The 72089-nt window shown below is 39.9% G+C and overlaps 2 protein-coding genes and 1 non-coding gene across 3 annotated transcripts; 2 read left to right on the top strand and 1 right to left on the bottom strand.

Annotated features, from left to right (window-relative positions):
• The first annotated feature begins 32626 nt into the window (after nucleotides 1-32626).
• LOC141624218 (small nucleolar RNA R71) lies at nucleotides 32627-32733 on the top strand. The gene has a single exon (XR_012534028.1). It is a non-coding gene; the product is annotated as a small nucleolar RNA R71 (small nucleolar RNA).
• A 5599-nt stretch (nucleotides 32734-38332) lies between these two features.
• LOC141619090 (uncharacterized) lies at nucleotides 38333-40496 on the top strand. The gene is made up of 3 exons (XM_074436121.1): nucleotides 38333-39166; nucleotides 39348-39991; nucleotides 40091-40496. Exons 1-3 carry the CDS (start codon nucleotides 38333-38335, stop codon nucleotides 40494-40496), a joined length of 1884 nt encoding a protein of 627 aa, XP_074292222.1.
• A 15379-nt stretch (nucleotides 40497-55875) lies between these two features.
• On the bottom strand, nucleotides 55876-57132 carry LOC141619089 (uncharacterized). The gene has a single exon (XM_074436120.1). It carries the CDS (start codon nucleotides 57130-57132, stop codon nucleotides 55876-55878), a length of 1257 nt encoding a protein of 418 aa, XP_074292221.1.
• Between the last annotated feature and the right edge of the window lie 14957 nt (nucleotides 57133-72089).

Raw genomic sequence — 72089 nt, 5'->3', positions numbered from 1 at the left:
TCAACTTATGCACATGTTATGTTTGATGAAATGCGAGCCTATGAATCCTTGCATTTTTTACCCATCACTTATGTTTTCAATAAGGCTTGTAAGTTATAAACCAACTCGAGCCTCATTAGACCATGCATATAGTTGGATAGGAAGGATTAAGTCGACTTGTAGGTGTTGTACAATCTAATCGATTCGACTCCGGGACCCAAACCTTCTTAGGGATTGTAAGATATACACTAACTCGATCCCATCACAACAATAATTGCTTGCTTATAATTTGAGAACATGTTTGTATGATCAACTCCCATGTATTCCCCTATGAACCCATGATACCCTAGTGCTTTTAATCAATTGTTTGCACCTTCATTTTATCTACCTTGCTTTGTTTTTATTGTTGATTAGTTTTAATTGATCTCCTATGTCAACCCCAAATTGTGACACCCTAAGACACGACCATTTACAATTGAAAATCCTACATCAATACCCATTCCTTGGGATCCGACCTTTACTTGCCTCTTTACTAAGAGTAGTTGGTGAAGTTATAAATATTGTTTTGGTTGGGTAACTTTTGACGACGAGTTTAAAAGCCTACGAACCACTTTTACAAAAGATTTATTAAGAACTTCAGTGCTGTTGCTACCCCAATCACAGAGTGTATGAAGAAAGGAGAGTACAAATGGACTGAAAATGCTCAACAAGCATTCAGCTTAATCAAGAGAATGCTGTGTGAGGCACCTGTTCTCAGACTGCTTGATTTCAACTGTTTGTTTTAGGTAGAATGTGATGCCAGTGGAGTTGGCATATGAGCTGTATTGATTCAGGAAAGGAAGCCCGTGGCTTACTTTAGTGAAAAGCTGAGTGGAGCCCAGGTAAGCTACTCCACTTATGACAAAGAGTTCTATGCAATTGTCAGGGCTCTTATGCATTGGAGCCATTACCTGAAACCAAAACCTTTTGTGCTGCATTCAGATCATGAAACTTTGAAGTACATCAATGGCCAGCACAAGCTAAATCACAGACATGCCAAATGGGTTGTGTAGATACCTCATTTCTGCACCTCTCGCAAACCACCCGGTGATGATTGGGCCGCATGTTTGCTACGCGGAACGATTTGTGACAGTTCGTAAGTTTATCGTCAAGTGATTGCTCAAATACTAATGTCTACCTCTTAGTTGTCATCTACGTGCCGATACGGTCGTTTTGACAGTAATTAGAGTGCATTTAGAGTCCGGGCCTAAAACCGTCTTCATTTTATGATAACCATTAAATCCCGAGTCAGAATGTTCTGGAATGTTCCGGATATTTCTATTCCATATTTTATAAATATTTCACAATCTTTATCCTTTGGTAAACAATTTCCCGTAATATTCATATAAGATATTAAGGAAAACCGAATTATTCCGACCTACCATAACTCAAGCACGGAAATCTTTCTTCCGCAGGAGGAAACCCCTTGGGAACAGACGCAGCAGGTGCTGCGCCTCTTCCAAGAGACGCAGTGACTGGTGCGCCTCTTCCAAGAGACGCAGTGACTGCTGCGCCTCTTCCCAGGTCCTTTTCTGCGAAAGTTTCGTATCTTTTTCATATCTTTCCGAGATTCACTTCCAAAGACTCTCCGAAACCCTAATTCCTTCACGTGATTAGTATAAATAGGAGCCTTCACTCCTCATATTTCTCACGCGAGTGTCCGCCCGTCTCTTCTCCCTTTGCATTCTAGACCTTTGTTCTTACTTTTTGGCGTCTACGTGCTTGAACATTCGACCACGTAAGCTCGGATCCTTCTGAGTACCAGCCTCGTTTGCATAACCGACCAATTTGACCAACTCCACAATCAATCAACTTAATTAACTTAATCGTTTTCCTCTTATGAGGGCACTTTCGTATTTGCATTATAGTTCGAGTCGAGCATCGCTAATCGATAACTTAGTCCTTCTCGTTTCGTCAAACATGTAAGTTTGAGCGTGTAAATTCTCTTTTTATTTATTGTTATTTATCTTTTTGTATCACTATTTTAAGGTTTATGTCGAAAATACCAATTAAAACAGATTTCTAAAATCGTGCTTTAAAACCTCTTTTTGCGGATTTCCAGAAGACAGACCGTCGAGAAAGGACGCAGCAACTGCTGCGCCTCTTCGAAGGAGCGCAGTTCCTGCTGCGCCTCTTCGTGAGGCTGCCACAGTTCCTACTTCCTTTCTTCTTCCTTCGTCCTCTGTAATTCGTTCGTCAAAATTTGTTTCGTTTGTTTCTTGTTAATTCTTTGATATAATAGCTTATAATTTCACCTGTATATTAATTATCGTCATTAACATGTTTTATCCATCATAAATTCGACTTAAATCCCTTATAATCTCATATTTGCGTATTTTCGTCATTAAATTCAATCCGGGTTGTAGGGATTCGATTTGTTCATATCGGGTTTCTGGAATTCGACCTTTGACATATTTTCCATCTGTTTATTGTCATATTCATCGCATGTTCGTCATTAATTCATCATGTTTAGTTTATTTCATTCACCCATGTCACTAATCAATCATTCTTCCATGTAAATAATTAGTAATATTCCGTCTCATCCATGTTTATTACTTTTATGACCATTAATCACATGTAAACAACCTATTAATCACTTCCATCCGAGTAAATATATTAATTGATCCTTAAATTCACCAATTCTAATTAACGATTTGCAGTTCCGGCTTCACAGCCAGAACTCACCCTTGGAACAGACGCTGCAACTGCTGCGCCTCTTCCAGAGGGCGCAGTCCTGCTGCGCCTGTTCCAGGATGATTTTTGTCTCTGAACTCCGTCGTTGCTTGACCTAGTTTAATTAGCTTAAGTATAATTAACTATTATCCGTATTATCACCTTCTGACTTGTTCGTTAATTTATTCTTTATTCGTTTTTTTCCAAATTATCCGTTTTAAAGGTATTTTCGACATAAATCGCCTAGTCCATTGTAATTATTGTAATTTTCATAAAAATTGGTGGCGACTCCAACAAAAATGCAAACGCTTGTTCTCTTCCTCCCAAGCGCCCCCGTGGGCCCCCCGCTGTCCACAGTTTGGCGACTCCGCTGGGGCATATACACTTACGTGTAGCCAAGGGTGAAACTTGAACAAGGTTAGGGAATAGTTTATACAAGACAATTGTCGATTTTCATAACTCGGTCTTCCTAGACCGTTTCATTCGGCCTTCCTAGGCCCAACCCAACCCATTCAACCAATCGTCCCGTCTAAACGGTCCTAATTCTTATTTGGGCCTAAGGATGGATAGCGAGACGTCATCCATACCATGATGCTTACTCTTGTTTGTATCAAGGGCCTTCACTACTTGAGGAAATGGACTAGGAATCGGCCTTACTCTTGTTTGGTACGAGCCTCTCCACAGACTTCGAGTTTGATGGTTCGGTATGGCAACCCACCCTTTAAACCAAAACCCTTTTAAATGCACTCAGCATCCCGTTATAATGCTTGTATAAATGTTTGTACCTTACGTGATCACCATTTCTAAACGAAACGATGACGATTTTTGCAAAAAATCAAAACCCTTTTTTAATCAAAATTTCGAAAAAGGCCATTGGATTAGTGCAAAACCCAGTCGAAACTCTGTCCATTTGTCGAGTCAAAATTCGGGCCACAAGCCCATTTCAAAACCTAACTTCGAGTCCACTCCTACAACTACACTATAGTTGACTAGGATACACATTTTTCAAAATTTTGTCCTTTCTTCAAAGCTCACTCAACACAAGTGGCACACACCCACTTCACGAGTCAAAACATTTCTTCTTTTAGCAAGTGTGTTAGAATGGTCGATCGTGTTTTGATTCGTCATCGATCTCTTATCCAGTTTTCAAGATGCCTGGAACAAGCGAAACAAACCTCCACCAACTTCAAGATGGTAATGATCGAATCCTAGCCGCACTAGCTCAAATCCAAGTTACTCAAGACCAAGTGTATTATCGCCTTGACACCATCGAGGGCCGGATCTATGCCGTAGAAGGGAGATTGCCTCCTCGTGAAAGTGAAGTAGTGGGTGACTACGCGAGTGAATCCAAGGACGAAAATCCTCCCATAGGACCGACTGTAGCTGAGAAAAGACTCGAATACTTAGAGGAGCAATTGATGTACCTTAAAGGGGATGACATTTATAGGGAGAATAATCGCAAGTATGAGGCCGTCAACTCCAAATTGCCAACCAACTTCAATATGACGGATATCCCTAAATTCAAGGGGCACGAAAACCCTTTGAACCACATCCGCGCCTTCAAGGATTACATGTCTATCAAAGGCATCAAACCCGAGATGTTCTTAAGGATCTTTCCTTCATCTCTTGACACCATCCCAAAACAATGGTTCTACTCTTTAGAACACAAGAAGGTCGCTACTTGGGAAGATGCCGCGATCGAGTTTGCTAAGCAATATGCGGATAATGCCGAGATCCAAGTTAACATGTGCACTCTAGAGGTTCTTACCCAAAATGACAAAGAAGGATTCACCGACTTCCTAAGTAGGTGGAGGAAGACTAGTACCCAACTAGTTGAACGCCCGGATGAGGCTACCCTTGTGGAGAAGTTCGTGGACAATCTCAAACCCATTTATGCCAACCATTTGAGATACCAAAACATCAAAACTTTCAAGGACTTAACCGTACTAGGGACAAGGATTGAAGATGACATCCGTAAAGGGCTCTTGTCCAAAACGGTAGGTCGAGGATATCAAGGCTCAACAAGTCGTTCTTACGGCTCCACTAGCAAGACTGATGAAGTTAACCTTCTCGAGCCATCCAAGAAAAGTACCCCACCAAGGAAATTCACAAATCTTGGGGATACTTACTCCAACGCTCTTAAAAGGTTAATGAAGCAAGGCAAACTTCAACCCATAGGACCTACTCCTGAACCTGAAAAGAAATCCAAGTTCTGGGACGAGAACTCATACTGTGAATACCATAGGGGCAAGGGGCATGACACATAGAAATACTACAAATTGAAAAATGTGCTTCAAGACATGATTGGAGATGGTCGACTACCAATACCGCCGGGAGGTAAACCCAACAACACTCAGAATCCTCTTGGAGTTCTAGTGATTACAAGTGACGAATCTACCTTAGATTGTTCACACCTCATCTCTCCAATTGAAGATGAAATCATGAGAATGAGGGAACTAGATACAATCAATGGAGTTTGGGCCGATGATGATGAAGACGAGTACCTCATCGAAAACTCCCTAGTCAAGGAAATAGTCCAAAATGGTGAAGACCAAGATGTGGACCACCTAACTCGTTCGGGATGTCCATATCAAAGCACTACTCAAAATGGTCCAACCAACGTTGTCACACCAAATGATAACGAAGATGACTCCACTGACCATTTGCTCAAGCAATTACAGAAGACGAAGGCCGATCTTTCAGTCTGGCAATTAGTAGCAAGCTCATTCCCGCATCGCCAAGCTTTACTGCAAGCTTTGGCCAAGCTAAATGTAGCACATAACTCGACACCCGAAGATGTAGTCAACTTGGTCTTCCAAGAATCACCGAAGCTAAGTAATCCTATTACTTTCTCAGACGAAGATTTGCCACCTTTTGGCGCTAGTCACAACTTAGCTCTGTACATCACTGTCATTTGTCTAAAGAAAAACGTGCCAATGACCTTGGTAGATGATGGCTCTGCGGTCAATGTCATACGCCTCAAAACAGCATACAAATTAGGCATGGGAGAGTCGGATTGGACCCCTATCGATCAAGGTGTTCGCGCATATGATGGTACACGACGAAAGGTGGTAGGACTTGCTAACCTAACCATAGCCACAAGGCCAATTGAGCGAAAGGTTAACTTCCAAATAGTGAACATCGAAGCTTCCTTCAACATACTCCTAGGAAGACCTTGGATTCACGCTTCCAAAGCAGTGACATCCACCCTTTATCAAAAGATCAAGATCCCACTAAATGGCAAAGTGGTGACGATCACTTCGTCACCCATCAAGGCAATAATCGAAAAGAAGTCGAACAATCAAGTCCTTCGCAGATCCAGTATATGAACTTGGGGGCTTCCAAAGCATAAGCGTCATAGAAAGCGAATTGGCACTCTTATACTATGATCCCTACTCCAACTTGGTGGTCAACCATATACTCAAATCCCAGGGATACTTCCTTGGAATGCCTTTGAACCCTATTCGAAGAAACACCTTCGCACCATACAAGGAAGGCAACTCAAAGAGAATACCACTTGGACAAGGATACAAACCCACTAAAGAGGAGGTTCTCGAGATGCTCGCTCAAGTTCAAAACCGTAAGTATGTAGGAGTCCAAATGCGACCCTATCTCCCTATCCTAAATGGGTACTTTGTTAAAGAAGGGAGTATAGAACTCTTTCACGGATTTCCCGAGCCTTGGCATTATCTCGAGAGGAAGCTAGCCGGAATCGAGATCTTTCACGATTGCTACTTCATCCCTCCAGAAACGGTTCCTACCGTCAAGCACCTTGCTTAGACGAACAAGCTGTTAGCCTATTGTTCGGAGAAGATAGATTTGTTAGAGCCGCGCAGGATGAGATCATTACCATGATACTTCAAGACGATCGCTTCAACCCCACCGCGTTAATCACAGAAACTAACGCGAGTCAGCAGAAAGGATGGAGAAAGTCAATCAAGTGGACCAACAATCAAGGAAGACTCTTCAAGCTCACCACTGGAGAAGGAGAGATGTTCAAAGGAGAACCAGAAGACGATGAATTCGAGTCAAGAGTCAGAGTCAGAGTCGGAGTCTAGAGAAGTCACTAGGGAGTCTCCTCCTGTCGTCATCCCCATTCCCTTTTTTTCTCCTAGCTTAGCCTCGAGTAGTCACAGTAGTTCGGAAAATGTCCCAACCACTGTCCCTTTGCCACCACTGACCATGGATCAGATGGTTTCTTTGTTTCAACTTTTCTCAAACTTTAATATGAATAAATCAGGTTCTGCTTACTCTTTGTGTTATCTTGAGTGCAATTCTGTTTACGATGATACTAAGGATGACCAAGACCCAGACTCAATCGAAATACCTCTCTACGTAGCCAAAGAAATACTACAGGAAAGGGAAGGGGGACCAGTAATAGAGGACACCGAACCCATTAATGTAGGAACCGAACTAGAACCCCAAGAACTTAGGATAAGGACTACCTTGAGCTCTACCGAAAGGGCCGATTTCATAGACCTCCTAAACGAGTTCAAAGACGTTTTCGCTTGGTCCTACAAAGACATGCCAGGGATCGAAAGGGATATCCCGAACATAGAATCCCGATTAAGCCAGGTTTCAAACCTGTAAAACAGAAGCTTCGACGAATGAGAACGGAATGGGCTCTCAAGATTAAGGAAGAAGTCGATAAGCAATTCAAAGCCGGGTTCATCAAAGTTTCCGAGTATTCTGACTGGGTAGCGAACATAGTACCTGTACCCAAAAAGGATGGGAGAATCCGTGTTTGTGTTGATTTTAGGGACTTAAACAAAGCAAGTCCTAAAGATGACTTCCCTCTACCACACATCGACATATTTGTGGACAATACTGCAGACCACGCATTATTATCCTTCATGGATGGGTACGCGGGTTATAACCAAATCAAGATGGCCATAGAAGACATGCATAAGACCGCCTTTGTCACTCAATGGGGAACCTATTGCTATACGGTCATGCCGTTTGGATTGATCAACGCCGGAGCTACATATCAACGCACCGCAACTACACTCTTACATGACATGATGCACAAAGAAGTTGAGGTATACGTAGACGACATGATTGTCAAATCCAAAGATAGAGAGGGGCATATTGCGAACCTTCGCAAATTTTTCGCAAGGCTAAGAAAGTACAACATGAGGCTCAATCCTCATAAATGCACATTCGGAGTGACGTCTGGCAAACTCCTGGGATACGTCGTTAGCCAACGAGGTATAGAAATAGACCCTTCCAAGATCAAGGCTCTGATCGAAATGCCACAACCTCAAACAGAAAAAGAAGTCAGAGGATTCCTGGGAAAAGTGCAATATATAAGTCGATTCATATCGAAACTCACCATGATTTGTGAGCCTATCTTCAAGAAGCTCAAGAAAACAGACCAAACCATGTGGGATGATGATTGTCAAAAGGCATTTGACCGAATCAAAGAGATATTGGCTAAACCATTAGTGCTCATGCCACCTCAACGAGATCAACCTCTTGGTTTATATCTCACGGTAACCGAAACAGCCATGGGTGCCATGCTAGCTCAAACTGTAGGAAGTGAAGAAAGGGCTATCTACTACCTTAGTAAGAAGTTCTTGGAGTACGAGTGCAAATACTCACAACTCGAAAAGACATGCCTCGCTCTTGTGTGGGCAATGAAGAAGCTACGCCATTACATGCTTAGCTATTCCGTCAAAATATGCTCCAAAATGGATCCAGTCAAATACCTCTTCGAGAAACCCGTCCTCAACGGACGCCTAGCAAGATGGAATTTGATGCTCTCAGAATTCGATCTCAAATACGTGCCTCTAAAAGTTATAAAAGGTCGCGCCGTTGCCGAATTCTTCGCAGAAAATCCCATCAATGATGCACAAACAATAGACACTTGGTCATTTCCAGACGAGGATATACTTCAAACTGATGTAGACTCCTGGGACCTTTACTTTGATGGAGCATCAAACTTAAGAGGATTTGGAATAGGAGTGTTGCTCATTTCTCCTAAAGGCGAGAGCATACACCAATCTCTGTCAAACTCGACTTTGAGGTGACAAATAACGCTGCAGAATACGAAGCTTGTCTAATTGGACTACAAGTGGCAGTGAGCTTAGGCATTAAGAACCTCCGAGTGCACGGGGATTCATCCCTGATCATCAATCAAGTTACGGGATCTTGGAAAATTCGAAGCGAAAGCTTAGCACCTTATCAAGCCAGGATAGACCAAGTTGCCCAATTCTTTGATCACGTGACATATCTACACCTACCTCGGGAAGAAAATCAATTTGCAGATCCTCTTAAAAAACTCGCATCCTTGATTAATATGCCAGATGACATGGTGGAGATGCCTTTATGCATCGCACGACGGTCAGAGCCAGCTTATGTACACCAAATCACCGATGAAGAGGAAATCGCACAGGAACCCTGGTTCCAAGCAATCCTGAATTTCAAGCTCAATGGTACCTATCCACCGGATATGGACATAAGGGGACAACGTGCTATACGCCTACTAGCTTCCCAATACGTTCTCATGCAAGGAGAGTTATACAAAAGAACACCTCTTGGTGTAATCCTACGTTGCCTTGATCATTCACAGGCACGGAAAGTGATGGAAGAAGTCCACGATGGAGAATGCGGTCCTCACATGAGTGGGCCCATGATGGCAAAGAAAATCACACGTTTGGGGTATTACTGGACCACAATGGAATCCGACTGCATCAAATACGTAAGACATTGCCACAATTGCCAAATCTTCGGGAATGTACAACACGTCCCTCCTTCATTGCTCTATACGATGACATCTCCTTGGCCATTTTCTGCCTGGGGAATTGACATAATCGGGAAGATAACCCCAGCCAGAATAGGAGGTCACTGTTTCATCCTAGTGGCGATCGACTATTTCACCAAATGGGTAGAAGCAGCTTCCTACACTAGTCTCACGGCTAAAAATGTGGCAAAGTTCATACAAAACAACATCATCTGTCGATATGGTTGCCCACATGAGATCATTAGTGATAATGGATCACATTTCCAAGCTGAGACTGAGCAATTGCTAGCCAAGTACAAAATTAGGCATCACCACTCTTCGCCCTATAGACCATAGACTAACGGCGCGGTAGAGGCAGCAAAAAAGAACGTTGTCACAATCCTCAAGAAAATGATCGACAACTATCGAGATTGGCCAAGCAAGATACCCTTTGCTTTGTGGGGATATCGTACATCTGTTAGGACGCCCACTGGGGCCACACCTTTCTATTTGACCTACGGCATGGAAGCTGTACAGCCAGTCGAGCTAGAGATACCATCCTTGCGTATTTTACTCGAAAGTCAAATCCCAGAAGCCGATTGGAAGAGGGATAGATACGAAGAACTCATCCTCCTGGATGAACGTAGGCTACGCGCCTTGCATAATGTCCAAACATATCAAGCACGTATCAAACAAGCTTTCAACAAAAGGGTTAAGCCAAGAAACATCAAGGAAGAAGACTTAGTACTCAAATCGGTTAGAGCTCTTTTACCTGTTGACCCACGGGGAAAATTTAAACCCAATTGGGCCGGACCATTTCTAGTCAAGTCCATACTTCCAGGGGGTGCGGTTAGAATCACAGACCTAAACGGGAATGAGTTTTCCAACCCAACAAACCTTGACCAACTAAAACGGTACTATGCCTAGAATAGGAACAAAAACGCGCCTCGCGTAACCTCACATGTCACTCTTGTGGCACTAAATAAACGGCCCCTGGCCAAGCTGAAATAAGTTAATGTCGCTATGCTCTTGCATTTTGACAAGTTTGCCATCCTCATATTATCAAATAAACTAAATTTGCACCTTCAGAGTAAGCAAAAGCTCATGCTTATTTTCTAAGTTCATTACAAGCTCTTGCTTTGAACAATTATTCTTTTACATTTACTCGAACTACGCGCAAGGGTTTGATTTCATTTTTAATGAATACGTAGGCAATCCTTCACAGGATACAACCCATTATTTTAAAATGTGAATAGAAGGACATTTGCATTGCATTTGGAATTCGACAAGAATAATAAATAGAAAATCACAACGGTTTCATAACCATTTAACCGTTTTTATTTTATTCATTTTCTAGTAATAGTACGCTACATAATAAAAATAAAAATAGGCTAGGATTCTAAAAACCCCACCTCTTTATTACAATAATAATAATAATAATAAATAATAAATAAAGACTCGGGCTATTCTTCCATCTTCCCTTTGCCCTTGTCATTTTTGTCATATTTCTTGTCACGACCTCGAGCCGGACGCTCTTGCGCCACTCCGGACCTAATCACCAACGATCTTTCTGGAGGCCTAGACTTCCCATTCTTGCCAATCACCATCTCCACGACAGGAGAGGTCTTCGGTTTCTTCGAAAGATGAACGACTCGAAACCCGGCTTCCTCCTCTCCCTCGGTCATATGTTTCTCCTTCTCTTTTTCCACCTCGCGCACCTTATAGTCGACGGGCTCGCGCTTCCTCAATCTCTCGCGTTCTTTCGGAGTAGTAGCCTTCCTCCATCGCAGATAAGAATCCGACACCCATAAGGCATTAGCAGAAGAGTTCAAGAACCATACATTTCTTTGGGCCCATTTAATGGCCCACTCCCTTCGGCTCTCTGTAGTAAGCGCCATGGCAGTCTACGGAACGGTATCAAGCTTCGGGATCGTCTGTTTTAGTCCAACCTGTCTCATCAGCCTTTCCGGGAAGATGCACACCATAAATTCCAAGCCAGGAATGCGCACAGATCGGGTAGGATCCAAAGAAGACACTCCAGTGACAAATTTGAGGTGCCACCACGGTACAACCCACCTAATCAAAGGGCCATCATCACTCTTCAGTTTGCTCTCCCAATAATTGCAGACTCGAGTGAAGTCCACCATGTAAAGCCTGGTCCTCATTGCAATTGAACGAGCATGATAAGAAGGAACGTGAACTGGGGGCTCGATCAATCGAAGCCGTTCCATAAGCCAAACCTACCAAACGCAGGTATTAGACATCAAGCAAAAAAAAAAAAAAAAAACGAAAAAAAAACGAAAAAAAAAGAAAAAGAAAAATAAGCGTTCTTTTACCTGCAGAATGACGGGACTTCCCAAATACGGTAGGTCGCGGTTGGCTCTCCTATTATCCAAGCCCAAAAGGATCTCTCCTAGACATAAACAAGCTGGGCTCCTGCGCAGCTCCAGTTGCTCAACAAGGCCCAGAAGACAGGGATCACCTCTCAAGTCTTCATCAACATGCCCTTGGAAGACATACACATGCAACAAACAAAACCCAAATGCCCTTCTCCTAGCAACATAAGAAACGATGGGGTCGGCCTTGTTAATAAATCGGTCAATAAAGTCTAACATTCGCACTCCCTTCGAGGTCACTAGACGGTCCACCTCAAGTCTAGTCAACCCAAGCAAGTCTCTAAATTTGCTCTTGTACCCTTGCGAAGTAGAAGGAATGGCGGGCAAGTGTTCAGGGTCCCACCCACCAATCGCAGCAATTTCTTCAGGAAATGGGCAAATATCGCCTCCAGGGAACGCAAAAACATGGTAATTCGGGTCCCAATAATCAAGACAAGCATCCAAGAATGGTTTGAAAACCTTGATAAGCTTCAAACTCAACAATGATCCAAGATTATAGGCGCCCATATCATATTTCTCCATGTTTGAAAATTCGTTGGTCCATTCTTTTACGCGAATCTCCAAAGTATTCATGACGAAGAGATTATTTTGAGAATTTTATGTAATAAGACGAAGAAGAGACGGAAGAATTGTGTGAACAAAAGCTCTATTGACGTCTCTATTTATACTAATTTCTGTTTCCAAAAATCCACCAGAACGGAACCACACAGGAACAAAGCGCGACCCTGCTGCGCCTCTTTCAAAGGACGCGGCTCATGCTGCGCCTCTTCCTCAGCTAAGCTTCTGTGATTTTCCGCATTGGATCTTTCCTAATTCCTCGACGAATAATTTCCTATTCCTACGGGTTATTATTTTGGTAAATACGTGGAAGTTACCATATTTCGTGTTTCCTAATTCCGCGGGCACGCATCTCAAGACGACATCGATATTTTCGTCATTTTACCACACTTGTACATATTCATTTTAGGAAATAATTTTCATTATAATATAATTCATTTCAAAATTTATATATTTATTTCATTTATATTTATTTCATTTCTATTTTTAATCATTTCATTCCTAACTTATAGGTTTCTATTTTTTTCTTTTTTTAGGGGTAACCCTCCCTACCGTCCGGTCATTTTCGGCAAAATTTTTGCATTTTTGCGTGCTTTTGAGTCATTCGTTTTGCGCTAATTCAGGCCATGTATATATACAAATGTATATTTTGCGTGATTTCTATGTAAATTTCGGCAGCATGACGGCGTAAACCGTCATCTACCAAACTTGTTCAAAACTAACCTGCAGATACAAGCAACACAACCCTGCAGCAAAGGCACTCAGGCCATCTTATATACAACCAAAAAGGGAAATGTACAACAAACTGGGGGCTCGAGCCCCAAACAAAGTCCGGAATGTTCAAAATGAAGGTCCAAAATGTATAAATGTGCAAAATACAGCCAACAAACAAACTAAAATTATACAAAGCTACTGCTGGTCGCCCTCCAGCTCTGCAACTCTTGCTGCAAGAGCAGCAATCTCGGCGTCTCGAACCTCGAGCTCCCTCAACAAGCGAGAAGTCTCCTCCCGAGACTGAGCCAACTCTCGCTCCAGCTCGCGGTCCCCCTGTAAACAACAAAATTGGCTCATGTCAATCATTTCAAGCAATTCCAAGAAAAGTTGGAAAATCAAAATTCAAAAATGAAACAGGCACAAGGTTCATACCTGACGGCCTCGACCACCGACAAGTGCCTCGACGGCAGTAGCTCACAGCCGGTTGGCTACCCTCCATAACGCCACGAACCGAGACGGCGCAACCTGCATTTTCAAAAAGAAGTTCTCAATAATCGAACAAACTCAATCAAATGTGTTCTTACACAAAAATTATGCAAAATTAGAGGCTCACCCTCCGAATCAGATGCTGCCAGTCGTCCAGGCCAGCATCCGTCACAGCCACGTCAAAGTCACGCAGCTCGGAGATCGTCGTCCTCCCGGTCGCGTCAGTGTACTCGAGGGTCTCGGGGTACTCTGGGGGCTCGATGCCCGCCACCTCAACCACCTACAAAGCCAAATATTTCTCATTAATCGATGATCTTTCATCGTAGTCTCAAAATCAGGAATAAAGAAGACTAAAGATGCTCACCACTACCGGCCAGTACGTCAACCTCCCGTAGAGGAACGCCGAGTAGTCCTCGCCAGGAAGAAGAAGGGCGTCACCACCGACGCCAGCCAAGTCAGCCTCCCTCTCTGCCTCAGAAGGCTCCCTGAACATCGTCCGAGGAGGATCGACGGGAACCGTCAACACGTCCCGAAAGCACTGACGAGCCAAGCGCTCGCCCAAGTACCACACAGGACCCATCGACGTCCTCAACAGCAGCCAGCTCGAGCTCCTAGATCGAAGGAGCTCAGCCACAAAAGGAGGCGCTCCAGCGTACTCCGCCCAAGGCCTGGGCACCCACTGGGACAAGATAAACAAGGAATCATTCTTATGATCAATTTAAAAGCAATATAGAAGCAAATGAATATAAGTGACATGCTTACGCTGTCTAGCTGAAGAGCGTTCACGTCCCACCGGTAGACACCGTGAGAAGAACGCTTGCTCTTCGTCCTGCACATCACCCAATCCCTCACCACGGGATAAGCTCTCTCCAGCGGCTCCGTCCTCTTGGGCGCGAGGCCCGGAAAGTAGGAGTACACCCATGCCTGTGAAGCAAGATAGTTAATAACGATCTTTCATAATTTGACAAAGAAAGGAATTGATTTTAAGTCTAAATGAAGGTTCATACCTCCAACAGTAGTCCAAGTCCGACAGCGCCAGGAGAAGTCCCCTTCTCCATCAACTCCGGACGAACCATGGCCCTCATGAAGCGGATGAGAACCGCAAAACCAGCAGTGACCCAGTCCCAATGCCCTAGGGAGCTCAGGTTAGAAAGGGAGGGAAGAAGCTTCGTCGTCAGCCTCTCTCCCTTGTCTCCGAGGTAAATCGAAGACAGAAACCACCAGAGCCACAAACGAGCCCTCTGCTCAGCTGTACAGGGAGGAGGAGCTGTCTCCCTCCCGTCAATCGTCACCAGCGCCGGGATCTTTCCCGCGAAGTAGTCTCGAACGTAGGAGCTGGGTACCAAACCCGGCACTGTGACAGCCTTCGGCGACAAGTTCCAGCCGATCAACCTCCTAGCCTCGACCGAGTCCACCCTCATGGCAGTCTCCGGCCACTCCACAGCCTCAGACCCACACGGCAGACCAAAAATCATGCCGTAGTCCTCCAGAGTGACTCCCACCTCGCCAAAAGGCATGTGAAAAGTGGAAGTCGTATCCCAGAATCGGTCCAAGAAAGCGCGGACCAGGATAAGGTTAGCCCGCAGCTTCCTCTTCGCGATATCCCTCGAGGCCTGCACCAAGGCACCGAACGCTCCGCGCTTGATCATGGCACGCTCCTCCGCCGACAGCCGCTCGTAGCACTCCATCGCTGTGGTGTAACCCGAGAACGACCTGATGTTCCCGGCCTCCTATTGTGATTTGAAACAAAAGCTATCTTTAGTTTTTGAATGAAAATTGGAAGAGATATGAACAAATAAACGAAAGAACATGAGTGATGAGTAGTGAATTCATATTTACCAAACTCTTCACCGTCATGTAGGACAGGTGACCCTCTGCAGCCCACAGTAAGTGCCTGCTCTCCCAGGTCTCAGCCTACGCGGGAGGTCCTCTCAGCTGACGACCTCCTCGTCCGACGTTGGCCCGTCTCGGGGCCTCCTCCTCCTCAACAGCCTCCTCCTCATGGACCTCGTCCCCGGCAGCCATCACCGCAGCAGTGAAGGGCTGCTCCAAAGCCTCCTCGACCACAGCAACATCTATCTCCATGGGAGTCCTCCCAGAAGTAGAAGCCTCATCACCTGCAACATTAAAGCAAATTTAGGCCGCGTCACGTGACGACAAGCCTTGGTTAAGGGATTTTCGAGCCTTCGGAAGCCCTGAAATCGCTCTTTCACGCCATCTTTAGCCATATTCTCACAAGCCCGATCACTCATGTGGTAATTTGGGTCAAGTCAAGCCTAATTTGAAGCCTAGTCTTGGGTTCGAGCCGAAATTTCGGCAGCATTTCGTTATAACGGCGATTATGCCATAGAAAAGTGTCCTGAAAAAGCTGTCACAAACCAAAATTCCGAGATGGTAGGAAGTTTACCCATCATCCAAGGATCCCAAATATCAAGTTTAATCGCAAATGGGCAATCCTAAGGCTATTTTCGAAGCAATTTACGGTTTAGCTGTGAAACCGTCTCAAATTCACTCAAATGCTCAAAACTCAACGAAAATTCGAAACAAATACATGGTTATATTCCTTATACTACCAATTATCCATTTCTAATACCAATTTGACAAGGCAAATGCATTTGGGGGAAAAGCCCCAAATTTTCGATTAATTGGGGCATAAACCCTAATTTTTTTGATCCAAATTGAACAAATACAGAAGATTAATGCAAGAATGAGACACATACCTCGATTAGTCATGATTAATGCAAGCTTTTAGATCAAACCTTGGCGGAAATGGTTAATATTTGAGAGAGTATTGTGTGATTTGTGTTTCGAAACAAATGAAATAAACCCTCTGTTTATCGCCTTTTTTACGCAGAAAATACTCTTTGGGGAATAGACGCAGCAGGCGCTGCGCCTATTCCAAGAGACGCAGCTCTTGCTGCGCCTCTTCCTTGTGTTCCCTCCATACGAGTTTTCAAAAATTCGTTATGAGTTCGTTATTTGTGGGCCCATCTTTGGTGTGCCTCTTCCCCGATGCTATTTTATTCTTTTGGTCCGTTTGACGATTATCTTTCGTTCCGGCCCGCATTTCTAAGCCAGCAGCAGACTATTACACGTTATTTATTGCTTCCAAGATCCTTACTTGTCACAACGAGCATATATTCCTTCACAGGTGTTTCGACACGCCTTCATTATGTTTCCCCAACGAGAGTAAGCGGATAGACTTTCCCTCTCGAGACATGAAGATTAATTCCCGATTATGTTCCCCAACGAGAGTAAGCGGATAGACTTTCCCTCTCGAGACATGGAGATCAACATCAACCCCTATTTCTTCCGAAGTTTGTTCGAAGCTGAACACGAACAGATTTCTCCCAGCAGTTCCCGACTATGTCCTACCGTCTTTCCTCAGAACTATCATTTCCTTATAATCTTCAGACACCAAGTTATCTTCATGCCAAAGAAGTTTCTCCGAAGCACCTTCAGTTCCGTTTCGTCCGTAAGTCTCAGGTATGGTCTCTTCTTATGGCTGGCGAGCCTCCTTACGTAGTCTAATGGACTTTAAACGACCCTCCCCGATAGTCGACAGACTCTAAAATGTTCCCGACGACAGGTCCTTGGCTCAGACCCCTTGAGCCGCCTCGCGTCGCCATAGTCGTCAGGTTGTAATCTTCGATTACCTGATGGCTATACTTTGACTTTCGCCTTGTCCAAGCCTCAGTCAAAGTGGGGGCTCTGTAGATACCTCATTTCTGCACCTCTCGCAAACCACCCGGTGATGATTGGGCCGCATGTTTGCTACGCGGAACGATTTGTGACAGTTCGTAAGTTTATCATCAAGTGATTGCTCAAATACTAATGTCTACCTCTTAGTTGTCATCTACGTGCCGATACGGTCGTTTTGACAGTAATTAGAGTACATTTAGAGTCCGAGCCTAAAACCGTCTTCATTTTCTGATAACCATTAAATCCCGAGTCAGAATGTTCTGGAATGTTCCAGATATTTCTATTCCATATTTTATAAATATTTCACAATCTTTATCCTTTGGTAAACTATTTCCCGTAATATTCACATAAAATATTAAGGAAAACCGAATTATTCCGTCTTACCATAACTCAAGCACGAAAATCTTTCTTCCGCAGGAGGAAACCCCTTGGGAACAGACGCAGCAGGTGCTGCGCCTCTTCCAAGAGACGCAGTGACTGCTGCGCCTCTTCCCAGGTCCTTTTCTGCGAAATTTTCGTATCTTTTTCATATCTTTCCGAGATTCACTTCCAATGACTCTCCGAAACCCTAATTCCTTCACGTGATTAGTATAAATAGGAGCCTTCGCTCCTCATATTTCTCACGCGAGTGTCTACCCTTCTCTTCTCCCTTTGCATTCTAGACCTTTGTTCTTACTTTTTGGCGTCTACGTGCTTGAACATTCGACCACGTAAGCTCGGATCCTTCCGAGTACCAAATTTCGTTTGCATGACCGACCAATTTGACCAACTCCACAATCAATCAACTTAATTAACTTAATCGTTTTCCTCTTACGAGGGCACTTTCGTATTTGCATTATAGTTCGAGTCGAGCATCGCTAATCGATAACTTAGTCCTTCTCGTTTCGTCAAACATGTAAGTCTGAGGATGTAAATTCTCTTTTTATTTATTGTTATTTATCTTTTTGTATCACTATTGTAAGGTTTATGTCGAAAATACCAATTAAAACCGATTTCTAAAACCGTGCTTTAAAATCTCTTTTTGCGGATTTCCAGAAGACAGACCGTCGATAAAGGACGCAGCAACTGCTGCGCCTCTTCGAAGGAGCGTAGTTCCTGCTGCGTCTCTTCGTGAGGCTGCCGCAGTTCCTGCTTCCTTTCTTCTTCCTTCGTCCTCTGTAATTCGTTCGTCAAAATTTGTTTCGTTTGTTTCTTGTTAATTCTTTGATATAATAGCTTATAATTTCACCTGTATATTAATTATCGTCATTAACATGTTTTATCCATCATAAATTCGACTTAAATCCCTTATAATCTCATATTTGCGGGTTTTCGTCATTAAATTCAATCCGGGTTGTAGGGATTCGATTTGTTCATATCGGGTTTCTGGAATTCGACCTTTGACATATTTTCCATCTGTTTATTGTCATATTTATCGCATGTTCGTCATTAATTCATCATGTTTAGTTTATTTCATTCACCCATGTCACTAATCAATCATTCTTCCATGTAAATAATTAGTAATATTTCGTCTCATCCATGTTTATTGCTTTTATGACCATTAATCACATGTAAACAACTTATTAATCACTTCCATCCGAGTAAATATATTAATTGATCCTTAAATTCACCAATTCTAATTAACGATTTGCAGTTCCGGCTTCACAGCCAGAACTCACCCTTGGAATAGACGCAGCAACTGCTGCGCCTCTTCCAGAGGGCGCAGTCCTGCTGCGCTTGTTCCAGGATGATTTCTGTCTCTGAACTCCGTCGTTGCTTGACCTAGGTTAATTAGCTTACGTATAGTTAACTATTATCCGTATTATCACCTTCTGACTTGTTCGTTAATTTATTCTTTGTTCGTTTTTTCCAAATTATCCGTTTTAAAGGTATTTTCGACATAAATCGCCTAGTCCATTGTAATTATTGTAATTTTCATTATTTTAATTTTGTATTTATCATATTTCTTGTATGATTTGTATGTTTTCACATGTAATTGAGCATAAATCCCTACTTTGACCCAATTGTATGATTAAATTAATTGTTCACCGACTTTGCCTAATTCTCACATGCTAGGATTAAAACTTGGATGTTGCATTGCATGCATATAATCGACGATATATCGAGTATAGATAATTTCCCTAATCATTAGTAGAGGCCGCTATCGAGGCGGGCGGGATTAGGTGTTCGATCAAAAGAGCTTCCTAATACGTACCCTCACCCCTTACTCCAGATCTCTGTGAACATCCGTGTTCATTGGCATCCACGAGAGTCATTCTAGACATAGAATGCTAAGGGTAACGAGTTCTTGGTGTTCATGTCACTACTTTGTGTCTTGACAAGACACGAGGTATTCGAACGGTTCCAATTTCCCATAAAAATTGGTGGCGACTCCAACAAAAATGCAAACGCTTGTTCTCTTCCTCCCAAGCGCCCCCGTGGGCCCCCCTGTCCACAGGTTGAATTCTTATAATCCTTTACATTCTCAAGCAAGTATAAGGAGGGAAAGCAAAACATTGTTGCTGATGCACTGTCCAGGAGATATTCATTGCTAACAGTCATGGAACAGAAAGTTCTTGGGTTTGAGTTCATAAAAGAGCTATACAAAGATAATCTTGATTTCTATGAAGATTGGTTAGCTCAAACAGAAGGGACTAATGTTCAGGGAACTAAATTCTTACTGTAGAAGGGTTTCCTGTTCCATGGAAACAAGCTTTGTGTTCCAAGAGGTTCATACAGGGAACTACTGATCAAAGAAGTCCACTCCAGTGGTTTAGGAGGTCATTTTTGGGTCCAAAAGACTCTGGATATCTTGCAGGAACAGTTCTATTGGCCCAAAATGATGGGAGATGTCCAGGTAATGCTCAGGAGATGCTCCATCTGCCAGCAAGCTAAGAGCTCCTTTCAGGGAGGCCCTTATAAACCAATACCAGTGCCAAACAAACCATGGGAGGATGTGAGCATGGATTTTATCATAGCCTTACCAAGGACTTCAAGAGGAAATGATTCAGTGATGGTTGTAGTTGACAGGTTCAGTAAAATGGCTCATTCCATAGCATGTAAGAAGACTGAGGATGCTGTGAGTGTTGCTGAACTTTATTTTGGTAATATTGTCAAGATACATGGGGTTCCTAAAACCATAGTCTCAGACAGAGATGTCAAGTTCATGAGTTATTTCTGGAAGACTTTATGGAAGCTACTCAATACCAGGTTGTTGTTCAGTACATCACACCACCCACAAACAGATGGCCAGACTCAGGTCACTAACAAAACCTTGGGAAGGATATTAAGGTGCATTGTTAGTAAGTCTTTGAAGGACTGGGGTTTAAAACTACCATAAGTTGAGTTTGCTTTCAACATAGCTCCTTCATCTGCAACTGGTCATAGTCCATTTGAAGTGGTTTATGGGATCAATCCTCTGATGCCCTTTGATCTTTCAAGTGTACCTAAGGAAGAAATGAACTATGATGCTAAGAAGAGGGTGGAACAAATGATGAAGCTCCATGAAACTGTCAAGAGACAAATTGAGAAAACCAATGACAAATACAAGAAGCAGGCCAAAAGTCCAAAACAAAAGAAAGAATTCCTGCCACGTGACCTTGTATGGATCCACTTAAGGAAGGAAAGGTTCCCTGCTAAGAGAAAGAACAAGCTGATGCCTAGGGCAGAAGGTCCTTTTGAAGTAATTGAGAAAATTGGTCCAAATGCCTATAAGATAGACCTTCCTGGTGAGTACGGGGTGCATGGAACATTCAATATAGGAGACCCGAGTCCTTACTATGGTGAGTCTGATGATGAAGAGGGACCAGGCTTGAGGTCAAGCCCTTTTTCTATTATTTTTTTCGAAAATCCCTCATTTTGCCTAAGGTGCGGTCGGACAAAATCTTTTCGGTAACTTGTCGTTAGGAGACCTAGACCAAAACACAATTTATAGCTTCACAAACAACTCTACAATTAGTAAAGAGGCAAGTAAAGGTCGGATCCCAAGGGACGGGAATTGAAATGAGATTTCTATTGAGACTAGTGGTGCCTTAGGGGTGTCACAATTTGGGTTGATGTAGAAGGTCACTAAACTAAATAGAAATGAAAGTAAATAAGCAAGATGAATTGAAAGGGTTGTAAACAATTGATAAAAAGCACTAGGGTATCATGGGGTCATAGGGGATTCATGGGAATTGATCATACAAACATGTTCTCAAATTATAAGCAAGCAATTATTGTTGTGATGGATTGAGTTGGGTTATATCTTACAATCCTAGGAAAGTTTGGGTCCCGGAGCCGAATCGATTAGATTGTACAACACCTACAAGTCGACTTAGTCTTCCCTACTCAACAACATGCATGGTCTAATGAGACTCGAGTTGGTTTATATCTTACAAGTCTCATTGTAAAGGTAGGTGATGGGTAAAAAATGCAAGGATTCATAGGCTCGCATTTCATCAAACATAACATGTGCATGAGTTGAGATCAAAACAAGCAAGCAAATAAACCATGAAAGCATATTAATTTAAGCATGAATCATTCCCCATGTTGGTTTCCCCTAATTACCCATTAACCCTAGCTATGGAACTACTCACTCATTATCATGTTGATCATGCTAGCAAGGTTGTCAATCATACCAACAAAGTAAAACATGATGAATAAATGAAAGTAAATAACTATAATTAAAAAGGGATTAAGAGAATTATACCTACTAATGATTCCAATAATAAAGCAAAGAATAATAGAAGTACTTGATGCTTGATTGAGAGGTTGTCAATCTCCCAATAATAACACAAATAATCTTCAACTACCCAAAATAAAGGATGAACAAAGGAGAGATTAAGGAAATAAAACTTGTATTAAAACTTGATTAATTGTTGATTACAAACTAAAGAGAGATTTGATTGATATTAACTACTCTAAGAATTGATAAGAAGAACATGCTCTTCCAATTAGATTAATGTGGTATTTATAATGGAAATTAGGTGGATGCATTAGGGTTAACTAAGGGCTTAAATGACGATTAAGTCCCTACTTAAGAAAACGCCGGTATTTTCTGAAGGATGGGCATCTTTCTTGAATCTTGAAGAAACGAATTTGCGCTGTCTTGGGATCCGTGCGTCTTAGGCTCGGGACGGTCGGATTCGTGAGTCTCTGCCCGGGCGTCTTTGGGAAAAGTCGGGCGTCTTCTGGTAGCTGCTGCCCGGGCGTCTTGTATGGAAGACGCACGGACTGTGGTGCTGGGGACGGGCGTCTTCAGGACAATCCGCACGGATTGCTGCTCAGACTTGTTTCTTCTTCTTTTCTTCCCTTTTCTTCATAAAATCCTTGGGGATTTCCTTGGGGATGCAAGGATCTTTCCTCATCATTGCCCAACTACTATAACATGTACAAAGGCCTTCTAATCTTGTCTCTCCTTGATGCTTGGTCATTGGATTCAATCAATTTAGTCTGATTTTGCCATGAAAATGCAAGGTTTGCACTCCTTTCCTACCAAGGACACAAAACCTCAAAGAATATGCAAAACAAAGAACTAAAGACAATAAATGACCCAAATATGCACTAAAAAGCATGGGAACAAGGCTAATTCGGGGACTAAATATGCGCTAATTATGGTCACATCAAATATCCCCAAACCGAACCTTTGCTCGTCCCGAGTAAAGAGGTGACAAAGACTAGGACAACCATGAGGTAGGATGCCTTCTTGCAAGGCAAGGTGGGTCTTGCCAAAATGGCGACACATCCAAGCATTAAACACACAAAATCAAATAATGGATGCATCTACAAAAGGAATAGCCACTTCCTCATCAAGTGGCGGAGGTAACTAAAAGAGAACAAATTTAAGAGCATATATTCCGTCACAAATACTAGTGGATGGCACTAAATCACCTCCAAATGGTGTTAAACTAGACTACTTTCGTCCTCAATTTCCAAATACTTTCGTCAAGAGCGATCGGATGGCGTGGAATGATGATCCCCATGATGCTAGTAGCATATGACATGACAAGTCTCGAGTTCTCTACAAAAGTAAAGGTCATGGATCGTCCCAAGCTCGACAAAGTGGCTTGACAAAAAGGCTTTTTGGGAATGAAATGCTCAAATCGTTATAAACAAGGGTGGATATGACTAGCATTCAAAAATTGACCTCATTCAACTTTCACATTTCAAAAATTAGAGATGGGGTTTGTCCCTTCCGTGCTAATGTCCTTTGCTTTCGCCAATCGCTTATTGGGCAACCGGTTAACCTCTAGACAATAGCTTTTCGGGTGATAGTCACTCTGTCTTAGGGCGGTTGAATTCACAACCGTGTGGGGGCCCAATTCAATGGATCCTCTCCAAAGCACATCGAAGTGGTACGCCTCCATCAAAACAACTAAAATTCTCAATATTTCAACATTTCATAACATTTGAGGTTTCCTTGGCAATAAAACGTTTCCACATACAAAATCTTTGAAATGAGCACTTCAAACTTATTGATAGAAAGTATTTTTGGGTTGCCATACCACAAGGTCAATCAAGGTCACCTTGACAAGTTAACCAAGTCCACATCGCATCACGGGGTTGGATAGGTGACTCACATGCAAACCCTTGACTAGGCTTTGGGTCATGGGTCGAAAGACACTAGTATGACACAATCTAGGGTGTTTTACATCCATTCTAGTAGGCGAAGTCTTAAGTTGAAAAAGTATTTGTAACGGCTTAGTTTATCTTGTCAAAGTTCCCAATTAGGCACTTTTCAAAAAAATTTCATCTAAATGCAACTATATGCCATGATGCAACTATTATATACATCCTAGTGCAAGTGATTCTACCAACTAATATGACATATAAACTAAATGCAAGTCCTAAGTTCACATTGTTATACCGCATCAATCAAAATAAAGCCACATAGTCATTAACATAAAGAGGAAAAAGGAGATTGGAAAGATCATACCATGCGGTCTTCATTATCCTCATGTCTCGGATGTGGCGTAGTCGATCAATGTGAACAAGGATAGAACAAACACAATATATACAATAATATATACATGACTACACTACAAAGGAAAATAACATGTTTTTGGTTTTTGGTTTTTCAATTTTTATGGTTTTTCGAAATTTTTCAATTTTTTTGGATTTTTGAATAAAAGTTAGATTAGAATTCCCCATCCCCACACTAATATGGGCATTGTCCTCAATGGCCAAAATGATGGGAAATTATGCAAACATGATGCATGATTTCTACACTAAATGCAAGCTACACTAATCTACACTACATAATGCATGGTTTTTGTTTATGACGGAGAGGATAATTTAGATTACCTCCCGTTGTGTATGTATGTAATTCCCCAAACCGAGTTAGACATTATTTCTAATGTCCTAAGGTTGGGTGTAGTTCATGCACACACACGATGCAATGCATGAAACTAATTTTGTCATTTTGGATTTAAAAGTGGGAACAATAAAATGAGAACACCTCAATGGGGCCGAGGTGTTAGTCCTCTATGGTGCTAGGACTACTCCAACAATGATCAAGATTAATAAAATACAACAAAGAGAGAAGTAGACAAACCTCAAGAGGGTAGGAGCCTCCAAAGCTTGCTAATCTTCCATCATATCATCACTATCATCATCTTCCTCACTAGAAGTGGACTCATCACCACTTCCCTCTTCACTTTGCTGTTCACCTTGCTCATCATCCTCTTCTTCTTCTTCACTAGCTTCTTCATCAATGTTATCATCAACCTCTTCATCACCGACAACCTCATTATCACCCGGAAACTCACCCCTAGATGCACTCGGAAAGAAGACTTCCCTATCCGCCCAACTAGGCAAAGGACATGAAGGGTCAAGTAGTCCTTGCCTAGCTAAGTGAAGGAGGGGTGGATATTGGGCTAAGTAAGCATCTTCCCGATCCTTGAAAGCTTGCTTGTGCATCTCTTGCATAAGAAGAGTCATATAATCTTTGCTTGCTTCAACACCTTCGGGTTTGAACTCTTGGTACTTGAAAGGATAGGGTGGTGTGACAATGGAAGAGGAGGGCATTTCAATTTCACCCTTTTGTTGTCGGATAATGTATTCGGCCTCTTTTGAAAGGGGAAGGAGATAGTTGGTCCGGTGGACACTTAAACGACAAATCTTCGAAGGCAAAGTAAAAGATCTAGCCTCACTAGTGAGCCACCCATACTTGGTGTCAAGAGAGTTATGAGAGACCCACTTGTACTTGTTTATCATAGTATCAATATGAATGAGATGACCACCCTTGTTTGCCCCATACTTGCTATCCTTGTTGAAGTTCGGATCAAAGTATTTAGCCAAAAGAGTGACTAGACCTCCATTCACAATGACGGTAGTGCCTTGCTTCCCACAATCAACATTTAGCTATCTATCCACCAAAAGCCTTAGAGAGTTGAAAGGCTTGGTGAATTCCCTTCCAATGTTCAAGGCCGACTCAAGAAGAACAAAATCGAGTTTGATGAAATGGTTGGTGTCTTTTCTTGCAATGATGGTGTTTCCTACAACCTTGTGCCACACTCTAATGCCCGGATGCACTACCACAGATACAGGCTATAACAACGGCTAAAAACCATTTTTATATAAAATAGCGGACGTTGTTAAAGCGTCCGTTGTAAAAGGTTTTAACAACGGCTGGTTTTCTTAAGCAACCCGTTGTTAAAACTATTAACAACGGTTTTAAGTATCAAAACCCGTTGTGGAAAGTGTGACTCAATTTTGGTGGGAAAGTTATAACAACGATTAATTTACAAAGAACCGTTGTTATAACTAAAGACAACGGGTTGTTTCTACATAACCATTGTTGTTTGTTTTTACAAAATAAAATAAAAATTAAATTAAATATTACTAGATGCATGCATAATTACGGGGCCCGTTATAATTCCGATGCATGCATTATTACTGCCATCCCTGTACTGTGCATATGAATGGACAATATATGGAATGAGAAGGGTTTACATAAGATTTGAAGCAGGGAGATATGATGATTATGGCACAACTTCCTAAAAATGCATATATTATATTAATTAAAAAACAACTCAAAGGACACAATACTTAGTATAAATACATACATTATCTCAACCACCATTCCATTATCTCACTATCTTCAAACCCTAACTGTTAAAACAATCTCCAAACCCTAATTAATCTTTCAAACAACTCCAAAGTTCATCAACAAAATGAACGATTACATCCTTAAAACTCTTACTATGACCGAGAACAACAACAGCTTCATCCGCCGGTTGCTCCACATCGAGGACAGTTTTAGGAGCTATCTTGTGGATGCTCAAGCCGCACTCAAGGACGCCAAAAGAAATGGCTTGACAGAGCAGAAGTTGTTGCAGCTATATGACGATATAGCAACTGCTGAACGAAACCTCCAAATAACTAAGGAGGAGAGGAGGGATATGATAGAAGAGAATAAGACTCTTTATGAAAATATAAGAATTGCATTTTTAGAAATGTAATTCTTTTTTTAATTTATGTATTTATATATATATATATAGATCTAGGATCCGGTGAGAACGAACACTCGGTGAGAACGGTGAGAACGTACTAACTAATCTAGTGTCTTTATTATATTATATTAAAAAAATATTTACATAACGAACAGTAATACTCTCCCACTTTCTCATCATCACCATACACCACAGGTTGCACTCCGGCAACGACCACCAGCAACAACTCCGGCGACCACCACCGACACCGACCCTAGCAGCCACACTGAATCCCGCTTTGGCAGCCTCCACTGTTCATTTTCACAATAACCCCTCAATCCGTAACCGGTAACCACCCCTCATATTCCCCATCATCGCTCATCATTTACCGTCGCCGCTAGCCCGCTAACGATGACTAGCAACACCCAGATAACATTGTCGGTGTTGGCGCAACTCTGACGGCCACCCCTGAACACCGTCTATTTCAATGTAGCTACACCAATTTTTGATGTGTCTAATCACTATTTTAATGTATCTCTTCATAGATACACAAAATTACATACTAGGTACATTATAATTTATTTGAGATACATTAATATAGAAGTAAGATACACTAATTTTGTGAACAATTTCGGGTACCACAAATTGCGTCGGTAACCAGAGCAAGCCTGGCGAATCAACTTCTATGAGCCTTTCCATACAGCGAAGCTATGGACCTCGACGCCGCAATCAAAATGCATGTACAGCTTACCATTGCCGGCATCAACCACAATCGTGCCTCTCCGATATCTCAAATCCCTGATAAGCACGCACAACCCAATTTTTAATCACACATTGCAGATCTATCAAACCCGGTATAGTCGAGTACACTTCAACAGACGACTCCGATGAGTTTACCAACAAACTCAGACGATGTAGACGACGACGACCATCCAAATCAAAGCCGATATAATATAAGTGGTTGTGACTTAAGACGAGGTTGAAGACGAGGATAAAGGAATAAGAAGAGGACAAAAGATGTCGGAGAAAGGGACGAAATAGCCGACGTGTTGGATGACGAGCTACTGTTTGAAAATAGGTGAAGAAGGAGATGATTATGTGTGGCTGACATTAGTGGTACAATGATGATTTAAATAAATGAATCAACCTGCTTTGATTAAAATTGTTGTTGCTGTAAAACGAAGGAAGGAAGCAGGGGGTTGGTGGGTTTAATAGATGGGTTTAATTGAAAATATTATCAGCCGTTCATTTTACTCTAATCTAAGGGAGGAGGGTTGTTCTCACCGTTCTCACCGAATGGTCGTTCTCACCGGATCTTGACTCTATATATATATATATATATATATATATATATATATATATATATATATATATATATATATATATATATATATATATATATATATTAATGAATTATTAATTAAGTTTATCATGCATTCCTCTCTATCATCTTGCTTCTTCTTTGTTTTATTTTATTTAATTTGTTTTACGAGCTAATTAAGCGAATAATAACATAATAATGATCGATAAAAACCCATCATATGTACATGCAAATGAAATAATTAAATAAAGAAAACAATGACGATGAAAGACGATGAAACCAACAATGTGATGGCGAGATTTACCGATAATTAGAGAAAGTAAGAGACGATGAAACCAACAAAGATGACGGAGAGATGATAAAGCGACGATGAGAAAGAGAGAAAGAGACGATGAGAAAGTGTGTTTGCTGTGTTTGTGTTTGTGTTTGTCTGTGTTTGTGTTAGGTTATGTATGTGTTTTGTGGCTGTAGCTGATCTGTGTTTGTGTGGTTTATAGTATGGAAAGTATTGACAACGGTTGTTAAACAACAACCGTTGTTAAATAAGTTTTAACAGCGGTTGTAAATCAACAACCGTTGTCAAATAAGTTTTAACAACGGGTTTAAAAATACCCGTTGTGATTACTTTTCACTAACTTTGCGCCAATTTTGCGCCAAATTATTAACAACGGTTGTGCATGTGTGACCCGTTGTTAAAACTTATAACAACGGTTATATAACCATACCCGTTGTAATTAAGTTTAGTAAAAATCGCGCCATACATTCTACAACGTCTATTGTGATTTTCGTGCATAAAATTTGTTAAAGGGGCGTTGTAGTTGCCTGGATTTGTAGTAGTGATGGTGGACTAATAGAGCGCGACTTGCATGAAAGTTCTCAAATTTCCTTCTGGAAATCGCCTCCCAAAGAGGGTCGGGGTCATATTTGCCAACATTTTTGAAATAACTCGGTGAATCACTAAGACCCAAAGCTTTACCCATTTCCTCAAAGGAGATGCGCCTACTAACATTAGCTAGGCGAAACTCGATGGTTTCCATAGTCTCAACCTTGTTAACTTTCAAAGAACTCAAAAATTCTAAGGTAAGGGAGGGGTATGTTAATTCTTTTGTTGTAAACAATTTTTCCAACCCCATGGCTTTAAAGAAGGCTCTAGTTTGTTCAAGGACACCCAACTTATCTAAGGCATCTTCACAAATAAACTTGGTGGATAAAAATGATTTTCTAGCAAACTTAGCAAAAGTGTCCCTGTGGGATTTGGAAATGAAAATTACCTCCGGATAATTCGAAAGTTGAGCAATTTCCGGAGTAGTGGATGTTGTTGCTTCCATGGGAGGTTGTTGTTGTTGCACTTCCAAGTTTGGGCTAGCTACCACCATAGCCAATGCTTTCTTTGCTTGAAGACTCTTTTGTCTTGATGAGAGTGCCTTTGCCTTTGGTGCCTTTGCCTTTGTTGCCTTTGTTGCTCCCTTTGTCTTTGCCATTGATGAATAAACCAAGAAAAGAGTGAAAATCTTCAATTTCTAGTGTACCCAAATCGATTTAAAGATGAAAGGCTTTGCCTTTATGAATTCAAAAATCGACTCAAAGGTCGAAGATTTTGTGCTTGGTTTTGATTTTTGTTGAAAGAGGAGTGATAAATTTGTTGTTAAAAGGATGTTTTGATTTGATTTTAGTGAATGTTGTTGAGGAATCTTGTTTTTGTGATGGAGAGGATGAGGGTTTTGGAGTTATGGGGTTTATGGGTAGTGTTTTTGAATGAAGAAATGAAGAAATGAATGTGGGAGGGGGTTTATAATAAACCAGAAAAATTTGAAATGCAGGGGGGAGACGGGCGGCTTTCCTTCGGGACACCCGGATTCTGTCTGGATGGGCTTCAGGAATTCTCGCCTAAAGACGGGCGGATTGCAGCAAAGACGGACGGATTTGAAAATGCGGGACGGGCGTCTTTCAGAGAAGACGGGCGGATTCCTTTCCAGGGATTTTTCTTGTTTTCCTCAGCCAAAAAGACGGGCGTCTTCTCTTTCAGGACGGGCGTTTTTATGAAGACGGGCAGATTCTACTGAAGGACGCCCGGATTCGTTAACAGTCACAAAATTTCAAAAATTCAGCTCATAAGGACGGACGTCTTCTGCACAATATGCCCGGATTGCCTGAAGACGGGCGGATTCTCTTGAAACCGCTCGGATTCTACCCCTTTTACCCGGATTCAGTTCCATCTGTGTACTTTGCATATCCCTTGTCATTTTTCATCCTTCAAATTCTCGTGTTCTTCATTGTGGGGGCACTACTAAGGCATGAATAGCCTAGGCAATTGCTATCCCCACACTAAGCTAAAGCACTACACATCAATTGAAATTATTAGTCCCTCTCTCACTTCTCTAAAAAATGATAATTATCTTGATCAAGGCTTAAAAATCCAAGAATGACAAAAAAAGCAATACAAGAATTGAAATGCGAGTTAGGGAGTTAGAAATATTTACAATGGTGGTTTAGGGAGGACTCCACCAAACTCTCATTCTTGATGAGATGTCAAGGGGGCATGTCCAAGGTGTTGTTGATGTTTCTCAACACCTTGAAAAAGTAATCAAAAGCTTGTTCATTGTCGTGATAAAGTTCTTCAATAGATCTTTGCTCTTATTGTCGGTCTTGATCGATAGCATTACTAATGTAGGGATTGAAAATCCCTTCAAACTCATCGTCCCAAAGACCACAAACTTCATCTACTTGATCACTAAAGATCTCTTGAGTTGATAGAGACAACTCTCCCATTATCTTGTTTTGGCCAATGAGGCCATCTTCTTCATTGCTTGACTTTGGTGAGCTTTGCAAGCTCTCTTTGTTACAATTCACTTGCTCTTTGAATGGAGCATCTTCAATTTTCTTCTTCCATTGGAGTTCCGACTTCTTCCTATCATCCTTCCGGCTATAATGATCGATCATAAAACATGGTTCATGTAAACGGGGAGCTCTCATAGTTTTGTCAAGATTAAAAGTTATACTCTCATCTCCCACTTCTAGAGTGAGCTCTCCATGTTTCACATCAATCACCGCACCCGCGGTGTGTAAGAAAGGTCTTCCTAGAATGATTGGAATGTTGGAATCTTCTTCCATATCAACAATGACAAAGTCCACCGGGATGAAAAATTTCCCAATTCGTACGGGAACATCTTCCCATATCCCTAATGGTGTCTTCATCGATCTATCGGCCATTTGGAGTGTGATATTGGTGCATTTAAGCTCTCCCATCCCCAACTTTTTACTTACCGAGTACGGCATAAAACTCACACTAGCCCCTAGATCACATAAGGCTTTGTTGATCGTGGTGTCGCCAATGGTACACGGTATTGAGAAGCTTCCCGGATCCTTGAGTTTTGGAGGTGAACTCCCTTGAAGTATTGCACTACTCACCTTAGTGAAGGCGATAGTCTCAAGCTTCCGGATCGACTTCTTCTTTGTGAGGATGTCTTTCATGTATTTGGCATAGGCCGGCACGTGATTGATTAATTCCGTGAAAGGAATTGAGACTTCCAAATTCTTCACAATTTCCATAAATTTTCCAAGTTGGTCATCAAATTTGGGCTTGGCTTGACGACTTGGAAAAGGAAGTCTAATCACAATGGGCTCCTTCTCCTTGACCTTGTCTTCATTTTTCTTTGAAATTTCTTCTTTTGATGATTCTCCATCTTTGGAGTTTTGCACAATTTCTTCCTTATCACTAGCTTCCACAACTTCATCCTCAACTTGCTTCTTCGGTGCTTCATACCTTGTACCACTTTTCAAGTGAATGGCACTAACCGTTTCATGTCTTGGGGGATTACTTTGAGGTGGTAATTTCCCCTTTTGTCTTTGTGAGCTTGAAGATGCTAGTTGAGTCAATTGGGTTTCCAACATTTTGGTGTGAGCTAGGATGTTGTTGATGGTGGTTTCCTTTGCTTGACTATCTTTTTGCATTTGAGTGAAAAATTCTTGTTGATTCTTTTGCATTTGGAGGACCGCTTTTTGAACATCAAAACCTTGGTCATTTTGTTGATTGTATGGATTTTGATTTTGGTAACCTTGGTTTTGGTTTTAAAAGGGTCTTTGATCTTGGTTTCTCATGGGAGGTGGGGTGTATGTTGTATGAGGGTTTTGAACATTTTGGCTTTTGTATGAGAGATTTGGATGGAATTTGGTGTTTTCATTGTAATAGTTGGAATAAGGGGTACCACTCTTGTATGCTTGGAAAGCATTCACTTGTTCATTTGTTCCCCTACATTCACTTGAGTCATGTCCCAAAGTTCCACAATTCTCACATATCCCACTTGGGATTGATGAAGATGCTGTCATGGCATTAACATGATGCTTTGATGATTTTGAGGCTTCTTCAAGTCTAGCCATAGCTTTTTCAAACTTCAAATTGATGGTATCAATGTGAGCACTAAGTTGAGCACCCAATTGAGTAACGGAGTCCACTTCATGCTTTCCTCCTCTAGTAGCCTTGCGAGGTCTATTATATTGTGAGTTATGGACCGCCATTTCCTCAATTTTGTTCCAAGTTTGATTGTCATCAACTTCGGTGAACATTCCATTTGATCTCATGTTGAGAATGTTCCTTGAATCTTCATATAGATCGTTCCAAAATTGTTGTACCAAGAACCACTCGCTAAGTCCATGGTGAGGACATGAGCGACAAATTCCTTTGAACCGCTCCCAAGCTTCATACAAAGCTTCTTCATCCCTTTGCTTAAAACCCGTAATTTGAGCTCTTAGCATGTTAGTCTTTTCCGGTGGATAGAACTTTTTGTAGAAAGCTAGAGCCAACTTCTTCCAAGAATCAATTCCGAGAGTGGCCTTAGCAAGGCCCTTCAACCATTGTTTCGCGGTGCCAATTAGAGAAAAAGGAAATAAGACCCATCGAATTTGGTCTTGAGTTACACCGGTTTAAGAAATCGCATCACAATAGTCACAAAAGGTCTCCATATGAGAGTGAGGGTCTTCACTAGGCATCCCCCCAAATTGGCTCCTTTCGACTAATTGGATAAATACGGATTTGGCAATGAAATTTCCGGTCAAATGTTGTGGTGTGGGAGTACCATTGGGTAGGTTCTCCTCGGTGGGTACGGAATATGATGAAAACTTAGGCATTGTGGGTTGATTTTGTGTTGGGTTCTCCTCACCTTCTCTTGCAAAAGGGTTGATGAACTCAATAGTTGGTTGAATATCTACAACCTCACTAATACCTCTCAAATTTCTCCTAGCAAGTCTTCTATTGATTGTCAAAGTTCTTTCAATTTCACGATCAAAAGGTAACAAATCACCTTGTGACCTTCTAGACATGCAAAATATCAAACAACTTGAAAACAATTAGAACAAACCTTGAGGAGTTTTACTTCCTCAAGGCAAAGAAAGACACAACTAATAACAATATAAGAAAATCTAAATCAAGATAACACCGTCCCCGGCAACGACGCCATTTTTGGCCGGGCTAAATCTTTTCGGTAACTTGTCGTTAGGAGCACCTAGACCAAAACACAATTTATAGCTTCACAAACAACTCTACAATTAGTAAAGAGGCAAGTAAAGGTCAGATCCCAAGGGACGGGAATTGAAATGAGATTTCTATTGAGACTAGTGGTGTCTTAGGGGTGTCACAATTTGGGTTGATGTAGAAGGTCACTAAACTAAATAGCAATAAAAGTAAATAAGCAAGATGAATTGAAAGGGTTGTAAACAATTAATAAAAAGCACTAGGGTATCATGGGGTCATAGGGGATTCATGGGAATTGATCATACAAACATGTTCTCAAATTATAAGCAAGCAATTATTGTTGTGATGGATTGAGTTGGGTTATATCTTACAATCCTAGGAAAGTTTGGGTCCCGGAGCCGAATCGATTAGATTGTACAATACCTACAAGTCGACTTAGTCTTCCCTACTCAACAACATGCATGGTCTAATGAGACTCGAGTTGGTTTATATCTTACAAGTCTCATTGAAAAGGTAGGTGATGGGTAAAAAATGCAAGGATTCATAGGCTCGCATTTCATCAAACATAACATGTGCATGAGTTGAGATCAAAACAAGCAAGCAAATAAACCATGAAAGCATATTAATTTAAGCATGAATCATTCCCCATGTTGGTTTCCCCTAATTACCCATTAACCCTAGCTATGGAACTACTCACTCATTATCATGTTGATCATGCTAGCAAGGTTGTCAATCATACCAACAAAGTAAAACATGATGAATAAATGAAAGTAAATAACAATAATTAAAAAGGGATTAAGAGAATTATACCTACTAATGATTCCAATAATAAAGCAAAGAATAATAGAAGTACTTGATGCTTGATTGAGAGGTTGTCAATCTCCCAGTAATAACCCAAATAATCTTCAATTACCCAAAATAAAGGATGAACAAAGGAGAGATTAAGGAAATAAAACTTGTATTAAAACTCGATTAATTGTTGATTACAAAACTAAAGAGAGATTTGATTGATATTAACTACTCTAAGAATTGATAAGAAGAACATGCTCTTCCAATTAGACTAATGGGGTATTTATAGTGGAAATTAGGTGGATGCATTAGGGTTAATTAAGGGCTTAAATGACGATTAAGTCCCTACTTAAGGAAACGCCGGTATTTTCTGAAGGATGGGCATCTTTCTTGAAGCTTGAAGAAACGAATTTGCGCTGTCTTGGGATCCGTGCGTCTTAGGCTCGGGACGGTCGGATTCGTGAGTCTCTGCCCGGGCGTCTTTGGGAAAAGTCGGGCGTCTTCTGGTAGCTGCTGCCCGGGCGTCTTGTATGGAAGACGCACGGATTGTGGTGCTGGGGACGGGCGTCTTCAGGACAATCCGCACGGATTGCTGCTCAGACTTGTTTCTTCTTCTTTTCTTCCCTTTTCTTCATAAAATCCTTGGGGATTTCCTTGGGGATGCAAGGATCTTTCCTCATCATTGCCCAACTACTATAATATGTACAAAGGCCTTCTAATCTTGTCTCTCCTTGATGCTTGGTCGTTGGATTCAATCAATTTAGTCTCATTTTGCCATGAAAATGCAAGGTTTGCACTCCTTTCCTACCAAGGACACAAAACCTCAAAGAATATGCAAAACAAAGAACTAAAGACAATAAATGGCCCAAATATGCACTAAAAAGCATGGGAACGAGGCTAATTCGGGGACTAAATGTGCGCTAATTATGGTCACATCAAGGTGCCCTTTCGGGTTTTCACCTTAGCTTTTTCCTTACCTCTCATGGTGGCTCGCAACTCATTTCTTCATATTGCCCAGAATGCCCTTTCGGGTTTTTATTTCGTCCTTGGCCACCTTCCCAATTTTGCCTAGATGCTCACCCTTGTGGGTTTTCACCTAGCAAGGATTTTCATTTTTTTTAAATGCATCAAAAGATGAAATAAAGCCTACATATGTTATATTAATGCTCCTCCCCCACACTTAGTTTCCACATTGTCCTCAATGTGGAGGAGAGTACTACAAATTCAAAAGGAAAGTAAGAAATGTAAAAGGAGTACGGGTTGCCTACCGTATAGCGCTTTTGGTTTTCGTCGTTTGCTCGAAGCCTTTTAATATCTTCTTCTTTTCAAGAGTCCAGAGCGGAACAACTCAAAGCCCTTAGCAACTTATCAAATACATTAGCCCATAGACAAAAGGCATGACCATAGCATAGATCACCCACATAGAGGGCATAAGCAACGAAATAGTAAACACAAGACAAGTTTCTTAAGTTTTCATGCTTAATCGACGGTTTTTTTGTCATGGTATGGTTCCTTGAAGGATGAGATTGACTTGGTGAAAACCAAGTAAGAATGAGGCGACTCGTGTGCTTCTTTGGGTGATAAGTTAGATGGCTTTTCAAAGCAAGTTTGAGGCGGTTCCTCCTTATGGGGGTACACCTCAACGTACTCATTTCTCATTTCTTCTTTAACATCCTTCCTTAACCTCCACACTTACAAATTTCATAGGCTTTGGAGGTTCACAAATCACGTCTTCAAGAGCCTCCACCTTCTCTTTTTCTATCCCAACCACCTCAAAAATCATTGCTCCTTGGTCATTCTTCTCAAACACCTCACTCCCCGATTCTTTAAAGGTCAATTCCGGACAAGAATTACTACGAACCAAAGAGTTGTTTCCAAGGTGTGAAGCGTCAACTTCGGTACAAGGAATGTGAATAGAGATCTTAATGGATGGCAAGGCCAAATAAGGTTTCAAGTCACACATATCATCTTCCTCATTAAATAAATCATCAAAGTAAGAGTTGTCAAAGGAGCAAACAACCTCTTCCTCGACCTTACTTCCCCCTTTTCAACAATATGACCCAATGACTCCTCATCAAGGCCATTAAGGACTGAGGATTCGCCCTCACCCACTCCAGCAGGAGCTAACGAGCATGGTCATGAGTATTTGGGAGATGGCCAAGAGCAGCCTAGCCATGGCCTCACAATGCCAACCCATGGCCTAAATTTATCTATCATTGATCAAGCCATGGTCAAGCCATAACAAGCCACTACCAGTCACTGCAACAATTATCAGACCATAGCATTTGTCAGTCCAGTCCTGCCAGGTGATAAGCCTAAAGTCGTATCATCTTAATCAAAGTAAATCCTAAATTACTACTAACAAGTAGCTAGTGGTAAGAAGGGTCGAATCCACAGGGAGGCGAGTTAATTATTCTAGTTTGTTAATATTTAAGTCCGTCTTAAGGTGGCAATTTCTTGAAGGTTGTTTGTTTGATTTCTATAAACTAATTGCAATAAAAGTAAATAAGATGAACTCAATAATATTAAAAGGTCTAGGGATTAGGTTCACTAAGTAGTTATTCGGGGTGTGATTTAATTCATTGATAGAGCAATTTATGTTGTTTAAGGTCATATGATCGGTCGATTCTAATATGCCCTTTAGATCTAAACTTAACATGCGGTCGCTATCATTAAGGCGGTCTATTAAGCTATCAGAGCCTATACTAGTCTTAACCCGGTCGGTGAAAATCCTAGTTTGCAATACTAATTAGTCAGTCCTGCAGAAACTAATTAACTAGATTCAAGACAATAACTGAACAACAATAAAGAAGCTATTTTAACTATCAATTCATTAATTACCCCCTTCTAACAACATAGATCCCTATTCACCCTAGATTAAAATATTAGCTACTCATGATAAAGGGAATAACAACAATAAGATTGATGAACAACATAATTAAAAGCATAACAAGATGAACAAATGAACAATTGAATAAACTAGAACTTTGAATTAATAATAATCAAAGAAAGATTAGTAAGTACCGTAATTAAAGAGTGCTTAGATCCGAAACAATATTAATAAAACTAAACTAAGGGTTTTTTTAAGAGAGTTCTAGGCGGAAAAATAGCGTAAATTATAATAGGGGACTAATTAGGTTTTTATAGAAAACATAAACCGACTTTAGGAAATTTCGCGGAAGTCATCAAATCTGGGTATACTCGATCGAGTCTAGCTGGACTCGATTGAGTGCACACCTATTCGATCGAGTTCTTTCCTACTTGATCGAGCACTTCTCGTTTCAGCTCCTTTCTTCGTGTAATCTTCTTCACTTCTCTTCCTTTATTCTTCTAAATTTCCGAGCCATGCTTCGTTTATTCCTTCATGCCATCTCCTCGGTTCTACATTTCATTCCTTTTCTCCACAAATGAATCATTCCTACATTAAACACCAAATAACGGAAGTAACGACATTCTAATAAAAATGGCATATAAACAATGTAATTTAGCACGAAAACTGTATTAAAAGTAACTAAGGGGAGGCATATAAATGTATATAAATATTACTCATCAAACTCCCTCAAAATTACCTAGTGGTATTTAAGTTGTGAGTTATCTGTGCTTAGACTGTGGTAATCCTCAATTTAAGTCGTCCAAATTGTTAGCTTACTTCCCTGTCAGTATTATGTGGGATTTGAGTTGATAATTATATCACTTGGTTCTTGTTTAGTCCCAAACAACACTCCTGTGTCAAGCTGTCTGATCCCTTATGCCAGCCAGTCTTATTTAATCCATATAAAATACTTAGGTTGTTTCAAAAATCCCGAATTTACTCAGAGGTAGATTTTTCAGTTAAGTGAATTATCACCAAGTTTCATGAATTTAGTCGTCCATTTGGTATTTTTAAACAGTTTCTGAAAGTTTATTGCATTCTTGAGAAACCTCAGAAAGACCAGTCTAATCAAACTTTGAGTCTTTGTGTCAGGCCTGGGGTTTGACACTGCAAATTGGTAACTAGAGCCAGGTTATAACACAATTCCACCTTTGTGTTAGTCCTGGGTTGAGAGAAAGTGTGAGTTCATTATCCCTACCTACAACAAAAACACAAAAACAACCATGAGTGAAGAGACACTTACTGGTATTGAAACCAGGATAGAAACTCTTGTAAGAAATGTGGATACACTACTCAATGCTGTCCACACAGTAATGGAGAGGTTTATAAACCATGATCCAAGAAGACAACCATTTGCCAGAGGAAGAGGTAGAGGCAGAGGCTTCTTTGTAGGAGCAGAGAGAGGACAACCACTACATGAGTATGAGTCAGAATCTGAAGAAAGCAACAGGACTCGGGAGAGGGTTCCTGAGCACACAGACAAGCATCTAAAGGTAGAAATCCCTGAATTTTCCTCTAGCCTAAATCCTGATGATTTATTAGAATGGATTAGGGATATTGATAAAATCTTTGAGTATAAAAGTTATATTGATGTTAAAGCCTTTAAATTTGTTGTCTTGAAATTAAAGGGTTATGCTTCTCTATGGTATGATAACCTGAAACACCAACAGATTAGAGAAGGGAAAGAACCACTTAGGTCTTGGTCTAAGCTTAAGAAAAAGATGCTGGGTAAATTTGTCACCAAAGATTATACTCAGGATCTCTTTATTAAGCTATCCAAACTTTGGCAAGATGAGAGACACATTGAGGCCTACCTGAGGGAATTTGAGCAGTTGACCTTGCAGTGTGAGATTAATGAAAAACTTGAGCAAATGATTGCTAGGTTTCTAGAGGGTCTTGACAAAAATATTGCTGCAAAGGTTAGAATGCAACCACTGTGGTCATATGATGATGTGGTAAACCTAGCTCTCAGGGTAGAGAAAATGGGGAAGGCTAAGCCTGCAGTGTCAAAAACCACCACTAGACCTGCATTCAGACCATTTACTGGTGTCAGGATTGTGAGTACACCTAAGCTAGCTACCACTTGCACTAGATAAAGGAAAAGCCCCCATGAACCAGAAAACCAACCCACCTGTGACTAAGGGAAAGATCAAATGCTTTCAGTGTCAAGGATATGGCCACTTTAGAAAGGATTGTCCTTCTAAGAGGGCACTGACAGCAATGGAAATAGAAGAATAGGAAAGAGAAGGATTGGCTGAGTATGAGGAGGAAGAGAGCCTAGTGCTGGAGGAATTTGAAGCTGAGGAGGAGTCAGGCCAAGATCAGATTGTAGCTCATCCTGACACAGGGCACAACTTGGTCTTATGGAGGGTCATACACTCACAACAAGCACCATTGGAGGCTTACCAGAGGTCCCTGATCTTCAGGAGTAGATGTACAGTTCAGGGAAGGGTCTGTAACTTGATCATAGATGGAGGAAGCTGTACCAATGTAGATTCCATCACCATGGTCAACAAGCTGAATCTAGTGACTCAAGATCACACAAACCCTTACAAGCTCAGATGGTTAAACAAGGGAGCAGAGGTTAAGGTTGATAAGCAATGTCTGGTTCCATTCTCCATCGGGAAGGTGTATAAAGATGAGGTATTATGTGATGTTGTACCCATGGATGCTTGCCACCTGTTGTTAGGGAGGCCATGGGAATTTGACAGGAATACAACTCACCAGGGCAAGGAGAATGTTTACAGTTTCAAACATGAAGGTAAGAAGGTCACCCTGACCCCCTTACCAACAAATCAAAGAAACTATGGAAGTCCAAACATGTCAGAGGAGATCAGTGGTGTGCTGTTCTTATCTAAGGCTGCCATGATCCAGGAACAGAGGTAGGAGCAGCCTTTATTGATCCTGCTGTCCAAGGAAGTAACAGAAGAGAAGGGTACAGAGTTGCCTGCAGAAATTGAACCTTTGATCCATAAGTTCAGAGATGTGTTTCCAAAAGAACTACCTAGTGGACTGCCACCCTTGAGGGGAATTGAGCACCATATTGATCTTGTACCAGGCTCTGTGCTGCCTATAAGACCTGCTTACAGGAGTGATCCAGTAGCCACCAAGGAGTTACAACACCAAATTGAGGAACTCATGAACAAGGGCTTTGTCAGGGAATCTCTAAGTCCTTGTGAAGTCCCTGGATTGCTTGTTCCTAAGAAGGATAGAACATGGAGAATGTGTACTGACAGTAGAGCCATTAACAACATCCCTGTCAAGTACAGGTTTCCAATTCCAAGGCTAGATGATATGCTTGATGAACTGAGTGATGCCAGGATTTTCTCTAAGATTAATCTCAAACAAGGGTACCATCAGGTGAGAATTAGGGAAGGAGATGAATAGAAGACTGCTTAAAGCAAAGCATGGGTTGTATAAGTGGCTTGTAATGCCATTCGGGCTCTCAAATGCACCTAACACTTTCATGAGGTTGATGACTGAAGTGTTGACGCCATGCTTAGATTGCAAAAGTGGGCTTATTTACTTATACTCAATTCACCCCCTCCCTCTCGAGTATTTCGGATCGATAGACTCTTCAATTAGTATCAGAGCCTCGTGTTCTTGATTGCCTAACCATAAAGAGGTTGATCTATATATCTCCTTTTATTTTATTTATTCTTTTTTTATTCCGCTACCTTACACATGTTGAAATGGATTCCAAGTATCTAAAGTGCCCCGTCTTTGATGGGAAGAATTATGGACTTTGGAAAAACATGATGACATACTACCTAAAAGGACTTGATTGAGAATGCTAGAAAATCATACAAAACGGGACCGAATAAAATTTTGGTCGGATCTACTGAAGGCACTACCTATGAGAAAAAGGAAGAAGACTATGTGGAGGCCGATTACAAGAAAGATGAGAAAAACTCGAAAGCTATAAGCTTGTTGCAAAACGGCATGACGTCAAATGAATTCGATCGTTTTTCTTCTTATACCTCGGCCAAGGAAATATTGGATGGTCTTGAATTAGCTTACGAGGGAACAACAATTGTTAAGGAATATCGTATTGACTTGCTGATAAAAAATATGAGCTCTTTACAATGGAGCCAAATGAATCTCTTGATAATATGTCTGCACGATTTTCTAGCATTATAAATGAATTGAAAAATCTTGGTAGAAAGTTTGAATCTGAGGACATTACTAGAAAAGTCCTTAGGAGTCTAACCAAAAAGTGGCGTCCTAAGGTGACAACAATGGAGGAATCAAGAGATCTTACTTCCTTGTCTTATCAGGAACTCATTGGAGCTCTCATGGCTCACGAGATTGTCCTAGATAAAGATGATGCTGAACCAAGTAAAAATAAGAGCATGGCTCTTCTAGCATCAAAAAGTGAAAAGGTTGAATCTGACATTGAGGATGAGACGGTTCTGTTTGCTAAACGATTCAGAAAGAAAATATTCAGAAAGAAGCAAACAAAGCCATCCCATAATAATAAATCCTTCAATAAGAAAGCAACTGAGTCAAAAACGTCATTTATCAATAGAGGATGCTTCAAGTGTGGAGAGTCTAGTCATATGACCAAGGACTGTCCCACATGGGAGAAAATCAAAGAGAAGTGATAGGCTATGTCGTACACCTAACAAAGATAAATTCCCTAGACACAAATTAATGTAGTAATAGGGGTCGAACACAAGGAGACATGAATTGCGCTATGAAATGCTATGAGTAGACATCTATCAAGGTCGATTACAATTGGTTTTATTTGTTGGTTGGTTTGATGATTAGCAAATAAAATGATATAACAATATTTGATTAAAGAAGTTTAGGGGAGTCAGGTCACACATGCAATTGTAAATATATGAATTCATGTTAAACTTGGAAATAATGACATTGTCAATTGTTTAGGCTTAAAGACTCCCACCTCACGATATTAGTGTCAACCATAGACCGGGTCCTAGAGAAACTCTCGTTTATGACTAGGTCGTCCTACTACACATGCTTAGTCTAATCCGATTCTATGCCTCTCGACTTATAGAACGAATTAACATACTTAATCGATGAATAAGGCCTCTAAACAAAGATTAATCCTGATGATACAAACATGTGATAGAAACAATTAGACAATATTATATCAACCTATTTTAACATTTTACATATATTAGTTATTGCATGGCTTCCGTAGTCCCTAGACTAAGGGAATTTAGCTACTCATATTAAAATGTGAACTATCAACTATGATGTATGAAATGCTAGACATGATTATAGAAATAATGTAAACTAAATGATGAATCATAAAATGTGATAAAGGACTATGTGATATAATTAAACTACTAATGATAGAACTATGTGATAAAAATAGAAATGTAAACTAAATAAACTGGAATTTAGAATTACCGAAATAAAAATGGAACTTGAATTAGAAACTTGCAAGGAAGAACAATTGGGAACCAAAAGCTTGAATATATATAATAACCAAATGTTTACAATAACCAAATGATTAACAAATTAAAACTAATGTGAAGACTATGAGAGAATTTTTGTGTGCTAAAGAATACAAGAAATATGAGAATGTATGATGAAAAATTGGATGCCCATTAGGTCGGACCTAGCTCTCTATTTATAGGGAGCTAGGAGTTGAAACGTAAACACAATGGGCAAGGTAACCCTGATCGGGGTCGTGGTTTTCTAGCTCGTTCTCCTTAATTCCTCTAGTAAATGCTTATGGAATCCAATGCTTAGCGATAAATGCCCTATTAAGCGTCCGATAATGATCTTTAATCTTGGCATTCAATGCACTCTTGCATCCTAAGCTTCCATCTTAGTTGGACTTCAAATATTGGGCTTGACTTTGCATAAGACTTAATTTTGCATTTCCCATTTAAATCCATATCTTCATGCATGCAAATCCATGAAATAATTCAAGGTTGGTGTAATACTATGGTTTTCTATGTCTTTGGGTACTCTATCGAGTGGGGCTTACTCTGTCGAGTAAGTATGTTTGGTTTACGAAACAGTGTTCTGCTGAAGGGTACTCGATCGAGTAAGTGTGACACTCGATCGAGTAAGTGACTTACTCGATCGAGTAAGTTGGTTTTGCGGGTTGTTTTAGCCAGGTTTTGTTAGTAACGCGTGATTCATATTTAAAGCCTTATGTCACTTTCTTAATCACTTTTATCTTTTCTAAAAACCTTTCCAGAGAGAAAACAAGTTACGTTGCTTTTACTCGTCGCGTTGCTATCAAATGCCAAAGGTTTAGGTTGTCGGATCGTCGTGTTCTTTACGCCGTTGAGTTCGTCGTATCGTGGGTAAGTTCCTTGTATGATTTTTATACCATTTCGTTGATTTTTGTTTAAAACCCTAATTGGGTAGATTGGGGGTTTTGGGAGTATAATGTTGTATTAGAATGTAGTGGTATGATTATGTGATTATAAGAGGAGGTTTCGTAGAGGAGCGATATTGATTAGCTGCTTTGTGACGATCTCATGATTGCTTATTCCAAGTAGGGTTTCCCTACTCGGTTATTGTTACATTGTATTAGATGGTTGGTTGATTGTTGATGTTTGTTTAATGTTGTTGATCAATATCGTATTGGAATTTATAATTGGTAATTGTTGATGTATAGTTGGTTGGTTGTGTTTGTCCGTGGTTTGCGAGGTGCGCCCTTGGCTGAGTGAAGTCACTTACGAGAGTGGCTTCACGCTCTTGATTCGGCCTCTGTGGAACTCGCCACAGAAGGGGATGTGCACATTAAGGAACATGGGTTATCGCTCAGATGAGATGAGCGGGGATTAGGTGGGTACGGCTACGGTCCCCCACTGGCGGAGTGGAATATTTGTTGCGATGGCTATTCTGGAAGGACTACACACTTTAGTGTGTAGTCAAGTGTGTGGAGTTATGACGGAGTTGGGGTGATCTGTGTGTTAAATCTTACGTATTGTGTTTTGTGTAATCAGTAACTGACCCCGTTTAAATGTTTTAAAAATTATGGTGATCCATTCGGGGGTGGTGAACAGTTGTCTCGCAGGTAAACTATGGATGCGCGTGGGATTAGCTGGGGATGGAGTCGCCACGAGTCTGATAGTAGTCTTCCGCTGTGTTTTCATAATACTTTTGTTACTTTAGTTGTAGTTTGGTTTTAGAACAGTTGTACTTACTTTACAGTTGGTTCTGATGAAACCACTTTACACTTATTTATCTAAAGTATGTTCTTTTATGGTCAATTTGATATACATTATCTCGGATAACCGAGATGGTAGAATTCCCTTGCGTTTGGTGGTCCTGGTAAGGCACTTGGTGTATGGAGGTGTTACAAAGTGGTATCAGAGCGACGATTTTGGAACCTGTAAGTAATGAACCCAATGAATCTAAGGAGTCAAAATAAAATAAACCCAGGTAGGAGTTGTTAGGAGCTAATGCAAAGACTTGGGATACGTCCTAAAGTCGCGAACTCGCCCTACAACTTTAAACCGGTCACTATGGGGTGTTATGGGACCGCTATGTGTTACTAATGTTCTATTGCATATGTTGGATGAATATGTATATATATGAATTTGTTGGATGAATGGTATGTGGTTGAATGGAGGATTTGGTGGAAAGGTTGAAAGTAATCGTATATGGTAATTTGATTAGTGGTTAAGCTACTTGTTTACTGTTATTTCATATGCATATGTTAGATAAAGTGTATTATGGATGATTTGGTGGAAAAGGTGAAGTAATGTTGCATAAGAATATGATTTTATGATTTAAGCATGTTTATATGACGGAAGTGAATTTTATAATGTTGTTATGTTAGTAACATGTGAATATAATGTTTGCGTTAGATGTATACATACATATATATTTTGTTGCGAAAAGTTATAGAATAAAAGCGTGTGGGCAGAACGTGATTCGTAGGTTGAATACTATATGATCATGATGGATGTTATTGTTTGGCTTTTGTAGATAGTAATATGTGGTCCGTTGAGTATCAAGTTGATTTGTTTACTTTGTTGTTGTTTAAGTTATTTGGAAGTAGGAATCAAGTAGTTATGTTGTCCGATTACAGCGAAGTTTTGTTTAAACTATTATAACTTGAGATGCATAATTGATATTGATGTGATTCTACTTGGAGGTGATAGCGTGTTATTTTACGATTCTAACGATATGTCACACGCCCAAAATGACCAAGAAATGAGTGGGATATGACCGTTTTACGAAAATTGGACAGTGTTGAGAACTGCGTAGGGTACTCGATCGAGTGGCCCTTACTCGATCGAGGGCACCTCTTGTTACTCGATCGAGTAACCCTTACTCGATCGAGTAACCCTTACTCAATTGAGTAGCCCTGGTAATTTATTATACGTGCTTCTGACCTTCACCTACTCGACCGAGTACGCTGTACTCGATCTAGTGACCCCTGTTTTGGGTCAAATGCTTATCTTTTACCTCGTCGCATATCTTATTTAATTGAAGGGCGTTCCTTTGCTTCTTTATGCTTTGTTTTACATATGTGTTGGTCTTGATGCGTAAGTTACCCAATCTTGTGATGTAAGAGAAGCACCTTATGATGGATATGAGTTTGGTGGGGAGGACCTAAGTTATATATGGTTGTGATGGATGGTGGAAAAAAAAGGGAGGTTAACGAGCTTATTGGGGCATGAAGCATGTTTTGTAATATGTGGTGAGTGATATGATGGCATGTTGAGTAATGTAAAAGTAAGTGAATATGGGTAAGGGGGTGATGTAAGTTTATGGAACGTGAGAATGAAAAGATTGAAATGAGGGATGCAAATGGTGGTAACTTGGGATATTTAAGGATTATGAAAGGAGATAGTTATAACTGGGTTGGTAAAGAATATATGTAATGGAAATGTCGTTGTAGATAGATGGAAAAGAATGGTGTATAAAGAGCTTAGATTGAGTTATGCCGCAATGTGGATTTGTAGATAGAGATTTAGTTTGGGAATTTGGATTATCAAGAGGTGAGCCTAGTTTGTAATTTCCGTGGGCAATTAATGGTATGAAACGAGTTTTGGTTTCTAGAACAGTAAACGTTGATTTTGTGGATTGATTAGTGGCAAGTGTGAGTGAGTAGCATGATGAGAGAAGATTCATGATAAGAAAGAGGGAGATGGTACCGATATGAAATAATGAGATTTGAGTTTTGGAGCAATGAGAAGGTAACCGGGGCACTAAAGAGTTAGGTAGAAGAAATAAGGAGTTGAATTGTTAATTGATTTTGTCGAGTGAAAAAGGAAAAGAATGAGGGGAGTAAACTAAGAGAACATTGACCGGAGCTAAGGAGCATGAAAGTAAAGAATCATGGAGATATACGATAACATCATGAGAGGGTGTGAGTTAATGGTTATATAGAAGTTTCGGGACAACATGTTAGCCATGAGTTTCGAGGAATTAAGGAGATTAAAAAGCTGGTAAAGTATTGACACGATATGAGATTTTGGTGGTGAGTTGGGTGACGATGCAATTAAAGACAGAATCGGGATGAATGTTTAGGTAATTTTTGTTGACGGACTTAATGTTCGATATTTGGGATGTTAACCGAAGATGGGAAAGAAACTGTGATATTTAGAGATGAGTGTAAGAGGTTTGATATACGAACAGTGGTAGTGTTGAGGTGTTGTAACTAGTGGTTAAACGTGATGATAAGCAGGAATGATACCCATTCTAAAGAGGTTGATTTTGTAGAGACCAAATTGATATGTATGGTTGTGAGGGAGTATAAGATGTGGTTATAGGAGGCGGTTGCTAGCAGTTGAATATTAGTGGTATGGTTACATATGTCAGGAGGTGATAGTTATGCGAATGGGAGAATGTGTTATGAAGGGCATGCGAGTTTAAGCTCGGGCGAGAGATAACCTTTATCAAGTGGTAACTTACGTGATCAGGATTGACTAGTTGGATGTGATTACGGGTCTATGATGTGTATAAATGTTGGTGTGAGGTTCTGACCTCACGAGAAGTGGTATGATGTGATAGTTATAAAGTTGTTATCTGAATGTTCTGTAATATATGTTACGGACGGTAACCTAATGGAATTATATTCAAAAGTGATAATTTGGGTGATCTGGCATGGCTAGTTATACTTGTATGTGTATTCATGATACATGCTTATTCCGCGAAATGGTAGGGATGATATAGATGACCGGCTTTTTTCGTCACTTCCGGTACCAAAAACAATTTATAAACCCAATTAAAAGTAGTATTTAATCGGGGTCGAATCCACAAGGATGGCGGGGGTGTATACTTAGTCGGTTCAAATCCTATTTTAGTCAAACAAAAGTAAGATTGATTAATTGTAAACTAAGATGTAAATAAGATATACAATTAAGCTAAATGAAAATTGCTTCTAACCAAATGAATGAAAGCTAAGGTCCTTGGGTTCACTTGGGTAAGTCAGGGAAGAGAAGATTGTTAACAAGAAATGGGTAATGATAAAGGCCTATGATTGATCCTAATTTCTTTTTTTTTTGGTGTAATGTGAGTATTATATATATCATATCAAAAAATAATTACATGAGGTTCAAGGATCGAATCCTACTGGCAACATATCAAGCTAATATCATACTTTGCAGCCATAGTAGATCAGATTGGTCTACTAAAGCCTTACATTTCATTTTAACCCTTCTCCTAATGTCATCCTCTATTCGAGCAGCAGCAGCTTCAGGTCTAATTAACCAGGCATTGATCCTCGCATTGTTTCTTTGGAACCAAATAGTATAGCAGTAAGCATTGAACACGGCCACCCTGAATTTCCACTGTATAGTATTCCTGCTAGCAGCACTCGTTCAGTGCCTACTGTTGGGAAACTACCTCTAAACCAATGCAACAAGCACGTCTGAATTTTGACAAAGATACACACAGTCCACAAAAAGATGCTCCATCTGTTTTCACTGACCGTGGGCACAAGATACACCAGTCATCATCAGTAAACAGCCAAACCTAAACAATTTACTCTTCACATTCATGCCTTCATTCATCCTCAACCAGGTAGTCATAGAGTGTTTAGGGATATTCCAATTGTTCCAAACTAAATTAGTCCATTCGAGGGAAGGGTTAGCAGGAGTAAGCCAAGCATACCCCTCCTTGATAGAGTAACCTTTGAGCTCGGTATCCAATTATTATCATGATATCCATGCTTGAGCTTCTCTTTAACCTTACATACATTTTTCCAGGACCCAAGTTGCATCAGCAGGGGGAGTAGCTATGCGCCTTGTTCTTTGATATACACATCACTGATCCATTTAATCCATAGCCTGTCTCGCTTTGCAATAGATCCGATTGACCGTTTTCCCACCGTGGCAATATTCCATATATCAACTTTCTTTATCCCTAAGCCTCCCTCCTTTTTAGGCAAACTAACTTTGTCCCAAGCTACAAGGGGAACTCGTGGTAGTCGATGAGCCATCCCACAGGAAATTCCTGCAAATGGCCATAATATGATTGATGATGCATTTAGGGATAATGAACATTTGGGCCCAATAATTTTGCGGGGTATTGAGTACGGCATTGATGAGAGTCACCCCCAAAGATATGAAAGTTTTTTTGCTCCCAAACCTCGATCCTTGCCACCATCTTTTCGATTAGGGCGACATTCTTTTTGGTGAGCCTACCCGCTTTAATAGGTACTCCCGGTATCCGAAAGGCATGGTGCCCTCCCTGAAACCTGTAACCTGTTTAATACCCTCTCTAATATCCTCAGGGACTCCATTAAAGAAAATTTCAGACTTGGAATTATTCATGGCTAATCCAGATGCCTTTGAAAAAGAAGAGAAAGCTCTCATAAGAAGCCAAATGGACTGTGGTTTACCCTTGCAAAAGAGAAGTAAGTCATCAGCAAACATGAGGTGTGTGAGCTTCAGGTTCTTGCATAAAGGATGGTACTGGAATGGCCATCTATCAGTTGCAAATTTAATCAATCTGGTTAAATACTCCATGCAAATGGTAAACAGAAGTGGAGAGATTGGGTCTCCCTGCCTGAGACCCCTTTGTCCTTGAAAATAGCCAAAATTATTCCCATTCAAAGACAGAGTAAAGGAAGTAGACCTCACACATTGCATTACCAGCTGTATGAAATGAGAGGGAAATCTGATTCCATATAGCATTTGCTCAACAAAATCCCACTCAACTGTATCATATGCCTTTTGCAAATCAATTTTGAATAGACATCTTGGAGTGACAGCTTTCCTGGAGTACATATGAATGATGTCTTGACATATGAGCACATTTTCAATGATAAACCTACCTTTGATAAAGGCACCTTGATTCTCATTGAAACAAATCAAACCGAGAAAAGCCACAATTCACCCGGTTTTGGACCTTGCACTAGATTGAGGTCTAACATGAATTCCGTCTAAGAAGTCGTGCCATTTTCCAGTATGGGATTAATCTTTGGTGAGTTTGGGACGTTTTTGTGTAGGAACTTATATCCCAAAGCCGTTCCTATCATAGAGTTTGCCAAGCTTTTAAAACCGTGCGCATTCAGGACCATGGCTGGAACAAGCTTAGTTTTTTGTGCATTATGTCGCTATCAACCTTCCTCTTTTGAACCAACAAAGCTCAAGGGACTTTATGGCTGCAGCAAGGACTCTTACACGGTTTCCTCAAGCCCCATTTCAGTCCATATAATCATAAATAAGAAGTTGAGCTACAAACAAGGAAGTTTGGACTATTAGTTTACTTTCTTTGCTTTATGTCCTTTTCATTTCAGATTTGTCATAGCCTAGGCTGCCGTTTTCTTGGTTGTTAGCTGCTATTTTTGTGACCTTTAGATGTACTTAGTAACCAAGGGTCAAGATTGTAAGCCTTGGTCTATATAAACCAAGCTAAACACTTGAGAACTTCAGATTTGAATGAACATTAATACAAGTGAAAACCTAGTTTTCTCTCTTATCATTCTTTGCTTTGTGCTAGAAGAACCTCCTTTGCTTAGTGCTAGGGGCTGAGTAAGTTCATTGCTTTGTGCTTGAACCAACTCTTAGTCTTAAACCTTGGCTTTGTGCTTGGTTTAGGTCATATCCCCATACTCAATCCTTAGCATTTGGCAATCGTTTTTAGCACTCAAATTCTGTCCAAATTCGAGTTCTTAGAGTTTTATTCCAAATTGGTTATCAGAGCTTTGGTTAACAACAAAAATCCTTTCTTTGTGAGTTCATTATACCCTAACCACATTAAAAACACAAAAAACAACCATGAGTGAAGAAAGGATTGCTGGAATCGAAACACAAGTTACTCAACTTTCTGAAAAATGTGATTTGTTGCTAGAATCTCTCAATGTTATCATGGCTAATATTCCAACACCACCACCAAGAGGAGGACAACCACCTAGAGGCAGGGGTAGAGGCCGTGGCTTCATGGGTAGAGGACGAGCTCATGGTGGCCGTGAGGAGGAGGAGCTTTCTGATTCGGAGGAGTCCATGGCCGAGGCCTTTCATGGAGAGCCCAACAAAGACTTAAAGGTAGAAATTCCTGATTTTCATGGTAGTTTAAACCCCGAGGATTTGTTAGATTGGTTTAGGACCATTGAAAGAGTCTTTGAGTTTAAAGGTTATTCTGATGGCAAAGCTTTTAAAGTTGCAATCTTGAAACTCAAAGGCTATGCTTCCCTTTGGTATGAGAACTTAAAAAATCAGAGAAGAAGGGATGGTAAGGAACCTATTAAGTCTTGGTTAAAACTGAAAAAGAAGCTTAATGAGAAGTTTATACCTAAAGAGTACACTCAAGACATTTTCATTAAGCTCACACAACTTAAACAAGACCAACAACCACTTGAGTCATATCTTAGAGACTTTGAACAACTTACTTTGTAATGTGAACTCAATGAGAAGCCCGAACAGAAAATTGCTAGATTTGTTGAAGGGTTAGATACTAAGATTGCTCATAGGGTTAGAATGCAACAAGTATGGTCCTTTGATGAAGCCGTTAATTTGGCTTTAAGGGTTGAGAAAATGGGTAAAGGGAAGGCTACAACCACCAAACCAACCACCAAAACCGCCACCTTTAGAACCCCAACCAGTTTCAAAATTAATGAACCACCCTCTCAAAACAAAACCACCATACTTGACAAGGGAAAAGCAGCCGAAACCTCACAAAAAAAGACCATGCCTCTCAAAAAATGTTACCAATGCCAAGGTTATGGTCACTTTGCCAAAGAATGCCCAACCAAGAGAGCCCTTAGTAGCTTTGAAGTGGTTCATTGGGGAGATGATGAGATTCTTGTGTGTGATGAGGAAATGGAGGGAACGGACCATGAAGAGGATGATGTGGTCATGCCGGATGCGGGTCTTAGCTTGGTTACTTGGAGAGTGATGCATACCCAACCCCAACCCTTGGAAATGGACCAAAGACAACAAATCTTTAGGTCTAGGTGCACCATTAAGGGAAGAGTTTGCAATCTTATCATTGATGGAGGGAGTTGTACCAATGTAGCCTCTAGTACTCTCATTGAAAAGCTATCTTTACCCACACAAGATCATCCTAGTCCTTATAAATTAAGGTGGCTTAACAAGGGGGCAGAAGTTAGAGTGGATAAGCAATGCCTTGTAACCTTCTCCATTGGCAAGAACTATTCGGATGAGGCCCTTTGTGATGTTCTACCTATGGATGCTTGTCATCTTCTTCTTGGGAGACCTTGGGAGTTTGATAGGGATTCGGTACACCATGGGAGAGACAACACTTACACCTTCAAGTTTGGCTCAAGAAAGGTCATTCTAACACCACTTCCACCCGTCCTTAAGCATACTACACCACCATCCATGCTTGAGCCTTCAAAAGAGGTATTATTGATCAATGAGGCTGAGATGCCCCAAGAGTTAAAGGGTGATGAAGATGTCTATGCTCTTATTGCAAAAGATGTGGTTTTTGGGCAGAATGTTTCACTTCCTAAGGAGGTCCAAGAGCTCCTCCAATCCTATGAAGATGTGTTCCCAAATGAGCTCCCAAGTGGCTTGCCTCCTCTTAGGGGCATTGAGCATCAAATTGATTTCATTCCGGGGGCTACATTACCAAACAAGGCTGCCTATAGAAGTGATCCTAAAGCTACTCAAGAATTACAACAACAAATTGGAGAACTTGTGAGCAAGGGCTTTGTGAGAGAGTCCCTTAGTCCGTGTGCTGTCCCGGCCCTCTTAGTGCCAAAGAAAGATGGGTCTTGGAGGATGTGTACGGATAGTAGAGCTATCAACAACATTACCATCAAGTATAGGTTTCCCATACCTAGGCTTGATGACATCTTGGATGAGCTTAGTGGAGCTCAATTGTTCTCAAAGATTGATTTAAGGCAAGGCTATCACCAAGTAAGAATCAAAGAAGGAGATGAGTGGAAAACCGCATTCAAAACAAAGCATGGGTTGTATGAATGGCTTGTCATGCCATTTGGTCTTTCTAATGCACCAAGCACCTTCATGAGGCTCATGACTGAGGTACTTAGACCTTATTTGGGCAGATTTGTGGTTGTTTACTTTGATGATATCTTGGTTTATAGTCCTTCCAAGGAAGAGCACCTCAAGCATTTGCAAGTGTTGTTTGAAACTCTTAGGGAACACAAGTTGTATGGCAAGCTAGAGAAGTGTTCTTTTATGCAAAATGAAGTCCAATTCTTGGGCTTTATCATTTCTGACCGTGGCATATTGGTTGATCAAGAGAAGGTTAAGGCAATCAAATCATGGCCTATACCTAAGAATATCACGGATGTAAGGAGTTTTCATGGGTTGGCATCATTCTATAGGAGGTTCATCAAAGATTTTAGCACACTTATGGCTCCTATAACCGAATGTATGAAGAAAGGGGAGTTCAAATGGGGAGATAAGGCTGAATCATCCTTCAATATCATCAAAGAGAAGCTTTGTGAGTCTCCTATTCTTACTTTGCCAAATTTCAATAAGTTGTTTGAAGTTGAGTGTGATGCTAGTGGCATTGGCATTGGGGCTGTCCTTGTTCAAGAGCACAAGCCAATTGCTTACTTTAGTGAGAAATTGAGTGGTGCCAAGCTCAATTACTCAACTTATGATAAGGAGTTCTATGCTATTGTTCGAGCCTTAACCCATTGGAGTCACTACTTGAAACCACGACCATTCGTCCTACATTCTGATCATGAGGCTCTCAAATACATTAATGGTCAACACAAGCTCAATCATAGGCATGCTAAATGGGTGGAGTTCTTACAATCCTTCAACTTCTCAAGCAAGTACATAGAGGGGAAAGATAACATAGTGGCTGATGCATTGTCTAGGAGATTCATTATGTTGAGTTTCATGGAGCAAAGGGTCCTTGGGTTTGAGTACATGAAAGAATTATATGTGGAAGATCCGGATTTTAAAGGAGAATGGGAGCTCCTTCAATCTGGCCAAATCAAGCTCAAGAGCAAATACTTGGTTCAAAATGGGTTCTTATTCTTTGGAAACAAGTTGTGTGTGCCTAGGGGACCTTATAGAAACTTATTGATAAGGGAAGTTCACTCCAATGGTCTTGCCGGACACTTTGGCATTCAAAAGACCTATGACATACTCCAAGAGCAATTCTATTGGCCTAAGATGCTTGGGGATGTCCAAGATGTGATCAAGAGGTGTGCTCCTTGTCAACAATCAAAATCCTACTTCCAAACAGGCCCCTACACTCCTTTGCCGGTTCCAAATCAGCCATGGGAAGACATAAGCATGGATTTCATTGTTGCTTTACCAAGAACTCAAAGAGGGAAGGATTCAATCATGGTGGTTGTGGATAGATTCAGCAAAATGGCTCATTTCATTGCTTGCAAGAAAACCGAAGATGCAACTAGTGTGGCCGAGCTCTATTTCAAAGAAGTGGTCAAGCTACATGGTATTCCTAAGTCCATTGTCTCGGATAGGGATTCCAAGTTCATGAGTCATTTTTGGAGAACCTTATGGAAGCTACTCAAAACAAGGCTCTTGTTTAGCACCTCCCATCACCCCCAAACTGATGGGCAAACGGAAGTTACCAACAAGACCTTGGGGAGGATCCTTAGGTGCATGGTTGCAAGATCATTGAAAGATTGGGACCTCAAACTAGCTCAAGCCGAGTTTGCCTTCAACCGAGCCCCTTCCACAACCACGGGCAAGTCTCCATTTGAGGTGGTATATGGCGTGAATCCTATGATGCCTACTGATTTGGCACCCATCAAAAGAAATACCATTGATTATGATGCTAAGAAAAGGGTTGAACAAATGCTCCATGTCCATGAACAAGTCAAGAAGCAAATTGAGAAGGCTAATGAGGCTCACAAGGCCAAATCCAAGGGTGTTAAGGGAACCAAAAGCTTTGAACCCGGAGATCTTGTTTGGATACACTTGAGGAAAGAAAGATTTCCAGAAAAAAAAAAAAAGGAAGAATAAGCTCATGCCTAGAGCTGATGGTCCATTCGAAGTACTTGAGAAGTTTGGGTCCAATGCATACAAGATAAATCTTCCTGAGAATATGGAGTCCATGGAACTTTCAATGTTGGGGATTTAAGTCCTTATTATGAAGAGATTGAGGAGGATAAGCTCGAGGATTTGAGGGCAAATCCTTTTCAAGAAGGGGAGATTGAAACAAATCAAACCGAGAAAAGCCACAATTCACCCGGTTTTGGACCTTGCACTAGATTGAGGTCTAACATGAATTCCGTCTAAGAAGTCGTGCCATTTTCCAGCATGGGATTAATCTTTGGTGAGTTTGGGACGTTTTTGTGTAGGAACTTATATCCCAAAGCCGTTCCTATCATAGAGTTTGCCAAGCTTTTAAAACCGTGCGCATTCAGGACCATGGCTGGAACAAGCTTAGTTTTTTGTGCATTATGTCGCTATCAACCTTCCTCTTTTGAACCAACAAAGCTCAAGGGACTTTATGGCTGCAGCAAGGACTCTTACACGGTTTCCTCAAGCCCCATTTCAGTCCATATAATCATAAATAAGAAGTTGAGCTACAAACAAGGAAGTTTGGACTATTAGTTTACTTTCTTTGCTTTATGTCCTTTTCATTTCAGATTTGTCATAGCCTAGGCTGCCGTTTTCTTGGTTGTTAGCTGCTATTTTTGTGACCTTTAGATGTACTTAGTAACCAAGGGTCAAGATTGTAAGCCTTGGTCTATATAAACCAAGCTAAACACTTGAGAACTTCAGATTTGAATGAACATTAATACAAGTGAAAACCTAGTTTTCTCTCTTATCATTCTTTGCTTTGTGCTAGAAGAACCTCCTTTGCTTAGTGCTAGGGGCTGAGTAAGTTCATTGCTTTGTGCTTGAACCAACTCTTAGTCTTAAACCTTGGCTTTGTGCTTGGTTTAGGTCATATCCCCATACTCAATCCTTAGCATTTGGCAATCGTTTTTAGCACTCAAATTCTGTCCAAATTCGAGTTCTTAGAGTTTTATTCCACTCATGGATTATGTCAGGCAATACTGTGGCCAACCTGTTACAGAGTAGCTTTGAAATTACCTTGTACAACAAGTTGCAACAGGCTATAGGTCTGAAATGGCTAACAGTTGTAGGTCTGTCACACTTTGGGATTAGGGTGACATTAGTAGCATTTATCTGTGTGAGCAGACTGCCAGTAGTAAAGAAATCAATAATAGCACTACACACCTCATCCCCAACAATGTCCCATGAATCCTTGAAGAATCCACTAGTATAACCATCAGGCCCAGGAGCCTTGTCCTTAGGAATAGAGAAAACTGCACTCTTGATTTCTTCTTTAGTGACTGAAGATAACAAAGTCATACAATGCTGATCACTGCAAAAGGAACCAGTCTGCAGAACCTCCATTCTCACATTTTCAGTCTCCTTTTACTTGCCTAGCGAGACCACTGATAAAACGCAAGAAAGCATTCTCGAATGCGTGATGTCGATACACATGTACCATCTTGATCTTCAATCTGCACTATCTTGTTTCTTAGGCATCTTTTCTTAATAACATTATGAAAGTAAGCAGTATTGCTATCTCCTTCATCAATCCATTGAGACTTAGCCTTTTGTTGTAGAAAGCTATCCCTAGCTTTAGTCCAGAATCTCACATTATCCATAGCCTGCAATTCAAGAGCAATGAGATCAGGGTTATCATAATTATCCTGAATTTGCAGTTGAATCTCCTCAAGATAGTAACTGGCTTTGCTTGCATTGAGCTCAACTTCTGAGAAACACTCCTTGTTAAGATTTTTAAGGCCTCCTTTTAGAGCTTTCAACTTCTTAACCACCCTAAACATCTTAGTACCATCAATCTGCTGATTCCAATAACTCTTTACTGTATCAAGAAAGCTAGGAGCATCACTCCACATATTAAAATACTTAAAGCTATTGGCTCTCCTTCCATCCAAATTCACATTTCTAACAATGCAGGGAGTATGGTCCATGAGCCCTTCCAGATGAAAATGTGCATGCATATCAGGGAACACATCTACCCACTCCTGATTGACTAGAAATCTATCCAATCTGCTATACTTCCTGTGACCAGTCTCTTGCTTATTTGTCCAAGTGAAGAAGGCACCAGTGGCTGCAATATCCATCATACCACAGGTGGACAAGCAATCATTGAAAGTATCCATATCTTCCTGCTTTGACTCAGCTCCAAATCTCTCCTCTGAAGTAAGAACAGTGTTGAAATCCCCTGCTAAGGCCCAAGGTATATCACACTGACTTGCTACTGACTTCAACTTATCCCATAAATCCAATCTCTGTGACCCCTCATTGAAAGCATAGAAAATAGTGAGAAGGAAAACTTGCTGGGTGGCCTTAATTAAAATTCTAGAATGGATGAACTGAGGATCATATTGTATAATGTTGACCTCAAACACAGAAGGCCTCCATAACAACCAAACCCTCCCACCTTTATGCAAACTACAATTAGTTGTAACACTCCAACCCTCTAGCATATTATGAGCTATATTACCAACATTGACACCATTTATTTTTGTTTCTAACAGGCCAAATAAGCAGGCCTCATTATTTTGAATAAAACTTTTGACAATTTTTTGTTTATTCACACTATTCATACCTCTAACATTCCAAAAACCTATATTATTCATTATGATTATTAGGTATTTGATGGTCACCATTATCCACTACCTGATTCTCCACTATTTCATTCTCCTCATCTGTAATATCTTCCACCTGAATGCTGCTACCATCAACATTTCTTAATTTCTTAGTCAATTAGAGCTAACCAACAAGTATTCACTTAGTAAGAAAAACTCGTCTCAACCATGCCATATAGGCCTTCCAATGGCTTTCGACCTAGGATAGACTAAACATGATAATGAAAGACTCAAACTCTCATTTAAGCAATCCATCAAACATTTCATAGGCATGGGAGTAAGGTTTTACAAACAAGCTTTCACTTAGTTGAGACAAACTCATCACAAACATGCATAAAGACTATCCAATAGCATAAGCACCAAGATGGATCAAATATGTCTAAGAAAGGCTCAAACTTTCATTTAAGCATCTCATTTAAACACTTCCAAAACCATCTAATAGCACAATGCACCAAGATAAGTAAAACATGCTAATAAAAGACTCAAACTTTCGTTCAAACATTTCATCGAGCACTTCATATGCACAAGAGTAAGACCAATTAATTACCCAATTCAAAAGGTTAACAACCCAATTTCAACCCCCTTAATCACCCAAGATCCCCCATGACCTTAGATAAGACTACTCACACATAGATATAAGAGAGAAATTGAAAGATAAAGAAACAAGTATGAATAACACAATAAACATGGTTACTAATTCAAACAATAATTTAAATGAACAAGAAATGTAAATAAACTAAAAGAAATGAGATTAAAAAGAGAAATTATACCAAAAGACAATAACTTTGATTGAATTGTGGAAAGATTCTTCAATTCTCTACATACAACCCAAAATTACTAAATGTATACTATTGAGAAATGAAGAACTTGCATAAACTAGAGATCGAGTACATTAATTTTTAGTAAAGATTACAACTTGAGTAGAGGAAAATTGAAGAGAGGAAAATAATTAAATCTAGGGTTGTAAAATATTGAGAGAGAATAATATTCTAGTCTAATTTTCTAGTCTAATTGTGGTTGTGTAATGTGTGTCCCATAAATAAAAGAGAGAGTGTCTTTTAATAATAATAATAATAATAATAATAATAATAATAATAATAATAATAATAATAATAATAATAATAATAATAATAATAATAATAATAATAATAATAATAATAATAATAATAATCCCAGTTCTAATTAATCGACACATTGACTCAAAGCAAGACAAAACAAACAAAATAACAAAAGGGGAAAGAGGGAAAATCAAAAAGGCAAAAACGCAGTGAGGGGTGCCGAGCCGGCTAGCCGGCTGACGGTGTGTGACCGGCTGGGATTCTCCTGTAAAAATAGAGGTGAATTAATAGGATTTAGAGCCGGTGAGGAGATCGGCTGCTGGTTGGCCGGCTGATCGCCATCTTGAGAATTGTTGCGGGTTGGGAGCCAGGTAGGCGGCAACCGGTAAGGCGGCTGGGGATGCGTCTTGTGTGCGAGATTGGTGATGGGATTGATGATGGTTCCTGCTCCCCCGTCGCTGCTAGTGCTCTGGGCTGCCGTGGTGGGTTAGAGGTGAGGCAGAGATGAAAGTGAGGTGCCACGGTGGTTCAAAATGTGGTGCGTCGGAGTCGGGTCTTCGTCGATTTGAGTGGGTCAGCCTTGAACCCGACTCATCTTCTTGCATTTATTCATTCTTGTCTTTAATTCGATTGATTGCAGTTAATTGAGTAAGGATTGGACTCGGATTCCGGCCGACGACGGTGGCTCAATTTATGGATTTCTGGGCAGCTTTTGGGCAATTCAAACGGAGGAGTAGGTCGTGGTTGCTGCTCTGCTGGTGTTTGTCATTTGATTGATGGAGTGGTGTCGAGAGTGGTCGCAGGAGAGCAGCTATGGCGGGTTAATGGTGGTAATAGTGATGCTCGATGATGGTCATGAATAGCTGTTTATGGGAGTGCTCGAGTGGTGGTTGCTTGGACTGAGTTCAGAGGAGAAGCAGGGGGGATGTCGGGTTTTATGGTAGTGAATGGAGGATTGGTTATGGGTTAAAGATGGGTTTGACTTTTAAGTTGTTGACTCTCTATTAGAAGTTTGCAGTCCTGAATTGAAATGGTTATTTGGATATTTGATGAACAGTGACTTTGTTTTTCTTTGAATTGATGTTGGCACTAAGTGGTTGTTGACCTTTTCCTTTGACCTGTCTCAATTGCTTTCATTACTCGAGTTTCCTCAAGTTCATATTTGCAAAAATTAAAATGACGAAAAGCCAGTACCAATTCTCGAGAAAATACAATTATTTGCACTAGTTTTATTAGAGCTAATATTTAACAAAATAAACTAAAATGAGCTTTTTAATAAATTAAGCACGTAAAATCGAGTCGGAATAAGGTATAAATGTGGGGTAAAATATGACTAAAATACTAGTCATCAAACATCCCTGGTAGGCTTATCGCGTACCTAACAAAGATAAAATACCCTAGGCATAGCTAACAACAAATGAATGTAGTTAGGGAAGTAGGGGTCGATCTCATGGAGACGGTGGATGTAATATGACAAGCTATGAGTAGAATTCTATCAAGGTCGGTCACGATTTGGTTTGGTTTGATTTGATTAAAGTAAAAGCAATGATGAAAAATAAGTTGTAAACAATTATGAATAAGGATCTAGGGGGAATGGGGTCACACATGTAGATTAGCATAAATTGATGTCAAATAAGACGAACATAAAATCAAATGTTGTTTAGGTTATTAGCAATTTCCTCTCGGTCTATTACCCAACCATAGAACGATTACTAACGAGCTCTCGCACAAATTAGATCGAACTATTAAAACATACTTTGCCTAATTCAATTCCCGACTTTCGCTCTTAGGAAATGAATAACAATTAATCAACGATTATGGCCAACAATCAAAGATTAACAATATGAAACAAGCATGTATTATAAGCAACAATTTGATAATATAATTCTCTAATTCAACATGTGTAAATGGCTAATCAAACATGGCTTCCCCTCCCCTAGATTGAGAAATTACTCACACATAATTATGAGTAGACTGGTAACAATATTTAAATTGGTCAAATAATAGCATAAACAATATTAAAATATAATAAAGGTAATTGATGTAAATAATGAGAGAATGGATAGAATTTAATTTGGAACTAATTATTTTATTATTTGATGTCTATGTCTCTATGTTTTTTCGTACTTCTCAAAAGCAAATCACCTCCATTATATAGGCGATCATTTGAGCTTTCAAATTTAATTATACATGTACGTTTAGAACAAATAATTAATATAAAAACATTACATATAAAACTATTCCTACGGTTTTGTGCTTTTAGTGCATGAAGTTTCTTCAAATAAAGAATGTTTCATGAATTAAAGAATTAATTTGAGATGTTTCATGTTGTAATTATCAGAATAACTCTTCACCCATGTAAATGTTGCATGCGTTTTGCTCGTAAAAATCCTTCAATGTAACATCATCAAATTGAATGCTTCAAGACTTGATGTTCAATGCACTAACTTCTACGAATATGCATCTTTATTTTATCATTTGTAAAATGATGGTCTTGTCAACATTATTCAATATTTGGCTTTCATTTTATTTTGGACGGCTTCGTTTTTATTTTGTGGACTTGGAGATTTTGAGTCTGAGCTTGAAGTCCTTAATTGTTTTGCCAGTTTGTATTCATCGCCTCGCTTAGCTGTTTAGCTAATATCAGCATCAAAATAGCTCCTTCCTTCCATGGCCAAGACTCGTCTCAAGTAGCCTCGTGATTCTCGGTGAATGCCATAATGATAGGAAAAATCTGACAATTGCTTCATTTTCTACAAAAACACAATAATGCATGCAAAACACCTAGAACACGGAATTAGCTCATAAAATCATTTTATAAAGTGCAATTGTCATGTAAAATCGAGCTAAAAGAGGGGTGAAAATAATATAAAATTACGACACATCAATCCCCACACTTAAACCTTACTCTTCCTCGAGTAAGGTCATTAAATAAACCAAGACCCGTAATAAAAAAAAGACTATCTAAACTAGTAATATCCGATGAAAGGCAATTAACGGGCCTTCTCCGTCCCTTCAACTCACAACAAAACACAATGAGGTATGTGCTCCCTTGCAAGGCAAGTGGGGGCTTGCGGAAAATTTGACACATCCTAACATTAAGCACAATGGATGCATCAACAAAAAGTCAAACCGCTTTCCTCATCTAAGCGGCTGTTTTGTTTTCAAAAACCGAACAAAGAGAGTCATTAGTGGAGGATGTCGTCTCCGGGTCTTACCAAGGTGTTGATTCCTAATTCTAGCTCAAGTAGCCTACATTGACAACACGGGTGCCTAACAAACAAATTCTAGCTGGGAAAGAGGAAGTACTTCGCTATACTCCCAAGAATGACATGACTCACACAAGATTCGACTGCATATCACACCCTTGACTAAAGGAGACACAAGACCGACTCTCACGGGTTTCACTAGGCACTCATTAAAGAACCGGGTGATTTTTGTGACAAAAAGTAACCAAAATCACTCTCCTAACTCGACTTGCGAAGCATGCCCGCATTCTAATATACAAGAGAGACAACCAGGTTGTAACGTGGCTTGGGTAAGGTGAAAAGGGTTTGGTGCAAGCACCGTTTTAAGACATGTGAGGCTATCGGTTAAGTAGTCATCACATTTAACCAATCCACTAAACTCAACTCGTGCAAATGAATTCTTTCACAAAACATGGCAAGATTGCCATTTCCAAAAATCATTCAATCCTCTTCAAAACAAACTCAATTTGCAAATTACCAACCCTTTATTCGACACAAAATATACATTCTTTTCTTTTTGTTTTTCACTCCATTTTTCTCTTTTTCTATTTCTTTTTTTTTCTTTATTTTCATTTTTTTTCTTTTCTTCTTTTTCTTGTAAACCTCTTAATAATGTCAAAAATTGGCCAACCATCAAGCTTCCTTTCACTTTTGTGATATTTCGGACCGTTCACCTCAACAAAAATCATATTTCCTTCCCAATTATACAACTTAAAACAACTACAAATACGAACTACTCAACAAAGGTGAGATGTTTATGGAATGTAGTTATTTTATTGGCAAATGAAATGATAAGGCTTAGGCACAAATTGGGTAAACAAAAGGGAAAGATGATCAAATGGGTGAAAAATAAGCTTATTTGGCTATGAGAGGCTACTTTATTTGAACAAAATTGTCTCAACATGCACATCGACACTACTACGGTAAGGAATGAGCACCATACTTATGCGTATAGACATAACATACCACGTAAGGAGAACTACTCACAAATACCTAACGGGACCGGTTTGATGGACCGACCATATGGAGGCTCTATCCTCACATTTGAGTAGCTATGTTGGTTCTAGGTCAAGTCTCAAAGTGATCGCAACTTGGGTGTTAAGCTAGACTTCTGAGGTTTTGCAAGCAAAAACCCTAACATGTGTCATCAAAAGGCACGAGCTATCAAGAGGGAAATGACACGGGCAAAACAAATTTTCATCATTGGCAACATATGCCCTCCACATTTAGACTCCCTATGCAAATATTGACAAACAAGATGTAACGTATATGAAATGCAACTAAACATATGAAGCTATGTGAATGCAAAAATGAACACGTATATACAATTCTATTCTAAATGCAAACAATATCTAGTCCTAACAATACACCAACAACACACATATATCCAAAACGGTTCCCAAAGGGAACACCCACATCACATATCCCGTCCTCCTCCATGCTTATATATACAAAAAGAAAAGGAAGGATAAAGAAGAAAGGATTGGAAGAATTTTACCAAATGTCTTCTCCGATGCTTGTATGTGTTGTCAATAAAAAAGGTTAGGACAAATGCAATATATATAATATAAACAATGCAATATTTTTAGAATTTTAGAATTTTTTGAATTTTTAGGTATTTTTTTTTTCAAATTAACAAGCAAGTATATACAAATATAAACAAATATTTACAAAGTGGATATTTCCCTCCCCACACTTAAAATTTACACTGTCCTCAATGGAACAAAGTATAGGGAGAGAATAAGAAATTAAAAGAACATATTTTTTTTTTGATTTTAAATATTTGAAAATAAATAACATGTTTTTTTTTTTTTTAAATTTGAGAATGTCCTCCCCACAATTATTTATTTACCTATTTCATGATGTAAATAAATGTGTGGAGGATATTCGAAAAGTAAATACATATTTTTGAATTTTTTTTTTTCCAATTTTTTTTTTTTTTCCAATTTTTTTTTTTTGTAATTTTCAAATAGGTATGCAATGCATGATCTATTCTATATGCGGAATTGAAATATGATACAACTATACTATATGAATGCAAAGAGAGCTAATTTAGATTAACTCCTAATCGGATCATGTTACTAAATGCAAAATGCGGTAAAAACTTAATTAAAGAGAAGAAGAATATATACATTGCGGTGGTTCTTAAGTAACTCCACCAAACCTCTTCATCAAGGAGGCTTCAATCAACCGGGATCACCATCTTGGAATCCCGCTATTCCCTTACCAACTTCAAACTTTTCCATGGAGCAAGAGCTCCCAAGCTTTGAGAAAACTTCATGTACACCGCTTATGGCATGGTGCACTTCCGACCATTTCCGAGCAATTTCTTCTTCAAGCTTCTTCTTGTCATGGACAAGAACTTCTTCATTTTCAAAGCTTGGCTCAAATTTCCCTTTTCTTTTCACCTTCTTTCTCCATCTTTTTGGTTTCTTCTTCTCAACCCTTGGCTTCATTTTCGGAGGGGTATTAGTGCTAGAATCAAATTTGGGAGGGATGACATTTGGGTGATCCTCTCCAACCTCAAGCTTCCACTCCTCTTTTCCTTTTTCATCTTCTATCATCAACACTTCACCCTCCCCTTTTTCATCAATCTTCTTTGGGGTTTCTTTGCTTGAAGTGACCGAGCTACACTCTTCAAGGCAAGTAAATTGGTAGGAGGTGGGAGGTGGAGGAGTCAACTTCTCAACATTGAGGTTCATAATGTTGTCAATTTTATCCTCATTTTCTTGACCCTCCAAATGAATATGACCATTTCCAAAGAGGAGAGTTTCAATATCTTCCAAGCTAGTGACAAAACTACAAATATCATAGTTTTTCTCATGGCTCCTCAACTCCCCAAGTATGGCAATTTCAAATTCATCAACCTTCATTTCTAAAGTCCTAATCGCTTCCCCACACTTGCCATTGACACACACTTCATCTTCATGAATTTTAGAAGGAAATAGTGGTGGGAGGCCTCCCTCATCATCATCATCATCATCATATATGTCCCAACAAACATCCGTAGAGGCAATAAGCTTGTGGTCATTGACATTCCTTTGCTTTGAGATAACTTCCTCTAGAAAGTTGGGGTAATGAGGTGTCTCTTCCGTGGATGGAAGAGTGACTTCCATCATTTTATCCAAGTTAAAGAATATATCGACACATGAGTCTTCATTGGTAACTTCCACCTTTTGAGGAAAAGGCAAAGGTGGCACATAAGAAGGTTTTGGTATAACCTTGGGCTCCTCCATTACCAACTCACTCACTTCTTATTTTCTCGAGGAGTTTTCCGCCCACATTACCATTTCTTCTTCTTCATCATCGGCTTCAACTTCTTTTCTCTCAACTTCTATCCCCATAATTTCTTCAAGAACAAACTCATCCTCAATTTCACACCTTCTTTGATCAACAATTTCGGAGGTAGTTGATACAATCGAATCATCATTCTCTTCACTCACTTCAAATGATATTGGCATTGACTCGTCACCAAGATTAGGGGACATGCATGCTTCTTCCATTGCCACTTCTCCTCCCATAATGATTGTATTCACCTCATTTACCTCCATAGGATCCCTAGCCTTTTGCCCTTGCCCTAAAGATCAACCCGGTGGTGTTTGAGGGTCGACAAGAGCTTGGGAACCTACTAGACTAATAAGGACTTTTTGGGAGGCGTATAGTTCCTTTATGTCTTAGAAGATTTGGGTCTCAAGAATTTTTTGATAGGCGGAGAGGTTACTCATGGTTTGAAGGGTTGAACTTGCCAAGTCTTCTATCATCTTATACAATTTGTCATATTGAGCATCTCCCAACAAATTGCTTGCTTGAGGTGGTGGCTCTTGATTGAAAGATTGGTTGGCAAGTGAGAAAGGAGAATCATGGTTATATTTGTTTTGAAAATTTGAACATTGGCCTTGGTCAAAGCCTTGGTTGAACCCTTGATAGTTTTGATTGAAATTTTGGTCTTGATAACCTTGGTTGTACCCTTGCTCTTGGTACCCTTGGTTGTACCCTTGGTTGGCTTGGTTCCCTTGGTTTCCATGGTAAAAGTTTTGATTATCTTGGTAACCTTGGTTGAAACTTTGGTAATTCATGATTTATTTTTGTGGTGGTGGATTTGTAGGGATTTGTATGTTGTTAAAGGATTTTGTAAGAAGGGATCAATTGTGTTAATTGGTTGTTCTTTGGTAAAGGTTTCTTGGTGAGATTTGGGTAGATGTGCTAGCTTGGCTTAAAGTTGCAAAGTCGGAATTCCCAATCCTTGCTAAGGTCCTTCTCCTTAAAACTCTACAGAGCCTTTCCGGTTTCGGGTCACTAAGCAAAAGATTACCGCTTCCTCTAGGCATAAACTTCAACAAACCGTTAGTCTCCTAGTGCTTTGAGGAACTAGGGATAAGCAATAACACACTCACTCTACAAGAAACAAGTAACTACTCAAACAAGCAAATAACAAGTAAAGACTAAGCCTAAGACTCTAACTAACTAAGCATAACATAACGCCATCTCCGGCAACAGCGCCATTTTGATGACCGGCTTTTGTCGTCACTTTCGGTACCAAAAAGAATTTATAAACCCAATTAAAAGTAGTATTTAATCGGGGTCGAATCCACAAGGATGGCGGGGGTATATACTTAGTCGGTTCAAATCCTATTTTAGTCAAACAAAAGTAAGATTGATTAAATTGTAAACTAAGATGCAAATAAGATATAAAATTAAGCTAAATGAAAATTGCTTCTAACCAAATGAATAAAAGCTAAGGTCCTTGGGTTCACTTGGGTAAGCCGGGGAACAGAAGATTGTTAACAAGAAATGGGTAATGATAAAGGCCTATGATTGATCCTAATTTCTTAGTCATTTAGAGCTAACCTGCAATCATTCACTTAGTAAGAAAAACTCGTCTCAACCATGCCATATAGGCCTTCCAATGGCTTTCGACCTAGGATAGACTAAACATGATAATGAAAGACTCAAACTCTCATTTAAGCAATCCATCAAACATTTCAAGGCATGGGAGCAAGGTTTTACAAACAAGTTTTTACTTAGTTGAGACAAATTCATCACAAACATGCATAAAGACTATCTAATAGCATAGGCACCAAGATGGATCAAATATGTCTAAGAAAGGCTCCAACTTTCATTTAAGCATATCATTTAAACACTTCTAAAACCATCCAATAGCACAATGCACCAAGATAAGTTAAACATGCTAATAAAAGACTCAAACTTTCGTTCAAACATTTCATCGAGCACTTCATATGCACAAGATTAAGACCGATTAATTACCCAATTCAAAAGGTTAACAACCCAATTTCAACCCCCTTAATCACCCAAGATCCCCCATGACCTTAGATAAGACTACTTACACATACATATAAGAGAGAAATTGAAAGATAAAGAAACAAGTATGAATAACACAATAAACATGGTTACTAATTCAAATAATAATTTAAATGAACAAGAAATGTAAATAAACTAAAAGAAATGAGATTTAGAAGAGAAATTATACCAAAAGACAATAACTTTGATTGAATTGTGGAAGGATTCTTCAATTCTCCACATACAACCCAAAATTACTAAATGTATACTATTGAGAAATGAAGAACTTGCATAAACTAGAGATCGATTACATTAATTTTTAGTAAAGATTACAACTTGAGTAGAGGAAAATTAAAGAGAGGAAAATAATTAAATCTAGGGTTCTAAAATATTGAGAGAGAATAATATTCTAGTCTAATTTTCCAGTCTAATTGTGGTTGTGTAATGTGTGTCCCATAAATAAAAGAGAGAGTGTCTATTTATACTAGTTTAATAATAAAAATAAAAATAAAAATAAAAATAAAAATAATAATAATAATAATAATAATAATAATAATAATAACAATAATAATAATAACAATAATAATAATAATAATAATAATAATAATAATAATAATAATAATAATAATAATAATAATAATAATAATAATAATAATAATAATAATAATAATAATAATAATAATAATAATATAATCCTAGTTCTAATTAATCGACACATTAACTCAAAGCAAGACAAAACAAACAAAATAACAAAAGGGGAAAGGGGAAAATCAAAAAGGCAAAAATGCAGTGAGGGGTGCCGAGCCGGCTAACCGGCCGACGGTGTGTGACCGGCTGGGATTCTCCTGTAAAACTAGAGGTGAATTAATAGGATTTAGAGCCGGTGAGGAGATCGGCTGCCGGTTGGCCGGCTGATCGCCATCTTGAGAATTGTTGCGGGTTGGGAGCCGGGTAGGCGGCAGCCGGTAAGGCGGCTGGGGATGTGTCTTGTGTGCGAGATTGGTGACAGGATTGATGATGGTTCCTGCTCCCCCGTCGCTGCTGGTGCTCTAGGCTGCCGTGGTGGGTTAGAGGTGAGGCAGAGATGAAAGTGAGGTGCCACGATGGTTCAAAATGTGGTGCGTAGGAGTCGGGTCTTCGTCGATTTGAGTGGATTAGCCTTGAACCCGACTCATCTTCTTGCGTTTCTTCATTCTTGTCTTTAATTCGATTGATTGCAGTTAATTGAGCAAGGACTGGACTCGGATTTCGGTCGACGATGGTGGCTCAATTTATGGATTTCTGGGCAGTTTTTGGGCAATACAAATGGAGGAGTAGGTCGTGATTGCTGCTCTGTTGGTGTTTGTCATTTGATTAATGGAGTGGTGTCGAGAGTGGTCGCAGGAGAGCAGCTATGGCGGGTTAATGGTGGTAATGGTGATGCTCGATGATGGTCATGAATAGCTGTTTATGGGAGTGCTCGAGTGGTGGTTGTTTGGACCGAGTTCAGAGGAGAAGCAGGGGGGATGTCGGGTTTCATGGTAGTGAATGGAGGATTGGTTATGGGGTAAAGACGGGTTTGACTTTTAAGTTGTTGACTATCTATTAGAAGTTTGCAGTCCTGAATTGAAATGGTTATTTGGATATTTGATGAGCAGGGACTTTGTTTTTCTTTAAATTGATGTTGGCACTAAGTGGTTGTTGACCTTTTCCTTTGACCTGTCTCAATTGCTTTCATTACTCGAGTTTCCTCAAGTTCATATCTACAAAAATTAAAATGACGGAAAGCCAGTACCGATTCTCGAGAAAATACAATTATTTGCACCAGTTTTATTATAGCTAATATTTAACAAATAAACTAAAATGAGCTTTTTAATAAATTAAGCACGTAAAATCGAGTCGGAATAAGGTATAAATGCGGGGTAAAATATGACTAAAATACTACTCATCAGATATTCATGAGGTTCTTATCTGTTTATTCCGTGTAATATGTTGCGTTGTGATCTAGTAAAGCGGTTTTGAGTAAGTTTTCTTGTCCGGGAAGTTATACTGAGTCAGTGTTTATGAGATTGTATAAGTTGCAATGACTATCGATGTAGTTGTTGTGCCTCGGGTGCTGATCCGGGCACGGTACTTCGTGTTGTGATGCGGATATTTTCGCGCTGCGGTGAGGCTATTAGTGGCGGTGTTGTGTGTTGGGGCTGGTGTCCTTAACAGTTAGTGCAAGGACTTATAAATCTCTAAAAGGATCAAAGGGCATACTTTTGGTATTATTATCAGTTGATCCACGTTTATCAATAACGATTGGCTTGCTAGATAAGTTTGACGTTATTGTCATACAGATGGCGGTGATCAACTGGTCCCTAAAAGTCACACCTATAGGATACGTTTGAGAGATGTGACGGTATGAAAATACAGTCATGTAGATGCCAAATTTGACTAACCAGTTAGTCCGAGTTATTTGACTAATAATTAGTCAAAATGTGATGTTGAGATATTTTATTTAATACGGATTAAATAATAATGGCTAAGGCGGATTAAGCAGTTAATTCGTAAATTAAATATAAAGCGATTTATATTTGATTAATGTATATTGAATATAATTATACAATATCGTCTTTGTCGGACATGTATTAATAATTCAACTAACCCGTATTATTAGTTGATGCTTTAATAACCGATAACCGATGACGATTTATAATGAAACCGCGTCATATACATTTAGCGATTTGGATTCGGACCACGAGTTAAAATGAAGAGGAAATGGAAAAGCCCATCTCCTCTCCTTGGACTCGGTTTTGGCCGAATGGTATAGACAAAAGAGAGCTCTCTCTCTTTTGTAACCTAAGGCTAATTCATTTGTTAGAAAATTAGGGTTTTGGAGATTATTTTCTCTCTAAAACCTAGATCTCTCATCTAAGCAAAAACTCACAAAATTAATCCTCTCAATATTGCAAGGCAATTAGAGGATTCATTCTAGCACAAGGGCATTTCTCGGACAATCTTGGGTGCAACAATTAGGAGGAGGTCTACTTTGATCTCTCATTGCCGAATTGCACTAGGACCGAAGGTTATTCCTTAATCTTTATCGTTTCATTGTTAATTTCGTTTATGACAATAAATTGCATATAAAATTTGCGTTATAATCCTATAAAGAAAGGGTTTTATACGGATATTACCCTACAAGTGGTATCAGAGCGAGGCCACGTAAATTTTTATATATGATTTTCATCAAACGAAATGGATCGATAATTTTTTGATGCATAAAACCACACGGCATAAATTTTTTTTATGCACGGTTTTTATTTTTTTTTGGCACGGCTGCATCGTTTTTCGTGCCTTGATTTCTTTTGTTTTCGATTTTGATCTTTGCATATTATTTTGTAATCGATATTCATTGTAATATGTTAAAGATCTATCAATTGCTATTTCATTTCTATACGGATTAGGTGATATCGCAATTGGTTTTTATCAAATCGATAATTTTTGCTTAAAAATGATAAAACCGTGTGGCTGTTGAAGGTCTCGACATTTTATATGTCTCGGCCTGTTTGTTTTGCTTTGGGAACCGTGTCTAGTTTTGTAACACCCCCATTTATTCGGGAGCCTTTAGCTAGACATTCCCAAGTAAATGAGAGCGTTACCATCTCGGTTGCCCGAGGTAAATGATACAAATTAAAAACAAACCAAAGTACTTTAACTAAAAGAATGGTTTTATTACATTGCCAACCGATTAAATATAAAACTTAACATTACAATTTACTACGCAGCGGAAATAACATAAATAAAGTTGTATATGTCAACTAAGTGATCTAGACAGCAACTATGGTCCAAGTCGAGCTCACATCCCAATGCTCCCAAGTCAGCTAATCTTTAGTACCACAAATCTCGCTCCCCATTATGGTTCATCACAGGTGTTCACGAATACACGGTCAACCACGAGGTTGAGTAGGATAAAATACATTAAAACAACCAATCTCTCACATTTGTCAATATATCAATCTCAACTGCTCACATGTCATATGACGACATCAACCATCCACGTTATCCACCAGAGACTAAGCCTGGGGCCTTCCAATTATTCACACACGTTATCCACCAGAGACTAAGCCTGGGGCAGTCCAATCACCACTCACGTTATCCACCAGAGACTAAGCCTGGGGCAGTCCAATTCTCATAAACCGTTCCACAATATAATCGTATATAATATTCATAACTCCAACAACCAACAATATTAATCACTCAATTAACTTAATTGAACAAGCAATCATAAAACAATCACCCTTCCAATAACATCCATGCATTAAACACGATAAAAACGAGATATAGTTGAGTAGATTATCCTACCTTTTCAACAATACTCCAATTTACGCAATCAACTAAAATATTCTTGATAAAACCCGTCTCACAAATCCGTCACCTAAACAATAGCAAATTATTCAATATTGATTATTTATACTTTATTAATAATTCATTATCAACTCTTTATATTTATTCATTAACTTTAATAATTATATTATTACGTAAATTAGTAATCAAAACCCGTCTTAAAAGCAACGCAAATAAACCCGTCATAAAAACCCGTGTCACATTAGACATGACCCAAACATAATTAATTGTCTAATTATATACTATACTCCGTATGACTTAAAGATTTAAGACCCCGTCATCAACGCAAGCCCCAACAGCCAACACCTCGTTTCACTCAGTTTTCCTTCCAAAACCGGACACCATCACAAGCACCTCAAGTCAGCCACCACAAACACGCCTCACACCTGCACCGTGGCCAAACCACCAGCCCATAGCACCGCCACAACCTCCCCATAAACACTCGCCCTAAACCAGTAACAACAACCTACATACGAGACCGACGCAACTTATACAACTCACGTTTATAGCACTATTCATGACCACCACCAACATCCGCCACTACTAAAACCACCAGACCTTACCCCCAATGTACCCACCACCACCAAAAACCCAGTCACGGCCACCATACTGTCGTTCCTGCCGCCCACGACTCAACAACAATAATAAACACCAACAACGACAACTCTCAACCACCTCGTCTTAAACCCAACACCACGATCAATACAGCCATTCTCACCCCCAACGGCCACCACCAATGCTACCCCTGGTCTACGTAGGTTCCAACGGTACCTTGAAACCTTACTCATGGTCAGAAAAACGACTACGGTTCTCGTCTTAAGAAGGTCACGCGCAAACAACACACTCCCCTGCTTTTCCCCTGTTTACCGCCTTTACCGCCACCACCGTCAGTAGCCACCACGTAAAACCACCACAACACCTCCCTCATGGTCGAATACACCACCCACAACCAACCAACCCTAACCCAGGTCACGGTGGCCACTTTTAAGGGTGTAATTTGCGTTTC

The sequence above is a fragment of the Silene latifolia genome, chromosome X (genome assembly GCF_048544455.1).
Source record: "Silene latifolia isolate original U9 population chromosome X, ASM4854445v1, whole genome shotgun sequence".
NCBI lineage: Eukaryota > Viridiplantae > Streptophyta > Magnoliopsida > Caryophyllales > Caryophyllaceae > Silene > Silene latifolia.
Note: the sequence above shows the minus strand (reverse complement) of the source record. Positions and strands in the feature narration are given on the sequence as shown.

Bases quoted from the DNA above. Each gene is read 5' to 3' on its own strand.
- LOC141619090 (XM_074436121.1), top strand. From the start codon at position 38,333: ATGAGTGAAGAGACACTTACTGGTATTGAAACCAGGATAGAAACTCTT. The intron at 39,167-39,347 runs GTGAGTACACCT...ATAGAAGAATAG, and splicing joins CATTTACTGGTGTCAGGATT to GAAAGAGAAGGATTGGCTGA. The intron at 39,992-40,090 runs GTAGGAGCAGCC...CCATAAGTTCAG, and splicing joins GCCATGATCCAGGAACAGAG to AGATGTGTTTCCAAAAGAAC.
- LOC141619089 (XM_074436120.1), bottom strand. From the start codon at position 57,132: ATGGTGACCATCAAATACCTAATAATCATAATGAATAATATAGGTTTT.